Source organism: Pogoniulus pusillus, chromosome 14 (assembly GCF_015220805.1).
Source record: "Pogoniulus pusillus isolate bPogPus1 chromosome 14, bPogPus1.pri, whole genome shotgun sequence".
NCBI lineage: Eukaryota > Metazoa > Chordata > Aves > Piciformes > Lybiidae > Pogoniulus > Pogoniulus pusillus.
In genome coordinates, this window is record NC_087277.1 from 17889548 (window position 1) to 17961636 (window position 72089).

The 72089-nt window shown below is 39.6% G+C and overlaps 4 long non-coding RNA genes across 4 annotated transcripts; 1 reads left to right on the plus strand and 3 right to left on the minus strand.

Annotated features, from left to right (window-relative positions):
• Positions 1-15933: 15933 nt before the first annotated feature.
• Positions 15934-21597, minus strand: LOC135181065 (uncharacterized). The gene is made up of 2 exons (XR_010304698.1): positions 21467-21597; positions 15934-18023 (listed from the first exon to the last, which is right to left on the minus strand). It is a non-coding gene; the product is annotated as an uncharacterized LOC135181065 (long non-coding RNA).
• Positions 21598-21841: 244 nt separating this feature from the next.
• On the minus strand, positions 21842-22825 carry LOC135181067 (uncharacterized). Its single transcript, XR_010304700.1, has 2 exons — positions 22755-22825; positions 21842-22104 (listed from the first exon to the last, which is right to left on the minus strand). It is a non-coding gene; the product is annotated as an uncharacterized LOC135181067 (long non-coding RNA).
• Positions 22826-23663: 838 nt separating this feature from the next.
• LOC135181066 (uncharacterized) lies at positions 23664-25012 on the minus strand. Its single transcript, XR_010304699.1, has 2 exons — positions 24950-25012; positions 23664-24122 (listed from the first exon to the last, which is right to left on the minus strand). It is a non-coding gene; the product is annotated as an uncharacterized LOC135181066 (long non-coding RNA).
• Positions 25013-31168: 6156 nt separating this feature from the next.
• Positions 31169-36345, plus strand: LOC135181317 (uncharacterized). The gene is made up of 2 exons (XR_010304824.1): positions 31169-31466; positions 35263-36345. It is a non-coding gene; the product is annotated as an uncharacterized LOC135181317 (long non-coding RNA).
• Positions 36346-72089: the final 35744 nt, after the last annotated feature.

The following is a 72089-nucleotide window of genomic DNA, read 5'->3' on the forward strand; positions in this document are numbered from 1 at the left end:
CAGAGATCAAACCTCCCACTGAAATGTCAGCACATTGAAATTACAGTTTTAATGGGGAGCTTTCCAGTAGCAGCTTTAACATACTGGTTGTGCTTAGCAGCAATAAAAGACAGTGGCAAAGAAGAATTAAAAAATCTGTGTCCATGTGAGATGAAGGTCAACTGACAGATGACACTGAGTGATGTCTCCTAATCAAGTCTGATTCTCAGGTGCTGTGGTGGTTGTTGTTACTTTCACCATTTTAATATTTTTAGTATTGAAGTGGTTAAAGGTTCTATTTGAGATTAAAGAAACTTTATTTTCCTGGTTTGGGGGTGGTATAAATTCAGAGCAAGCCAGCTCTGATCCCAAGAATTTACAATCTGAGGAGATTAAGAAAGAAACAGAAGCAGAGAAAGTGAAGTGATACCTCCACTGCATGACTTCAAGATAAGAACTCTGCAGTTAATGGGATTTCAGGTTTGGCAGACAAAATGAGGAGAAAAAAAAGCCACCCAAATCCACCAATCCTCCACATTTGTGCACACAAATCAAAATGAACCATTTTGGGTACAACTGCTCAGATTCAACTCATGTATTTCATGATGAAACAAACACAATGAAAAAAACAAACAAAAGTGTTTGTAGAAAAAAGATGCCATCATATTTGTCAGGCTTTTTATTTTCTTTTCCTAACTGAGCTCACTTCAAAACAGAAGCATTCTTTTATCTTTCATAAGGAAGCATTTGCATTTTTCAGTGAGTTTTTCACTCTCTCTAACATAACCCCCCACAATTTCCAATGTTATAAACCACATCTTTTACTCTTCCAAATACTTTTCTAGTACCTAAAGACATCTGTAAGATTATGATGGCCTCTGATGAAAATTATCATAGAAGTAAATTCTACTGCTTGACATGTTTATCTTGTCCCTAAGAAAGTCCCAAACAGCATCTTCTTGTTGTAAAACTTCCACAGCAAAAATAACAAGAAATCTGCCATTGCTTCAGGAGAGCAAAACCAAGCTGTGTGTTTGAGTTTTATAATGATCATAAATGTACAAACAGATAGAAGATGGTTGAGCTGACTCAGAGTTGTAGTCTCTAAATACATTAAAAGAATTGTAAGGCACTGTTCTTCACCTGAAGACACTCTGAGCTATTAAATTAACTGGTTTGTTGTCCCAACATCAACAGATGCTCCTGGGTTATATAAAATACCAAATGCTTTCTCATAGGTGCTTATACTGTGGCACTTTTTATAGGTGGCTTGCCAGTATGGGCAAAGTAGAGAGGAAGTGGTGAAGTTGTCTGGGCTGGGATTTCTTTCCTTCTTTTGAGAATCTGATGATAAACATTTTTCCTCTCCCTCCACCTTTCTCATGTTGCGGATTTGATGACTCTTTTGTCCATGGCACTGCAAAAAGACACAATAAATGTGTGAATAAATAAACAAGCTTTCCACCTTCCTAGTATATAATTTATACAGCCTGCATAAAAGAGGGTCAGACCTTGAACTGGTGTATTAATGGATAAAAATGCCATTTATTTTCACTAAGAAATTGAGACTTTTTTTTTTGGGGGGGAGGGGTGGGGGTGGTTGGAGGTTTTTTATGTTGATTTGGTTTAGTTTATTTTCTTCCCAATTATTTATCTTGAAAACAAAACCAGACTTCCCCTTCCCCCAAAAATAAAAAGATTTGAAGAAACTGCAGCTTTCCAGAAAACAAAGGGGAAGAAAGAACAGGAAGCTAATGTGTTATACTTGGCAAGGGGGAAAGCATGAAAACATCGCCTAGTACAGCACATATTTACAGTCTGTGGCACTGGAAGTGACAGTGAGATTCTGTTTAAAATGCTTGGTATGTGAGAGCTCCCCATGTCTGCAAATACCTTTTGAGTTTTTAGGGTCTGTTCCCTGTGAAAGGCATAGCCAAAGCTTATGTAGGAAGTAAGGCCTGCAAAGAGGCAGTCATGGAGCACTGACTGCTTGTAGAAATTAGAACAGGCTTTAGCCCTGCTTCCTGTAACCCATCACATATTCAGAACAAAAGCTAGTTCAGTCTGGTGAGGATGACCCCAATCTTAACATGTTACAGCTTGCTGCACAGTTCTACTGTGAATTAGCCATCACTTTTTGGTCCTTAGGCTGTGACAGAGGAGCCTTGGAGATTCTTTAAACTGTCCGTTTGCCACCAGCCCCTAAGAAGCTGGATGCCAACCAGGGTAAGAAGCACAAGATACAGGGAAATTTGTGCTCTTTCTGTGCATGCTTCTTGCCTTTTCTTCTGTGCTATGAGTAGCTACAGCAGATGTTTGGAGAGAGTCCTAAATCTTACAGCATCTCAGGACAAGATCAGGACAGGTGGAAACACCTAAGCCTTCCATAAGAGCCATGAATCATAGAATCATAGAAACAACCAGGTTGGAAGAGACCTCCAAGATCAGCCAGTCCAATCTAGCACCCAGCCCTATCCAGTCAACCAGACCATGGCACTAAGTGCCTCATCCAGGCTTCTCTTGAACACCTCCAGGGATGGTGCCTCCACCACCTCCCTGGGCAGCCCATTCCAATGCCAATCACTCTCTCTGGGAAGAACTTCCTCCTAACATCCAGCCTATACTTTCCCCGGCACAACTTGAGACTGTGTCCCCTTGTTCCGTTGCTGCTTGCCTGGGAGAAGAGACCAACCCCCACCTGGCTACAGCCTCCCTTCAGGTAGTTGTAGACAGCAATGAGCTCTGCCCTGAGCCTCCTCTTCTCCAAGCTGCACACCCCCAGCTCCCTCAGCCTCTCTTCATAGTGTTTGTGCTCCAGGCCCCTCACCAGCTTTGTTGCCCTTCTCTGGACACGTTCCAGCACCTCCATATCTCTCTTGAACTGAGGGGCCCAGAACTGGACACAGCACTCAAGATGTGTCCTGACCAGTGCTGAGTACAGGGGCAGAATAATGAGACTGGTAACGGAGTGAATCGGCTGTGCTGAAAGCGGGAGGGTGCCCTGTTTAGCAAACTGCCCCCTGGAAAAGAAATCATCTCATGGCTGGTGCTCAAGGCTTTGCCAAAGCCTCTGAGGAAACTCCCCAGTCTGAAGATGGAGCATTGCTCTTTCAGTGGCCAGGATGATGTGGCTTCTCTTTGCCCAGACTTGTCAGTCGGCTTAAGGGTAGGCCAAAACTGCCCTCCGCGGCTGAGGCCTACAAGGCCCCAGTGGGCTACGGGACACAGCTCAGTGCCCTGCCAGCCCTCGGCCCCACAGAGCGTGAGATGGGAACCCACGCTGCGCCTGGGGACGCGAAGGAAGGAAGCTGGGGGAGAGATCAGTCAGGCACTGTCTTTCAGGCTGTGATACTGGAATACAGAATTGAATAGCAATGTTACAACACACTGGGGCGAGCAGGACCTAGGATCCCTCCAACTACCACAGCTGGACGGTTTGGTTTCTGGGGTTTGTTTTGATTCCCACTGAAATAACACCACCAGGAACTAAATCAACAGATTTTCGAGGAGTGGGGAACATGGAAGTGGTAAGTCCAAAACAAGGCTTAGTTCCACAGAACTAATTTATAAATTTTTTTGGGTTTAGTTCTCATTGATTTTAATGGCCTATGAATTCGGATAGGAATTGCCAGCTTAAATCTGTTTGAACGTCTCTGCCTTTGAACTTTGGCTCATGGATCAGAAACATTCTTGAGTTTCTTGGGGGGGAAGGATTGCCTTCTCCTGCCTCTAGCAGAACAAGGTCATCCAGGTCCTTCTCTTTGCTCTCTGAATAGTGATGTATAACCGAGAACTTCCCCTGAAGGGCAGATAGGACAGATGCGTGCAGACAGCAAAAATGTTTTATTCATGACACTCCCCAACAGATAAGTTCAATTATCTTTTATTTTAGCTGCTTCTTAAGCCATTCCTACAGGCAGCAGAGCGAATTCCATTTACTGGCCTCAGCTCATATGTTACCTCAAAAGCAAAAGGGGACAGCAAGTTCATGGGATTTATCAGCAGGACATTTTGTCTCAGGTGTTTCACCTGATGAAGTTTCTCTGTACAGGAAGGACATAAAGCATGATCTGTGTGAGAAGAGCCTGAGGAGAGTGGAGTGTCAGATCTTAGTGTCTGCTTTTCTACACTTAGAGTGGTTTAGTACTTGTTTTGTGGTTCAAAGCTCCTGCTGTTCAGTACTTTCTTCTTCTCTTATTAGCAAATCAAGAGTTATCTTAACCTGTGCTTGAGCTACAGAATGTTTCATCACTGAGATGCCAGCTAATTTATGAGGTCTGGAAGAAGGTTGCACTGGGTACTGGAGTATATAGCACTCAGAGGACTGTGCAGAGGCCAAAAGTTTCCTTCTTCAGGGCAGTTATGGTTTGCCAAATTTCACAGATATAACTGGGATGTGTCACTATAGTCTATGACTGAAAGTTTATTTTGTCCAAAGTAATCAAAGATATTGATTTCAAGTGAAGTTGTAACTTTGACAGAGAGAGATGTTTGGGCACCTGCCACATTAGAGCTGTCTCAGGCTCTGTCACTGGAGGTCTATTAGAGGAAATCCAAAACTTGATATTCAAGGTCTCATTTGACATTCTGAGGTGCAGTGATTCCTTCTGCAAGAAGGTCAGGGACTCAAATCTACTGCACCGAGCAGGATTTTTTTCTCTAGATGCAAATATGATTTTAGATTTCAGTGAAAAGAAATGCAAAGAAATTTAATAACTGCAGATGATACTGGGACCACTGTCCTTAGGCCAACCCTGTGCCCATTCTTTGAAGGCAGTCCACGTCCAACAATTTGAAGGAAGACATGATCAAAACAGCCTCTCTGGACTCTCTGCATCCCCCCAGTGCTATTCTTTGTGTCCTTTAGAACAAATGGGTGAAAGCTGTAACTTGTCTGGGAAAGCTTGTCATTAGCAGTTGTACATAAAGATGTCTGATTGATGAGATATTTACAGCTGATTCTTCTTTCTCTCAGTCAAAGAGATAGTAGAGGAATTTTTTGGATCACAGACAACTGTTAAGTTGTCTGTTCAAGTCTTTTATTTCATTCTGATCAGCAGCAGAATCTCGGTATACATAAAAGCTTCATAACTCAATATCAAGATTGATCTCCATGTACCCAAATTGCTCAACATTTCAGTCAGGCTTACTGATGGATAGTTTTTCTTTTGTTTTGTTACATGCACATTTTCACTTCTACCTGATACTCAAATAGGTGATATTTAATTCTACAAATACATATATTGTGCTAGAATCTCATCTGTACTGCTCTGGAGAGAGCAAAAATTTTCTTCTAGGGACACTGAGACAACAATATTACATTAATGTTATTTGAACTTGAGAGACAGTTTTCTGGATCCTTGCAATGAAGTACAGCATTTGTTTTCTCTTTTATTATTGCACATTTTCTTCTCCCATGGTGTGGTTTAAACCCAGCGAGCAGCTGAGCCCCACACAGCCACAGAGTATCAGGAGGGTAAAAGTGAGAAGATGCATATGTTTCCATAAAGGCAGTTTGATAGACGAAACAAAAGCTGCTGAGTCAAGCAAATCAAAGCAAGGAATGAATCACTTCCTACTGGCAGGCAGGTGTTCAGCCATCTCCAGGAAAGCAGGGCTCTGTCATGCAGAACAGCTACTTGGAAAGACAAATACAATCACTCTGAGCATTGTCCCTTTTTCTCCTTCTTCCCCCACCTTTACGTAGCTGAGAATAATGCCATATATTGTGGAATAGCCCTTTCATCAGCTGTTGTTAGCTGTGGCCCTTCCCAACTTCTTGTGCAACTCCAGCCAACTCAGTGGTGGGGTGAGTACAAAAGGTCTTGATGCTGTGTGAGCACTGCTCAGCAGTAACTGAAACATCTCTGTTTTCCTCACAAATCCAAAGCATTGCCCCATACCAGCTCCTGGGATTAAATTTTACTGTATCCCAGCCAAAACCAATACAGACCATCATCATGCTTGATTAACTCCCAGACTTGTCCAATAATTAGTTCCTAATAAATACATTAGAGAACATTGTTTTTCTATATAAAAGTCTGATGGCAAAAGTAGATGAATTTCCCAGGATGGCGATTTCCCAGCAAAACCAGGTTATATTTTAGGAATTAGATGTAATTAGTGCAATCAAATATTAATCTGATTGCAGGAGAAAGAATATTTGAGGACTTTGGTATCTAGCAAATAGAGTTTTGAGTACTTTGAGATAGTTTTGTAAACTTGCCATGCAAAAAAGGCCAAAGGACTGCAGAGACAAAGAGGAAGAAGGAAGCATTGACACTTTCAGTGACAGTAATGAATGTGATCCTTTTCCAACTGATGGCACTTGAACTCCTGGAGAATGAACCTGTGGAAGCAAACCACAACAGAATAAAGCACAGCGTAAAGGCAAATGGCAGTGATGGCAATCTAAACCCAGAAGGTTTTGAGAGTCAGAGAAGAGGTTCACTGTAAATAACTCAAACCATAGGGATGCCAAATGTAACTTAGATGGATTTTACTTGCTATTGCTGAAGTTTGTTTCAAGGAGCTTAGGTTTCTAACACGTCTCCCAGACTTACATTTAATTTGCAAAGATTCAGAAGGAACTATTTCCCTTTTCATTTCTCTCCACTTGATCATACACATTTCTTAACAGGGGTACAATGACAAACTGCTTTTCTATATTGAACATTTAGCTGGCTTTAAGTCAAATCTATTTGAGATGATGGTCAGCACTGAAAGACCACACCTTGAATACTGTATATAGTTTTGGGCCCCTTACTACAAGAAGGACATTAAGGTGCTGGAATATGTCTAGAGAAGGCAACGAAGCTGGTCAAGGATCTGAATGCTTCTGGGTTGTATCTGAGGGAACTCAAGCCGTTTAGCCTAGAGAAAAATAGTTTAATGGGAAACCATCTTGGTCTCTACAGCTTGCAGAAAGGATGTTGGAATGAAGTGGAAGTTGATCTCTTTACCTAAGTGAAAAATGACAAGACAAGAGCAAACAGGCTCAAATTGTGCCAGGGGAGGTTTAGGCTAGACATTAGGGAAAAAACATTCACCAAAACCCTTATTTGAAAGTGGTAGAAGTCGCCATCCCTGGAGGGATGGTCAAGTGGTGGCGAGGGGCATGGGTTAGTGGTAATTTGGCAGTGCTGGGCTAAGTTGAACTTGATGATCTTAAAGGTCACTTCCAGCCAGAACAATTCTATGATTCAGTGGTACTATGTGGCCTACAAATTTCTCCTGACTTCACTTCTCTGCTGCTAAAGGACACTGAGTCCCTTTGTGAGGGTTGAGCCTGATGTGACTGCACTGTCAGCTCCTGGTAAATTCATATATATTTAAGCACATTAAACATCTGCTGAATTAGTTCTGGGAGGACTATTCTGTTAGGCAGGCCCTCCTGCCCTTGAGAAACAAATCACAAGACAGCTTACACCGTGCTCTGACATTCCATGCAACCAGAGGCAGCTTTGCCCTCCTGAGAAAGCATGGAGGAGACCCGACAGTATGATACAAATTGCTGACATTATGTGTTCTAGGCAATATAATGAAGCCTTAACCTTGCAGAACTTCTTCCCTTGTGAACAGAGATGTATCCAATTAGACCCAGCTATGCTTTCCCTTCTCTAAAGAGCAGTCCTGAGCTTGCTCCCAGCTCTAGGTGGAAGAGGACTATGGAGGATACTATTTGCAAGGTATTTCACTGCCTGGGAGAACCTAAACAACACTGAATACGCAGTTGGTGCTCCAGGGTTTTTAAACCTACAAGGCTTCTATGTAAACTGCTAGGACACTGCTCTTAATTGCTGTCTTGCTACTCCTGGAAGGTTGAATAGTGCTGCTAGATGGATTTTTTTTTTCCCTCACATTTTTGTGTCTCTGTGGTTCGTTGTCCACAGATGTGCTTGAACTACAGCTTGCAGAGAAGCAGACCAGGGAGAGACTGGCTAGACAGGACAGAGAGATACAAAGTAGCCTGACAGTGAGTATTTAGGGAGACATGGTAGTCATAAAGAATTATTTTGCATCTGTGTCTTTCAGCAGCAAAAGTGGAAGTTGTGCAAGATGCAAAATTAACAGTAATCTGAGTTTCCTGTAACTGCTAGGGTAGTATAGTAGCATTGCCATCTGTTTTCAACACCTGCATATTCCTTAACAGCTGGCAATTAAAACCCCTTTTTATTAATTAATCAACCAATCAATAATTCCAAAAAATATGTGGAAAAGCTAACTTTTTTTTCTAAAAAAAAAAATCACCAAAACTAACTCTTTTTGGGCTCTATTTAGGTAATCCTGTGAGTGCATATGACTATTCAGCTGGTGCTATGAGATAATGCACTTGAAGAGTTCATCTTCACACCCACAAAATAATCAGAGAGAAGCAACTGGAGGCATTATTCTGTACACTACCCTGGAGACATCAACTCAGCAAAGGATAATTTCCCTACACAGAGGGCAGCCAAGAAAAAAGAAAGGGCAGCAAATTCTGGTTCTTCTCACACACACCAGTAAGGCACTTGTCATTTTTTGTCAGTGTATGAATTTTTGACTGGTATTTCATGTTAGATCTACTGTATTTCCCAGATCCTTTGCAGAAAAACTATTTTGCTAAGTGTTCCTCAGCTTGCATTTTGACAATTCATTTTGCCCAAAATGTGCCATGAATGTTGATCCAAAATAATATGCAGCCACTTTTTTACATTTCTCATATATGTCAGGACTCTGTCACTATGTCCAATTATCAGTACTTTATCATGTACTCTGGACAGAAGTTTTAGTCAGGTCTTCTTTCCCTTCAAGTAATTTTGTTTAGCTCACATTTCTCTATCTCACAGACGGGATTGTCATGTCACACAGTTACAAAGCTCCCCTGAAGACAAGTATTGAAGGCTTTTTCCCCTTTCACAATGGTCCAACGGTGTTTCTTATCTTGCCATACAAGGAAACTACATCAGTTTGTTCTTGACAAATCCATCTCCTTGTCATTCTGTGTACTTAGACATTGTCTGCTCAGTGTTGTTCTCTTGGATTTTTGCTAGGGACTGAATCTTCCTTTTTTTTTTCCTTTTATAAAGACAGGCTTTGTGCATCTCCTTTTTCAGTCTTTTTTTCTTACACAAGGTCTGAAGATCTGAGATAAGATCAACCATTGGAATAAATTACTTAGGATGAAATTTAACACATCCATTTCATTCAAGAAGAGTTTAACTTATTTGACTAATCATTACTTCTCTTTCTCTATTACAATCTGAAAGCTTGGGTTAATGTATTGGTATATACATTGGTGTGTGAAGCTGGTGAACATCCTAGAAAACAACTCTTGTGAGTAATGGCTGAGGGAACTGGGATTGTTTGGTCTTGAGAAAAGGAGGCTCTCGGCAACTAACTGAAAGGAGGTGGGTGTTGGCCTCTTCTCCCCAGTGTGAAGTGACAGGACAAGAAGAAATGGCCTTAAGTTGTGCTTGGAGAGATTTAGATTGTATATCAGGAAATATTTATTTTCTAATAGTGGTCAAACATTGGGACAGATTGCCTAAGGAGGTAGTGAATCCACTGTCCCTGGAGATGTCAAAAAAATGTATGGACATGGCACTTGAGGATATAGTTTAATGGACATGGTGGTGTTGGGTTGACAGTCAGACTCAGTGATCTTAGAGGTCTTTTCCAACCTTAATGATTCATAACTCTATGATTTTGTGATTTATTGGACTAGTCACTGCACACAGCTGACATTTTTATGAAGACTGATAACATACAAGATGACAACACTAACTTTTCTGACATGATCTGACATGATTTCTCCATACAGAGTGATTTGAACACAGTGAGCACTTTTTTTATTCTTCTTACTGATGACACTCTATGACGTTTACTTTTTTGCCCCATGATGTCTTTTGGTAAATGGGGTCATTTTATCTATGGGCCTTTCACATTTTGCCCAGTCTATAATCAAGCAATAAGGAGTCACACTGACAAAGTGTTCTCAGAAAAAAAAAATCTCTAGTAGTTGTGGTTCATGAATCATCTTACTAAGCTAGCTTTTTGTCTTTACTGTTCTTTCTGCTGCGCCTCGTAATGTAAACATAAGCCTTTGCTGGGCCCCCTTTACTTCCATCATATTACTTATAGGCATCGAGTTGGTCACCCAGATCTTCTTTTGCTGACACTTTCTATTTCTATACTAGAAATTAAACAAGAAGATACAGAGAGTGGTAGTATTTTTTTGTTGTTGTTATGATACTTTGCTTGAAAAACTGTTAGAGCTTCTTGCAAAGTGTGACATATTTCAGGAGAATTAAATTTTCTCAGTGATGTCATCATCCTCATGGACCACGGTGTTGGTTTGAGGCTAACTGGAATATTTTATTGAGAAATTAAATCCTTAGCTGTGAGAAGAAAGGAAAAAACAACAGTAACCTATATCACTCATTCTTCTGCTGAGAAACACAACTAGTCAAAATATAGATAAGACACTCACTTCTCACACACTTCTCAGTTCTCAGTTCTGCTCCTTCTCTCTGGTGGTTTGTGTGTGATTGCATCTGCCTTAACCCTAATCTGACCTAACTCCTTATTTCCTCTAACCTCCTTGTTGTCTTTTTAACATCTCACCTCAGATCTCATGTCAGATACACAGAGATTGAGCTGGTTATTTCTGAAGGGAGGGAAAGAGGGAGGAGGGTGTAAGAGGTTTGGGTCAGGAGTCTCCTGACAGTCTGATTGTTCTGGGGAGGCATTTTGTGTTTCTGTATTATTTTTAACTTGTATATAACTGTAAATATTTCTGTATATTATGTATATATATGCTTGTGAACTGTGCTAAGCAAATGTCTCTTTTGCCTGTGTTTGTGCAGGAATTAATTAAATTCACGTAGTGATTTGATGGAAGGGAAATTCTCTTCAGGGCTGAGCTGACAGGAAGATGGGATGTGCTTTGTCTAATCACCTCCCTGAAGAATGAATTTCACTGAGGAGTGAATTCACTATGAAGCATCAGCATCAGAATATAGATGATTTTACTATCTCAGAGATTTTTGTGCTCAAAACTCCAATCTTAAATCATGATAGAACCCTCCTATCAGTTAGGCCTTCAGTTATAGGGAAAAAAACCTGCTACCTGAGAGTTTATATTTTGGAAAGATCTTCCCAGGCTAGTGTAGTAATTAGAATATTGCTCTTTTTAGTATTCATAATTTGTACAGTGAATAGAGCTGCGAAATCCTAGGCCATAACCAGAGACTTGAGGTGTTATAATGATAAAATGAAAAGAGTGAAGCCAGCTGTCAGACAATCTGTAAGACAGGCCTGATAAGATGGAACTAGTAATGAGATTTAGAAGTGCACAGAAAATAAACCAGATTGAGTGAGCCCAAATAATCATCTAATGTGGATTCTTACAAGATGACAATTATACTGTGGTATTTCCTCAAAAACCTCTCCCAAACTGCAGCAATTTGCAGCTCATGGACACCCTGAGCCAGATTTCCTATCTTTATTTATTAATCCTTGGTGAATTATGATTATTACAATAATCTGAGATATTATAATGGATACACATTATTGCATTGTTATTGTTAGCAAATATTCGTTCTTCCTGATCTAACAAAAGAAGTTCCACAAACTATACAAACAAATATGTATTGTGAAAAATAATGTCCATGTAATAATTTCCATTTTATTTCATTTCTTAGCAGGGCTTGGATTAAGTTCATAATTCTAGAGAATGGTATTCAGAAAAGCAGTGATAGGTTTCCAAATGCTCTTTTTAGCATTTTCCTGTGGCACTTAGCACAATAGCATTCAATTCAGATTTTTTGATACTATTGTGGTAATAAATCACAGTCCACATCCCTCTCACTCCATCAGGGACCCTTGTGAAAACCAATCACAAAAATATATCAGAAAGCCATCTTTATTTCCTTCCCCACACCCCCAGTAATCATTTGACAAAAGAGAACATTTCAGATTGATTCAAAATTGTTCTTAGAAGCTGTATTTTGTCTGAGGAGAAGCTGATGCATTTTCACATAAAATTGATTCTTGCCCTAAGAAAAATCAGAAGTCAATCATTGTTCATGCAAAGGGTGTTGACTATTTTCAGGTTTGCCAAAAATGTCTCTGCTTGTTTGAAACAGAAAAAGATTTTCTCTTTTGTCATTGCAGAGGGCCTGGAGAACCTAAATCTTCCTGTCCTTCCCTAGAACACACTGCAAGATTTGAAGGGATGAAATACCACCAAAGTCATGATACAGCACACAAGTACGGTATGAACACTATGTGCAATAAGCATAGTAAAAGGATCAAATTGATTTTAACAGAACTATGCACTATCTAGTAAGTCTGAGAGCCCAAGTAAATCTCTCCTGAACCACAATAGCAGTTGTGAGTGTAGAAACTTTCCATAGCTGGTTTAGCTACAATGTACAATTCTAGCTCATCCTGTCACATTTACCTTCCTGGCTTAGTTTTTTGTTTGTTTGTTTTTAATTTCTTACTTATTAGTTGGGTCTCTTACTACAAGAAAGACATTTTGTTGCTGGAGCATTTTCAGAGAAGGGCAATGAAGCTGGTGAATGGTCTGGAGAACAAATCTGAGGAGCAGCTGAGGCACCTAGGATTGTTTAATACGGAGAAGAGAAAGCTGAGGAGAGACCTTATTGTTCCCTACTTGAAAGGAGGTTGGAGCAAGGTAGGGATCAGTCTCCTCTCTCAAGTAACTAAGACAGGACAAGAGGAAATGGAATCAAATTGTGCCAAAGAAGTTTACATTGAATATTAGTTAAAATTCCTTTACACTGAAAAACGGTCAAGCATGAGGTGTTGGACTAGATGGTCTTTTGAGGTCCCTTCCAGCTCCTAACACTCTGTGATTCTGTGATTCCATGCAAATAGGCTGCTCAGAAAAGCAATGGGGTCATCATCTCTATAGGTCTTAAAAAAATGTGTAGACATAGAGTTCTGAGACATGATGTTGCTCATAGTGCATTTACTGTTAAGGCAAGCAGATATCAAAATGAAGGATGTATTAAGCAAAATGCATTATCTACTCAACTGCAGAGTCATCTGTCCTCAAACTACTGAAAGTAAAATATATCCTAGTCTCTTCATGCTTTAAGTTGATTTATATTGCAAATTTTACTTTGTATTTCCAAAACATTTCGCCACATTGCTTCTGTGGGGATAAGGCACAACTGACTGAGTTAAACCAGTACAGCTTTTGTATGCAAACAGACTCTAAGCTACCCACCTAGCTCTAAAACAACAAATACAAACTGTCATACGCTGTCTAGTCAAAACTAGGAATTGTCAAAGGGAAAGCATGGAAGTATGGAAGTAGTATGCAGTGGAGGAGGAATATGAGAAGGTTGAACCCTGTACTGTGAATCACCATTGACTGTAATAAAAATATGAAGAATAAGGCTGGATTTCCTTCATGACACATTTCCCTGGGTGTTAAGAAGTACATTCTGTGACCAACGTGGTCAACCATTTATGTGCTGGAAGCTGCTTCTGGAAAAAAAAAAAAAAAAGGGGGTGGGGGGAGGCATGCTGCGCCTGGGGGAGGTATGTATGGGGTGTTCCTGCACTGGTATCATTGTGCCATTACCAGGGCATGGCACATTTACTCCTCTCGTTCAAAGCACAGTAGGTTTGCATAGCTGCATCTTTTTCTCAGAGCTCTCAGTCCATCAGACTCCTAAAGTATTCCCCGAACTGTTGACATTATCATAGGCATAGCCTTTGAAGAGGGAAGAATTCACTCTTAGATGGAGCTGCAGTCTAGGCTGACCTGCTCTGCTGCCTCCTCTGGCAGTTCAAACGCTCTTCACTACCTTCACTTCATGAGAATACCCAGTTAATTATTCATCAAGAGTTAAGGCCTTTAAACTCCATTGATTTTTCATGTCTGGCTCTTGATTGCATCTGGTAAATTCATTTCTGTTTGATGGCATTAAGTATTTTGAATAATTAATATGGTAATTTATCTCAGGCTGAGGAGTAAATGTTACCTTCTGCTGGGAGTAGTGCTGGGAGGGGAATACTCTTTAGAGCACTTTTCCCAATTCCTTTAATGTCAACATGGTACTTAATGTAAATGCCTGTCTGACATCTATTGCTTCTATGAGATTCCAGTATGAGCACACATGGGAGAACAAGCACTACATGCACAAGCATTCATTCTTACAGTATACTTTTAATTGACTGAAAAACAATCCAAATGTCTAAGGGTTGTCAAACATGAGAAAAAAAAAATCATTGTCTTCTCAGATCAATAGAAATTTATTTTTATGTGAGTTCTTCAGCAACAGAAATGAACACCAGGATCCAAATCCTGCCAAAACTGATGTTTTACAGTATGCTCTTGGAATCTTAATCTATTATGGATTAAATAAAACAATAATAATGTCTTCTGGACCTTTCTGTCCAGCCCAGAGGAAAGTAATTCACAGAATCACAGAATTCATTTCCTAATGAATATCAGCTTAGGGAAACATTTGTGTTTTCTCATTATTTCCATTATAATGCATCTAATAATCAGAATCATTCATTACTTAGAGTTTTACTTTCTTTTTATCCCATGAACTTCTTTTCTAGACAGGTATTTATGTCCCTCAGGCGTTAATATCATAATCTCCAGATCCTGAAGACATCAGCAAACCAAACTGTTGCACAAACTAATAGAATGCCTTAAAACAAAATAACTCTTCCTTTGATCTGCCTCTGATGAGAAGGCTCTTTTGCCTTGCAAGGTTGTGCTAACACCTCACATTCAGACACTGGAGTAAAAAACATAAGGGCAAAGAGGAAATGCTAAATCACATTTCATTATAAAGATATGATAACAAATCAAGATATGTCCTAAACAACACGCTGAAATAGTCAGTGGGGATTATATACAAGATAAGGCTCTTCAAAGTGTTTTCCATTGTTTTATGATTTCTCTTTGTAGGTTTGACTTCTAAAGGTTTGGGGTGTTGGAGGTTTTTCTTGTGGATTTGTTTGGGTTTTTTTTGTCTAAGCTGATTGCATCTTCTCTGCCCCTATTTTTACTGGCACTTGAGTTTATTTGTGATCTATTTTCTTCAGAACTGTGTATAGTTTTTAAGGGCAGAAGAAAGAACTGAAGCGATTATTTATTCTTGCAGAACTACAGAGATGGAGATGATTTAACCTTCCTTACTCATCAGATATGATTTGAGCAGTATTATTTCTGAAGTTAGACAGCAATACTTCAACACCAGCCATAAAGCTTTGATATTTGCCAGTGTCTGGAAAGTAGTCTCAGCTCCAAAGCATGGCTTCAGCACAACTAGATCTAGCACTAAATGGACATCTTGTTGATATAGAGCTAGCTACCTAGGGCTGCAAAATGGTGCAACTGCAGATTACAGGGACAAATATTCACTTATTATAACATTGCAAAAACTAAAAGAAAAAAAAACCACAAAAAACCCAAATATATCATATTCTTAATTTTTCCCACAAACATAACACTTGCTTGGCACTTGTAATGCCAAAATCTAATGAGGTAGGTGATTTTTATTTATTTTTTTTTAATAAGGTTATCCTATTCAAACAAAAACCTCCATTTGCTGGAGTCTGACTGCAGTACTTCCAGTGAAAAACGCCAAGACAGGAACTAGATAAAAGAAGTAATTTCACTCCCATTTTACAGATAATAAAGCTGAGGTTAGGAGAGACTGAATCATTTATATGTAACCTCACAGAAAATCTAAATATGAGACTGAAATAAGATCTCTTGAATTCCTATTCACTGGTTAGAAGAAAAATACAAAAAAAAACCCCATAAATAAATAAAATCACTCTCAGGAAGTAATTTTGTTGAAACTTGTTTAGCAGAGAGACTAACATTTTTTTATTTATTTTTAAGTGCTATTAAGAGTATAATTTAAATCTTGGCAGTGTTTATTTCAGTGCATTAAACATCATGAGAACATATTTTAAAGATAACTTTCTTTTACTGGTATCTAACCTTACAGTATTTTCATGTCTCACAAAAATAAAGAATTCCACTCAAAATTTTGTGCTTGCCCGGAGCATTTAACATATATGTAAACTAATATTTATGATCCCATCCAAATAGAGTGGACTCTTCAGTTCTTTTCCTTCTGTGCTGGAATAAACAGGCTAATTCATACCCCTTGAAAAAGCAATTATTTAGCAAGATGCTGATTCTAACACTATGTTTGCAGACGCTCAACTGTTTATCTACTTCGCCCACATCCACCATACAGGGCATATGTAGAACACATTGAGTGGCTGGAATTAGAAGAACTGTCTGTGAACTGCTTGTACATGTACAATTTGCACATAATTTGCTGTGCTAATGACCAAATTAGAGATGGTGATAGCACCATCAATATTTTTTGTTGGTGGTTATGGAAGTCATTACTTCATCTGGTTCTTCTATGTCTCAGAGCAGAAATGAAATCAGAAATAAGTTTTTTTAAAGACATATTAGAAATACTTGGTTAAGATTCTAAAACTCAGTATATATTAGAGTGATGGGAAGTTTGGTTTTGAGGACTAGAAGGGATGTTTTTACACACTCTCATTTAAAACACTGATTAAGCACTTGCTTAGTTTTTTGGATGTCAGTGGATCTAAGTGCTTGCTGAACTGTTACCACGTAAGCTCTTCCTTAACCTCAAATGCATTGATGTGGTTTGGTGCATGCTAAACTGTGATCACATCTTTGTTAAGAACATTGGAGTCTAACTGTAATGAGAACCTGTTCCAAGGAGACCAGACAGCCTCAGCACAGGGAAATAAGTAGGATAAAAGCTTGACATGCCAGCTCAAAGAACATCTGTTACTGCATTTCAGAGATAACTGAGCAATTTTAAAGGCAGTGAAATCCTTTGTCGGCTTCTTGTTTAGTCCATAATTGATCTGTAAAGGCTTTTTCAAAGTGCCACCAGAGGAAAGAGACAAATGGGTTCAGAATTTTTATGGTGCTCTAAGTCCTCTTGTGGAAATTCAGCCAAACCTTTTTCAGAAATCTAAGCAACAGTACTCCAGGATTGCCTTTTGTCTGATCAAGATGAAAATGTGGCAGCAGCACTGCTTCTCCCTGTTTATCCCACATCATAGGTCACCACCAAAGAGCACAAAAGGAGTCTAAGGCTTCAGACAGAGTAGTCAACATCTCCAGTTTCTCCAAGGACCAGATGCAAGAGGAGCAAGTGCAGGCTGTGATTGTCGGCAACATTTTAAGCTGCTTTTACTTTTTGGCATCAGCCCAGCTCCCTGTGGGAGTGACTGAGTGTCAATACTAGCAGATATCAATTATAGTTGCTTCTCTTCCTGAGTCTTGAAGAAACTGAGCTGCTTAGAATCGTGCTGCACAGACACAGATGAACCAAAAGAAGTTTGTATTTCCAAACTCTTGACAAACATTGCCATAGTGTTAATCACTGTCATTTGCTAGAAGAAACAATCATCTGAATGTAATCACTTCTTGATTGCTAAAGACATTTTCCTTTGCCTCCAAAACTAAGGTTTGATATTTTTCAGCAGAAATATCTGTTGCAGCTGCCTCCAAGAGCCACAACCAACAGCAGAAGCAGACATTTGTGGTATTTTGGTGTTTCTGTCTAGAAGCATAAGCCCAGAAAGTCAGTAAAAAATGTGTTTGGCATGGAATACAGCCATATACACACATACATGAATATTTCATATATGTATATAATCACCTTTATGAATATTTCTCCCCTGATTTGACCTAAAGAATCATAAGAAGAGTAGCTTTATCACTTGAAGAATGCACCACTATAATCTCCCACTTAGCATAAGATGTGAAGCAGATGCAGAGATGCAAATCTGATAAGCATCCTTTGAGTAAGACCTCTTTCTGCTTTGTTTCAAACAGTTGTGACTGAAAAAGCAATTTTGCACTGTGGACAAGTAATGTCTCTATGATGTGCTTTACCATGAATCTTCACCAGGCAGCTATTAATCTTAAATCACACTCTTATCAAGCGTTTCTTCTTTTATTCCCTCCAGGTGTTGTGATATTGATATCATACCTGTCACAAACAAGACAAACACCATATTTTCCATTGCTGGAAATAAAGATGCCTGAGAGAAAGTGACTTAGAAGGAATTCAGAGATGACAATCTAGGAATGAATGAAAGCACCCAGCAAAAAAGTGTTACCTTCCAAAATCCGTGTAGATATCTCAGTGGTAAAGACCACCAGAGCAAATATACTATGAACATGGTGAAACAGCTCCATAAATCTGAATTCTGAGTAAAATCACCACTCCACAGCTGCATGTGAGAACTCATCAAGTAAGTGCTTCAGTGCATGCCAACATGGAATAAAATATGTGCTTTTCTAAACACTCCATTGGTCTATTTTAGAGTTTGAAGGACTAAAGAAGCACTTATGAAATTATTGCATTGCTGAAAGGCTTGCAAATGAGCTGTCGGAAGTCATCCCTAGCACTTCAGTCAATAAATAACAAGTGAGGGATTGCTCACTTCTATTCCTTACCACTATTTTGCTGTCTAGTATAAGGAATTAACTTCCTACAGAGATAGTAAATACAAGAACATGAAACTTGAGCTGGTTGTCAATGACCTACAAAATTAGGTGTCCTCCCACCCACTTTGTCTGAGATGCAAAGTCAATTACTGAGGTAATAGGTGGAATGAGTTTATTTCTCACCTGAGATTTCTGTCAAGTTAGTAAAACAAAAGTGTTATTCAGGAAGGTTTATTTTCCTTACCAGTGTATATCCTGGATAGCATATTATTTGTTGAAGAATAATTACCTTCTGTTGCTTTACCAGTTAAAGGGAACAAAAAAACACCAGAACCAACCAAACTGTAATGTGTGGCTTCAGCTCTCAAATTAAAAAGGTGAATGGGACCATGGCATAGAATTGGGGAATGAATAGAACTGAATATCAGTAAACCAATGATGATGGATACTAGTATCTATGGGATCTTGTAATTTGGTAATGGCAAACAAAGCATTGAGATTTGAAGCTGGATGAGTGGTAATAAGACATAGATACAAATGCTGATAGTATCACTGGCATGAAAAAAGGTGTTGCAGATGGAGTAGTAGAAACATCTTTAGCTGCTTCTTTTAGTTTTGTTTATAATTTGGAAATAATACTTGGGATATCATAAGTATCTGTTCATATGTCTCTCCCAATAGTTTTGTAATCGTTAATCAATTAAAAAAAAATAAAATCACAAAGTCACAGAATAGCAGGGGCTGGAAGGGACCTTGAAAGATGATCTAGTCCAACGCCCCTGCCAAAGCAGGATCATCTATACCACATCACACAGGAATGCATCCAGGTGGGTTTTGAGTATTTCCAGAATGGGAGACTCTACAACCATCCTGGGCAGCCTGTTCCAATGTTCTGTCACCCTCACAGTGAAAGTGTTCCTCCTCATGTTTATGTGACACTTCTTATGCCTTAAGTAATGAGATACACTCAAAATACCTCCTGTTTTGTCATTAGAAAATGATAAAAAAAATATAGCTAAGAGATATGGCTATGTAAAAATTCCCAATGGAGATAAAGACCATAATATCTACCTTCTAATGCATTAGAGAATTCATATAGAATTTCTATGTGTGGTTATATCTTTTTTTTTTATTATAAATATTTATTATTCACATATAAGAATAAAGAGAGGGAAAGATAAAGATGAATTTACACACGGCTAATGTTTACATTTGCTTAAAGCTTGTCTTAGAACTCAGTTTTTCTCTGAGACCAAAATCAGTCAGCTTTGACCCACAAACGTGTAGCACAGCAAACTCCATTAGCTCCAGTGCTTGCAGAATAATTTATGCACATGATTTTTCTCTTATCAGAAACACTTTAAAAGAAATGTTTCTTCCTGTCTCTTTCTATCAAAGATTAGCTCATCCTTTTTGGACCTTCTCCTCTTCTGAGCTTTCTTGATTAATCAAAGACATCTTCTCTCCCTTACATGTTCAACCCCCTTTTTTCTTTTAATTTATTTTTTTTCTCAGGAATTAGTGTTGGTTCCTCTTCTCAAAGACTTTTTCCTGAACCTTTCCCTCCCTCTATATTCTAATTAAGGAAATTACTTCATAAAAATGGCTGAGTGTAAATAAATACATAACATTCACAGAAACCTTTGCTTTAAATTCAGTATGCAACAAATGGAAGATGGATGGCATTCCAGATCACATCCATTATATTTTCATTATAATGACAACATACAAAGCTCTGACAGTTCTGGACTGAAATTCATACATTAATCAAATGCTGTCTTTCTCTGGCACTTTTTCATTAAAATAGTAGCAATTGAGCTATACCCCTGTAAGTTATTCCTCAACTTGGTCCTTTTCAAGTACAGATGCTATTTAGTATAGAAATATCTCTATATTTCCAGTCACCTGTATTTTCAAAAGCACAGTAAGGAGGAAACAGGAGGAATTATATCTGTTTTAAGAAAATGACTATGAGAGAGGATGATAGGTAGTGTGCCTGACAGCTTACTGTAATTTCTCTAACCCTGTTATGGGGCACTCCAAATCTCTTCCCCCCCACCCCTCCATCTCCAAAGGCTTGAATAGGGGAAGAAGCCGCATAGTGCTTAGCTGCCAACTGAGGTTAGACTACAACAGCATTAACCTTGCATTGAAGCAGATGGTAACACAGGACTAAGCATCTCATAGGACATTCTCTGTAATAATACTGGACAATGTTTCCTCAGGGTTTTGTTGAAAATAGTAACTTTTCAGCAGACTTCTCAGACAACTCTCTTAAAATTTCCAATGATTTTTTTTTTTCTCTACAACTACCTGAAAGGAGGTTGTAGCAAGGCAGGGGTTGGTCTCTTCTTCCAGGCATCCAGTGGCAGGACAAGAAGATATAGTCTCAAGCTGTGCCAGGGGAAGTTCAGGCTGGATGTTAGGAAGAAGTTTTTCCAGAAAAAGTGATTTGCCATCGGAATGTGCTGCCCAGGGAGGTGGTGGAGTACCCACCTTTGGAAGTGTTTAAAAGGAGACTAGATATGGCACTTAGTGCTTAGGTTGTACTTGATCTCTGGGGTCTTTTCCAGCCTGATTAATTCTGTGATTCTGTGGTTTTTAGGACCTATCACTGTTTACAGTAACCACTGAGCATCCTCTGCAGTCGGAGATAGAGCGAAATGGGAAGTCCTTTGTCATCCTTAACTGTAATCTACATTATTAAGTTATTTTCCTAATATTCCCATCTGTCTATATTTTTGCAGTCAGTTCTACCATTTTCATACATAAAGGATCATTTTCCCATCAGCATGGGCTGACTAATGATCAGTATAGCCTTTCTTGAACTGTCATTTCCTGAGCACTTCTAGTGTTTAATTTTTCATCCCTGTATTGCTTTTTATATTTATAAAGCAGACTGAAGAAAAATAGAGAATGATTGTCTTATTTTGTTAAATATGTCATATCACAGGTCTAGAAAAAAAATGCTGACATACTGACCTCAAATAACACATTCTTCCTTCTTCTATACACAGCCAGATGCTCCTCTTCCTTCAGCTGAAACATTTCTGACATCCTCCAGTTCACACCTGTAGATGGAGATGTTCCTGGCAAGCAAAACTGGATGCTGCTCTAATCTGGAAGAGTGTAACTAGTGAACCCAATATCCCGGTAATTTTGCAGGCAAACTATTGTTTATAGCTCCCAGTATTAGCTACTGCAGGAGTTAAGCTTTATCAGTAGCATTATTAGTGCCTGTGATGCAAGAGTTAAATATAGGAAACAGACTAAATTTCCTCTTTCCTTCATTTTTTCACTTATTTCTACCCCTTGATATGACAATATCAGTGAATAATATGAAAAAGAACAAAAAAGTAAGGTTGTTAATTTTGTTTATTGCTTCAAAAGGAGATACATCAACCACTACCACCTCCCAAGGGAGCTCGATTTGCATTTTACTATGAAAGAAATTTTGTTAGACATAGCTGTTTAACACAGCATTACAATTGTTGCCCATCACAAGAACTACTTACATCTGGTGACACATGAATTAAAATAATTGCAGAAGCAACTTCTTAGGTGCTTTGAAAGCATCACAAAAACATCACTTCTTCTGTATCTCCACTACTGAGGCCTTACTAGGAAAAAAACAATGGTAATAAGTTTGGATAAGTGTTTAAGATCCAGACATTTTGCTCCCAAATTTTGTTACAGCCACTTTGTTTACCCTAGACAAACATTCAGCTTTTCTTGTGGAAAGAAATACTCTTAACCTTTGGCCTGAAGAAGAGGAAGCTGAGAGGAAACATCACTGCACTCTACAGCTACCTGAGCTATTGCTGGCCTCTTTTCCTAAGTAACTAATGACAGTAGCAGAGGCAACTGGCTCAAGGGAAGTTTAGATTGTGTATTTGGAAGGATATCTTTACTGAAACAGTGGTCAGACACAGAAACAGGCCACCTTGAGAAGTGGTGGAGTCACCATCCCAGAAGGTGTTAGAAAACATAAGCAGATGTGATACTTCAAGACACAGACTGGTGATCATGGAATTGCTGGATATAAGGCTGGACTTGATGATCTTAGAGGTCTTTTCCAACCTTAATGATTCTATGATAACCACTGGGAAGAAAATCTAACAAATTATTAAAATTACAGGAATGAAATCATTCTGTGTGTAGAGCAAAAGCTCCTATTTCCACAATTTATATCAACAGGACTATAACAGTGTGGATATTTCAATTGTTGTCTCCTATGATTTAGAAACACTAATTGCTGTGTGTAACTTACCTCCTGATTCACTGGGGTGTCTCTTTCAGCCTGTGCTGTAGATGAATCCAAACTTGCAACAGTTGTCCTTGGTTGTAAAACTGAACTGTTTCCTTGTAGGCTCTTGGATAGGCTAAAATATTCAGGATGAACTCAGAAATGGATGAAGAATTACAGACAGAGATTCCAAACAAACCTTTACTTTGAACTTTTTTCTATCATGAAGCTGGCTAATTCCTGAATGTTTTGAAGCGGTCACCACCATGTGCACTGGTTTGCAGCATCCTGCTGTTCTCTTTGGTCTCTCTTTCTGGGCAGCTTCCAAGACATTATATGCTGAAACGCTTCAGTATACAAAGAAATATGCAGTTCAGTTTTCCACAAGTAGGCAGATATTATAAACAATTTCAGGCAAACTTGCTAGTTCTTACCTCCCATAGGTCTAGACATAGCATGACACAAGCTCAGTCCAATTTCTGAAAGGAGACTCCTCAGAAATGATTTTGAAACTGCTCTCCTCCTCACTTTGCCCTTCAGGACATTTCTTTCTAAGGAAGGAGACATTGAAAAAGCAATGGAAAAGGACATGAGAACTCAGCCTCTGGGCTCCTAGCAGGCATAAAGGAGAGGTATCATTTCAAGAAAGGTGCTATAAATCACCCAGACAGGTGAACCACCATGGTTCAATACCTGAGAGAATTAGCCATGGTGGAGGTGTTTTATGATGACCTGGACAATGAGTAGGTACCCAAAGATCCAGATGAAGTCGGCAGAAATTTGTATGGAGAACATCACTGTCATACGCCAACTCATGATCAGGAATGACCTGGTAGATGAATTGACTGGTGGACTCCAGCACTACAAAGAAAGAATGACACCTTATACAGAGCTGCATCACTGAAATCAGCTAGAGAGGTTCAGAACCAGCACTTCTTGAAACATTTAATTTGCTTACTTTTATTTGAGGAGTAGTAGTCTCATACATAGGAAATTTGTAGTGCAACTCAGTGAAGAGAAAAAAGGGATTTAATTTAATTATCCTCATAATAAAATCAGTGATTTAAAGACTTCTATATTCTCCTTTAAATACTGAATTCTTCTTCTCAGCTCCTGCCGAGACCATGGAGAAATGTATTTGTGAAGGAAAACTGCCGTATTGGAGAAGTAATAGTATCCCACAAACAACCAATAACCCAAAAAGTAATTATTGGCCAAGATATTTTTCTTCACAGCATTAATTTAAGAGGATCTCTGAGTTTGATTTTGTCATACACATTATACAGGAAAAAAAAAAGAAAAAGTTGTTCACTAACACAGTGAATGAGGATCTGAAGCAGAACATCTCCTCCTTTACTTCCCTAAACTGGTTTGCAGCTTGTATATAGGGGTCTGAAAAAAAAACAACAAAAAGCACAACCAACAAAAAAAAATAAAACAAACCCAAGCCAAACCCAAAACAACATTATAATATTGATTGCACATTGTTATTCTGCTTCAGTGATTACATACACCAGCCACACCATCAAAACATTAAGTTCTGATTAGTCATGCTCAGAACCTAGGAGCAACACACTGAGCATTTATTTAAAGTATAGGTATAAAGATCAGCTCAGGATTTATTCTTAAATTAAATGGAAGTTGTCCTTTGACCTTCCATTTGGGCTTCAATTTCTTTTACTTTGATTTCTCCCAGTTCCTTACAGTTCTCAACACTGACAAAAAAATAAACTACCCTGGGGCCAGAATCTGCAGTTCGGGAGCTGTGAATGTATTTAAGGTGGAGGTGCTGTGTTGGTAAGGTGAGTTACTTTGGCCTCAGTGAGCAGGGACTCCTTCAGCTAGATCAGGTTGCTCAAAGCTGATCCAACCTGACCTTGAGTGTTTCCAAGGGTGGGGCATCTATTATCTCTGTGGGAAACCTGTGCCACTGTTTCACTACTGTCTCGGTTCTAATCTAAATTTCCAGAGACTGAAATAAATTTGATAGAACCAATAACAATTTTATAGAGAGCCCTTCCCTCTTCCCCCTTCTTTCCCAAAAGAAAGGGATTAGATGTAAAGAGGAAAAGGTAAGCACACCCAAATAAATGAATCGCACTCGATTTGGAAGTTAAAAAAAAAAAGTTTAACAATAGCTTAAAAAAAAACTGTCTGAGGTAGGGAAGTTACAAAGGGCATAGGGAAGAGAAAGCAAATACAAAAGATATAAATACAACCTGATGGTGATGGCCATGTGGTGAAACAAGAGAAACCAGGATGGTGATGGTGGCAAGCACAGAGGCAGGGAGTGAGAAACAGCAAGTCCCCCTGCTTTTATGGATCACTAGGCAGGAAGGGGGAGTGGGCTAACCATCACCTGGTAGTGTTCAGACCCACCCCCGGGGAGGGGTCAAGACCATCTAGGGTCAGATTCAAGGTTACTCCCCCTGGAGGGTTAACCCTATACAACTACCCTCATTGTAAAAAAAAAAAATCTTCCTTATACAAGTCTGAATTTTTACTGTTTTACCTTTTGACCTGTTACTCTGCTGAAAATACTGTCCCTATCTTTTCTACAGACCCCTTTAAGTGCTGAAAGGTCAATAAGGTCTCCCAGGAGTATTCTCTTCTCCAATCTGCACAACCCCCACTCTTGCAGCCTTTCTTCATAGACATCAGTTACAGAGATTTGCTGGAACAGATTCTGCTCTACTTCAGAGCATTTTGCTGTTTCTTTCTTCCCCTGACTTTGAACCTATCAGTCCCAGCTCCTGTATGTCTGTTTACTCCCAAGACACATATACTTTTTATCGGAGAGGTAGCCTCCCCCTTCCTAAAGAAATTTACTTTGTTAGAGAGTGTTGGGCAACACCAAAAATCTACTATTAATACTACTTTCCTTGAAGCTTTGATTTAAAAAAAAACTTGAAATATTTTGAACTGGAAGCAAAAGAAGCAGAAGAGAACATTTGGTTATTGTCTAAAATGACAATATGGAAAAGTGTCATTCAAATAGCAAAGTAGATGAGGAAAGAAAAAAATCATACAGACAATTGTAAGAAGGTCTGAGCTGGCTTTTTATGTCCCCTAGGCCACTAAGATATAACCAAGTTCCAGCTCCAAGATATTAAAAATAATATTAGCACTGAGGAGTACCCAAACTGGTAACCCCAGACTCCTAGTAGTATTTATAACCTGGAGTCCAGTGTTTCATGGATGTGAATACAGACTCAGTATCTGATCGTTATCCACACATCTGTGATCATGGGAAGCTTGAAGTTCAGACTTTTCTGAGAAAGATCTTGTAAAGATCCTGTGCCACAGAGGAAGAAATACTGATTTATGTAGAAACTGTAGAGAAAAATAAAGTAAAATGTTGCAGAGAGTGGTGGTGAATGGTGCCACATGTAGTTGGAGGTCAGTCCCTAGTGGAGTCCCCAGGGATCAGTGGTGGGCCCAGTCCTGCTATGAGCTTTAAGAAGTCCAAGTGCCAGGTTCTGCACATTGGCCAAAATTATCCCAAGCAGCATTACAGGCTGGGGACAGAGTGGCTGGAGAGCAGCCAAGCAGAGAGGGACCTGGGAGTACTGGTTGACAGGTGACTGAACATGAGGCAGCAGTGTGCCCAGGTGGCCAAGAGAGCCAATGACATCCTGGCCTGTATCAAGACCCGTGTGGCCAGCAGGACCAGGGAAGTCATTCTTCCCCTGTATTCAGCACTGGTCAGGCCACACCTTGAGTACTGTGTCCAGTTCTGAGCCCTTCAATTTAAGAAAGATGTTGAGGTGCTTGAATGTGTCCAGAGAAGGCAGATGAGGCTGGTGAGGGGACTGGAGCACAAGCTCTATGAGGAACGGCTGAGGGAACTGAGATTATTCAGCCTGGAGAAGAGGAAGCTTAGGGGAGACCTTATTGCTGTCTACAATTACCTGCAAGGAGGTTATAGACAGCCAGGGGCTGGTGTCTTCTCCCAGGCACTCAGTGATAGAACAAGAGGACACAGTCTCAAACCGTGGCAGGGGAGGTTTAGGCTGGACATTAGGAAGAAATTCTTCGCAGAGAGAGTGATTGGCATTGGAATGGGCTGCTTGGGAGGTGGTGGAGTCACCATCCCAGGAGGTGTTTAAAAGGAGACTGGATGAGGCACTTGGTGCCATGATTTAGTTATTTCGAAGGTGTTAGCTGAAAAGTTGGACTTGGTGATCTTGAAGGTCTTTTCCAATCTGTGATTAATCCAGTGATTCTGTGTATCCATGATTGGGAATTTTTTGCTAGTCTCACTGTCTTTAAGCCTCACTTGTTAACCCAGGCTCCAGAAGAATTAGTGAATAAAATAGCAATCAGAAATGCTATTTCTTGTTAGTGAAAGATTAAACTACAACACTGAATATGAAATGTTTTTCTCAATGTAGGACATTTATGGAAGAACAAACAGCCACAGTTTACACTCCTGCCTCTAAGCAAAATTTTTTGCCTGGGAGAATAGTCTTTGTTTTGGATTAAATGAGCACAGCCTAAGATGTAAAAGACAAAATAAGCCAGGAGGAAATTTCAAGGAATTCTCCAGATGAGTGAGATCATAACAAATCCAGAGCCACTAAGGACTTGGTTGTCATTGTTCCACACAGTCTGGCACTTTTACAGTGATGTGCTCAATGCTCTATCTAGCAGTGCTCAAGCTTTCTTCTCCTTTGCTCTTCTGCTGTGTTCTTTAAATGTTTGGGTTTGATTTTGTGGTTTGGGTTTTGGGTTTTTTTTTTTGGTTGGTTGGTTTTGGTTGTTGTTTTGTTTGGGGTTTTGTTTGGTTGGGTTGGTTGGGTTGTTTGTTTGTTTCCTTATTTTTTTTTTGCTGTTAGTTTCTTTGATTTTATAAAGAAATAATGCATGAGATATTTTAGACTTACTGTTTTAGAGGTAATAATTGCATGTGGTTAAATTTTAATATGTGAGCTCAAGATTTCCAATCCTACTTTTGTACAGTGCAAGGAAGCTTCCCATATCAGAAAACAGCTCTGCCTCTGCCTCTCCTGTTTACTTAGTAGGCTAGGGCACACATACAGAGACATATTTATATAGGCAGATGGATATGCTGAACAGATCATGCTGATATCATGCTCAGTTAACTGTGCATCCTATGTAGTTCTCGAAGTAAAGAATCACAGTATGGAATTTTCAGTCCTCAAAGCATCACACTAAGAGGACAAATAGGCTCCAAATCACATCCTGATCAGTGGGGTGGGAAAGGAGGAAGCAGCATAGCTTAGATGTAACCAAAAACACCCTAAGACTAATTGGCATGGTAAAAATCCACCCCTAGGTGGAGATAGAATCATAGAATCGTTTTGATTGGAAAAGACCTTTAGGATTAACAAATCCAACCATCGACCATGACTATGGTCATTAAACCATGTCATGAAGTGTCATGCCTACATCTCCAGGGATGGAGACTCCACCACCTTCCTGGGCAGTTTGTTCCAATGCCCAAGTACTCTTTCAGTAATTTCTCATAATATCCAATCTAAACCTTCCCTGGTGTCACTTGGGGTCATTTTGTCTGTCTCCATCACTTGATACGAGGGAGAAGAGACCAACACCTGCCTCACTACAACTTCCTTTCAGGGTGCTGTAGAGAGAGAGTTTCCCTTCAGCCTTATTTTCAACAACAACCTCAGTTCCCTCAGCTGCTCCTCAGAAAATGTATTCCCTAGATCCTTCAGTAGCATTGTTGCCCATCTCTGGTCATGCACCAACAATTCAGTGTCAGTCTTGTAGTGTGGATCTAGCACATTAATGTCAGACCTTTTCTGTATAATGAACTAGTCACTAATCAGAGCATGCCCAGGAGGGCATTGCAGTATAGCACAACTTTTCTTTGTTGTAAACTGTATAAAATCCCACACCTCCTCTGAGGATGTGTGCTGCCCTTGCACATTACCCTCCAGCAGCCTTTTCCAAGCAGAAAGTAAATAAATCAAATGTCTGTACTCTGTGTGCCAATGATTTTGTTACACACTGAGAAAAAGCTACATATGGAAACTAGAAGCAGAAATGAGGTCCTGATTATTGTATCTTCTTATATTACAAGATAATTTCTTGTACCATATACTGTCTGTTGTTAATATTTACCTTGGATTAATATTGCTGAATGAAGCCTAGTGCTGCACAGGCAGTACAAATATATCCTGTGTTTAGAAATACTTGCTGTGACATATTTTATTCTGATATCATCATCCTAGAAATGCCTGCATAGTTAATTACCTGGTAGAATAAAATGATGGATCATATTCTTCAATAGATGTAGAAGGCCCACAGGAGACCAGGTTATTCAGTTCCTGTAGTTCTGACATGTATGTTTAAAGGTGCAGCTTGGGTAGCTTCCAGTTTTATATGCTGCCTCCTTCTGATATGATTTTAGGAGTCTATATATACCTCTGTGGCATGGGGAAGCTTCAGTGGCCAGTTCAGAATGATAAATACCTCCAGGCAGGAAGGTGTGGACAGATTTTTTGCTGCAGTTCCAAATTTCTATTGCATTCGTGTCTGTATTGATGGAGGCATTACTGTATACTAGGTGGGAGAAATGGAAATCATTCTTTTCTGTGCCTTTTACCTCTTAAACCAATTGTATCCAAAGTCTGAAACAGGTAGAGATTGTCAGACCCTTGAATGGGTTTTATTTGAAATAAATTAAGAGTAAACAAATAATTTTTAGCATCTGATGAAAAATGAGGTGGTAATTTGATAATTTAAATGGAATCACAACACTAATTTTAATAATGTCCCTGTGAATAGCAGATGGCTTTACCATGATGGATGTCATTAAAGTAAATGATAGGAGCACTTCTGCAAACAAATAGACATTAATTGAATCTTTATTACAGTATGGATGTTTAGAAAAACATATTACACATGTCTGGTATGTTGCAAAAAGTTTTTCCTCTCAATTATTAGGGTATTAAATACCAATCTTTTATTTTATTATTTTTTTTTTTATTATTTCAGAGTTTATAGCTAAGTTAGAAAAATAATCTCCTGAATGTAGATCATTTCTTCATTAGTCTCTGGAGAAAATTATTCTCTCCCTGAGGATGAGTAATCTATATTTCTTCCATTCTTCTGTAACTAGATTGTGTTTGCAAATACAATTGCATTAATAAGACTCCCACTTTCTCAGTCTTAGATAAGTTTAAATATAGCTTTTTGGCAGCACTGTTATGATGAATGTATCTATTGCTATAGGCACTCCAAGACCAATTTTTCAGAGCTATCTAAGTACAGTTATTCAGGGAAAATGTGTTCACTATGTCCTGAGAGATTTTAATGAATAATGTCTGCCATTCACCTTTTAAATTAGGTAAATTGTGTCCAGCTCTGGGGCCCCCAACACAAGAGAGACAGGGACCTGCTGGAGTGGGTCAAGAGGAGGGCCACAAAGATGATCAGAAAGCTGGGGCACCTCCCCTACAAAGACAGGCTGAAAGAATCTGGGCTGTTCAGCCTGAGAAAGAGAGGGCTCTGGGAAGACTCTATAGCTCCTCCTCCTCCTTTCCTCTCCATCACCTTCCTTTTCCCCCATCTTTTCCTCTCCACCTCCCTCCTTTCAGCACCACCTCCCCTCTTCCACCATAGCTGTCCCTTTCACACCCCATTTTTTTTTTCCTCCCCTTTTATCCCCAAACTCAGAGCACCTGGGTTCTGTTGGAGTCTCCTCCCACCCCAGGTGTGACCACTTTCCCCTCCCTGCCCACTCCCCTTTATAATGAGCCCCAGGGAAGGCAGAAGTTCCAAGCTTGCCCATTGTGGGCAGAGGAATCCTCCTCGCATCATCACTGCTGGTGAGTCCCCCGTGGCGTGCACTGGGTGAATGGTGGAGGTGATTCAAAGGCCGGGGGGCCTGGTGGGCCCCCCGGCTAGGTAGGGTTAGGCTTCAGCTTCATGATCATTGTAACATCACTCACAGGTGCTGGCTGGGTCTCCACTTGTAAAACTGTAAAAGCTGCCAGGAGTGAAGCTGTGAAATATTTTGAGAAGCATTGAATTAGCATGGAGGAAACACCTGAGAATCCCTGACAAGGAAAATGGAATCGAATTCCAACCTCACTGGCTCTCTATGCCACCTCAGGTAAGTAACTCTGGTCTACTGTTGCTGGATTTTGTGTATCCAGTGTTTTCTCTAGGAATGCAGAAGATGGAGCTGGAGAAGCACTTCAGGCGTTAAAGAGAAACAGGTAAAGTATTTTAAAGAATTAAAATTCAAAGTTATCTTGAAAAAGTAAGCTGTGGTGTTGAGACTGCATTTCTGTAGAACCATTTTTCATTTTGATTTCAGAGACTTGTTCTATCTGACACAGGATCACAGGATGTCAGCCTTTGGAAGGGACCCCAAGAGCTCATTGCATCCTGCACCCCTGCCAGAGCAGGATAGTCTTGCTCAGGTCACAGAGGAACGCATCCAAAGGGGCCTTGAAATTCTCCAGAGAAGGAGACTCCACAACCTCTCTGGGCAGCCTGTTCCACTGCTCTGTAACCCTTACAGTAAAGAAGTTCCCTCTTGTGTTAAGGTGGAATCTCCTGTACTGCAGCTAACATCCATTGCTCTTTGTCCTAACACAGGGAGTAAGTGAGAAGAGCCTGTTCCTCTGCCTCCTGACACCAAACCCTCAGACACCAAACTTTGGCATTGAAACCAACTGAAAAAAAAACAAACCAACAGTGAAACAGGAGGCCAAGAACTGATGTGTGATGGTGGATGAGGTATCAGTGCCACTTCCACTTCTGAGAAAAGATAGAAAATGTTGGTTATGTCTACGCACAGATCTAGATAATGGGATCCAAAGTGCCCGCATTAAATCTTCTGATGACACTAAACTGAGCAGTGAGGTGGACATCTCAAAAGAGCAGTCTTACAGATGGTGGGCTAGCAAGAGCTCTTTGGAGCTTAATAATGACAAAGGTCAAGTCCTGCACCTGGGATGACATAACTGAAGAGCCTGGTACAGGCTAGGATGTGTGGGGTTGGGGAGCAGCCTTGCTGAAATGGACTTAGGTGTCCTGCTGGGTAACAAGCAGAATGGGAGTCAGCAGCATACTGTTGCAACACCAAAGGCGAATCAGTTCCTGGGCTACATTTGCAGGGGTGTTGCTACCAAACACAGGGATGTGATCATCCCACTCTGCTCAGTCCTTCTTGGGCCATACCTGAAGTATTCAAGAAAAAGGTGGACAAACTGCCAAGGGTACAGGGAAGGGTCACAAAGATAATCAAAGGCCTGAAGAACGTGCACTACAAAGAAAGATTTAAGTTATTTCTCTTCCCTGGGGACTCATCACAATATTCCAATAATTATACACTGGCTACAAAGAGGACAAAGGCTTTCTATTCTCAAGGAACCATGTAGAGAAGGGATAATGGGCACAAGTTACAGCAGGAGAGGTTTCATTTTTTCACAAGAGGTAATTTATTTATAGTGAGAGCAAACAATAAATGAAACAATCTCCCTGGTCATGTGGTAGTCTCTCCATCATCAGGGGTTTTCAGATGCAGCTGGACATGGTGCTAGATGGTCTCATCTATGCTCTCTCTCCTGCAGAAAGATGGACCAGATGGTCTTTCAAAGTCCCTTCCAACTGAAGTTCTATGAGTATGTGAATTACTCTCTGTCCTGTGCTATTTTTTCTTTCACCCACTCCATACCCAGAGTGAGATCTGGGAGCAGGATGGCCCATATGCTTTTGTGAGATTTCTCTTTTACTTTTTGGCCTGTCTGTTTCTATCTATTTCTGTTTGGGAAGACAGGTTGTGTGTGTATATGTCACACACAAATTAAATTTGCTGTGACCCTTTATACATCAAGCTATCTGTCTCACAACTAAGTTCCTCTCCTCCTGTTGTCAGTTTTTCTCTTAAAATCCATAGCAACAGTATCATCTTGTCAATCAAACATTTCACAAGTTTTGAGGCCTGAAAGCCTTATTAAAACATCTTCCCCGGCTTTGTGAGAAAGACAAATCTAAGCAACTTGCCTTATTTCTCCTCTCCTGAATCCAAAATACACATTAGTGAAATATACCCTCCAGATAAACACCTGTGTCTGACATGTAAAGCTCAGGGAGATACAACAGTCCTGGCAAACATTGCTAGTTTTTGGTCACTGTTAATTTTTTTCTATATTTAAGATTCTGTGTCTTGTTTCTAATTTGAATTTATGGGGTTTTTTTCTTCTGGGCTCTGTTTCTTGTTACGTCTTTCTTCTCTAAATTAAAGATCCATTTACCTGGTATTTCTCCCTGTGGAGATATTTAGGTTGTAAGACTCACCTCTTCATGGCCCTTTTTAAAGATAAACAGCTCGAGTTCTTTGTCTGATGAAATAAGTCTTTCAGCATGTAACAACTGAAAAGGGGGGGGGGGAGGGGGAGGATCTTCCTTTCTCTTCCTCAAACAACCAAAAGAAATTATATGGTTACTCAAAAGGGAGTCTCATAAGACGTTATAGTAATCTATACAATAGCAATTAAACTCCAAATATAGAAGATACCCAAAGAGGGATGGTTCTTCAGAAGATAGCTGAGAGGAGAGATGACATAAAGATAAAAGTTTTAAGATGCCTGATAAAGAGAAGATGAACATTCTCTGTTCAGAGAAAAGGCTGCTTAAAGAGTTGGTGTAGGAAGACTCAAGCATCCCTTATAGACAAGTAGTCATCATAAATAGAACAAAGCACACTGCACAGAAGTAGGGAGACGTCACCAACAAGATGTGGATGTAACATTAAAAGAAACACTGTTACTAAACAATCAGTCTGGGATTAGAAGTGATTCTCAATAAAGGTTGTGGAATCATCATCAGAGGAGTTATTCCAGTCATATTATGAGCTTTGAGATTAACACACTGTGATAGAAAACTACAGGGAATTATTGAAAGACATATGAAGTGCTTTCTAAAGCTGGAAATGCCTGCTTAGCTATTTTTGGCCACATCAAGCAAGCCTCCTTCATTTAGATACAAAGAAAGTGAAGCTGTTGTAACATGTAATGGGTGTCAGTGTGCCTTATTAGAAGTCAGTGTTTCAAATGACCTGAAAAAATTGGGTCTTCTTTGTTTGTTTTGCTCTTTTTTGTGTGTCATTTTTCCAAATTAAAACTCAGTAAATCAGCATCAAACTTGAAAATTAGGTGGAAGTATCACAGAATGTTAGGGGGTGGAAGGGACTTTGAAAGATCATTTAGTCCAACCCATGTGCCAGAGAAACTGCATTCTGATCTTCCCACTGTAGAATGGCCACATTGAGTTGAATCAGAAAACGTATCTGATGGCATCACAGTAATGGCAGATCAGCAATTGTCTTACCACTGGGCATTGCACCATTGTTAGCAGTAAATCAGTGGCAATCAAGCAATTAGTAGAGATCGTTAGGTGAATTCTAGATCTGTAGTGTGCTAAAACTGGCTTGAATAGAATCATAGAATAGAATCAACCAACCAGGTTGGAAGAGACCTCCAAGATCATCCAGTCCAACCTAGCACCCAGCCCTATCCAGTCAACTAGACCATGGCACCAAGTGCCTCATCCAGTCTTTTCTTGAAGACCCCCAGGGACGGTGCCTCCACCACCTCCCTGGGCAGCCCATTCCAATGGGAAATCACTCTCTCTGGGAAGAACTTCTTCCTAACATCCAGCCTATACCTACCCTGGCACAACTTGAGACTGTGTCCCCTTGTTCTATTGCTGGTTGCCTGGGAGAAGAGACCACCCCCCACCTGGCTACAAGGCCCCTTCAGGTAGTTGTAGACAGTAATAAGATCACCCCTGAGCCTCCTCTTCTCCAGGCTAAACAGGCCCAGCTCCCTCAACCTCTCCTCATGACAGAAAGACACACTGCTGGTTGGACATGCTGCTTTGAGCTAGAACAGAGCTAGTTCTGTTCAAGGATTTGAATTTTTTTGTCTCAGTTTATTCTCAGTGACAGCATTTTCTGAAGTTCAGGGCATGTTTTCACAATCACTGGCTGCTTCAAGCAGTGAGAATGCTAATGGAGGAGTTACTGCTAAAGGCTGAGCTGCAGAAAGGCTCTTGCTTAGATTTGCTCCTTCAGAGATTAAGGTCACTGGTAGATCTTATGTACAACACTGGGGATGCAGTAAATCAAAGGTGGCACCTGCAGGGAGGAACAGGACACTACTTCTGCAGAGAGGAATTGGAAACGGACCAACAAAGGATTCCATCCCATGGATATCATATTCAGCATAAAGCTGAGGGATCACAAGGGTCAAGCTCTCTTCTTCAATGGCTAGTGTCCAATGAAGACTCTACTCTGCCTTCAATTCTAACCTTTGTGCTCCTGAATTTGGTTCCTGTCTGGTGCTTTCTTAGTGGCTGCCCACAGCATCAGTGCTGCTGCTGCTGTAATCACCATCAGGGGTTTGGTTTCAATATCGGTTTTGCAATTATTTGTGTATATGTAATTTTATTGCTACTGTTTTGAATAAAAGTGTTCTAGTTTTCATTTCTAGTGAATCAGTCTCACTTATTCCCTTCCTCTACACTTTAGGAAGAGAGAGAGGTTCATAGAAAGACTGTCTGTGATCCAGCACATATCCAATGGAGGATACCTCTGAAAGGGAAAGAAAGGGACAGCTGAGATGGAAATGCAATGGCCCATCTGTGGTTAAGACTGGAAGATCACTGACCATTGAGATTAAACTGAGGACATGAAATTGCAGATTGCCAGAGACTCTACAACAGCAAAATACTGACTTTAATATGGGAAAGTACAATGATGATATAGAGCTAGCTTAAAATACCTTGTTCTTGCATGACTAACAAGTAGGCCCTTTATAACACAATGTGTCATTTTCAAAGACCTAAGGGCAATATTAGCAGATCAAAGACTTCAGTAAGTATTTATTTTCTGTGTTAGAACTGAATTCACCATTAATTTGCCATCTCTGTCTATATCTGGTCAATCTTTCATCCACACTTCCCTCTGATGGAGATGGGCACAGAAAGCTTGGCTAGGTGTATTGTTACAAGGACAACTTGAGCATTTCTGCTTTTTTTATGCCTGTGGTTGAAAACCAGTCACTAGCTCTTCATCTCCTATTGGTTCATTTTGAAATCTTGCACCTACATTGAATTTATAACAGAAGGGGAAAGGGAAATATTATACAAATGAATAATGTTCTTTTTTTTCTTTCATTATTGCAAAAATCATTCTGTTTAGGACACACTTTGAGAAGAATCAGAGCCTAATCTCAAGTCAGCATCACTCTTAATTTCATCTGTTTTTATTTGGGATGAAATGACTTACCTAAAACAAGTAACAATAAAAAGGCTTGAAATCCCAGGAAATGGATGGGTTCTGGTGTTCTATACATTGAATAAGTCTCATCTCTGATTTTTACTCCTCAGCTAGACTCAAAATAAGTGACCCTGTGAGTGGCCTGTCAACTCTTCAGGCTTGACAGAACTCCTTGCATGTTCTGCATTCTGGAAACTTGTCATATTTGTTGAAAATCTTGTTTAATTACTTGGAAAACATCAATACATTGTATTGTGGGTCTGTGTATGTTGGAGCTGTGAAGTAAGTGGAATCTGACAAAATCTAATCTCCCAGAAATAAAATAGAACATTATTTCTGGTTGTTATTTTTTAGGTAATTAATGGGTCTCAGTTGTCTGCAGATGTAGTTATAGCAATTAGTTCAGCTTAGCACTGGTCTCTAATTTCATACATCAATAAATGTTAGATCAGGACATGATCACTATCAAGCACAGGCATTGTTTACAGCATATCCATCTTCATAAACACTTGACTATGAACAGAATATCTTTCCATTGAGCTTTGCTTAAAACCATCCATCAGTATGACTTAGAAATACTGGAAATACTGGGGGGGAGTAAAAACAATAGATCTTCTACAAAATTAAAAATCAAAACACCAGTGCAAGGCATTCATTTTCTTCTAGTACTAAAGTACCTACATGAAACAGAAACTCAGTTGTCACAGGTCTCATATTTTTCTCCCAAAGAAGCTGCTGTTTGGAGAGGTAAGGGCATAAAGAGGGGTTAAAATGTGGGAAATGTGTGAAGACTGATGAGGGAAAGACAGAAACAAGAGTTTCACAGGAATTTAGTAATGAAGATAGGAATGTAAATCCAGTACTCACCTACAAACCATTAAGGGACAGGATAATTTGGTCTTCAGTCTTACATGAGAGGTGTGAAGAAGGAAGAAATCTGAGAAAGCAGCCACTTACACTTCCTAATGGAAGACCTTTCTATGTCTGTCCTCTACTCAGGCAAGACACTGAATACCATTCCTTCCTATGAAGGTACTTGAGCATGAAAGAAACTCATATTGAAGGTAATGTAGCACCATAGATACCTGGTGCTGGATACTATATGCCTTATAGACGGCTCCTCAACAGTGGCAATGCTAATAGCCACTGCAAAGCACATGGAATGGAGAACCTTATACTAGTGAGCATACACCATACAGTGGGACTACTGCCACAGACTTCACTGGTATTATTTTCTGTTATACAACATGATTAAAAATAAATATAAAAGCATGTAGGGAGGACTCAGATATTATTTTATTGGACAGGAAGAATATCCAGTGTTTAAGAGGATAGCCATCAACAATACATAGCAGTATGTTTCTTCTACTTACAGATCTGGGACACCACAAAATGCTTCTGATTGCCACAGTTTTGCTGTTTCCCATTGAAAATACCATTTCAGCTTTGTTTCACAACTTTTTAATACAAATAAACTCATTTGGAGATAGCCAGACATCTATTTCCCCCTGGGGTCATTAGACATAAGTAAGCAACCACTCTGCACATTTCAGCAGGTTCTTATTCCAAATAGCTGTATTAGGAAGGTTGTTCGTTACCAGAAGAGACATTAGAAAACAGGGAAGAGAAAATACTTACGTACAACAATTTCCTCTTTCTCCTCCTCAAATGAGGGGGAAAAACTGTTAAGCTGACATTTGTGATAATAAACTATGGCAGGTGAATTAGGCAAAGAGTTAATTAAAATCTGGGAGTTCATTAATGAGATCCACCACACATTAAAGATCATTACTCCATCTGAAATGAGTAAAACACACCAGAAACTGGTCTCTAATTATTCTCTGGGGTGTTTTGCTGACATGTCACATAAGTCATTCAATGTTAGGCAAATAATCCACTGATCTCTGTATTTACTGTGATTATTACAGAATTGTGGCAAGTTAAGCTGTAGATGGGAGATTCCTTTCTAACAGATTTCCTCCCAGCCACCTATTCATCTGTTTTTATCTGGCTCCTTATGTCCCTTAATTAGGTCATTTGTGATAATAATAATTTCCGATCCACTTTTAATGGGTTGCTTTCATCTAGCAAACTAAAGAGTTTTTTCTAAGTGCCCTCAGGTATTAGAGTGTGAGGCCCCAGAAAGCTGTCTTTCTGGGCTGCTGACACTTGTGTTGTGTGGCCATGGGCAAAGTTGGGTCAAAACAATTCAAGTTGTCAATTGGAACTATAAACTTTGCAGCAAGACCTATCCAATGGCTGAGATGTCAGTCAGGAGCTATAATAACCATCTACAGGGGTAACTGAGCAAACACTTAGTAGTCAGTGAATAATGTGTCTTGTCACTAGGTTTTTAGAAAGATCAAGCCCTGAATCAGCACTGATTGGTGGCAAATGCAAAGTGGATTGACATTTGTGTCTCTGGTTGCACTAATTCATCCTAAATTTTGCAGGGAGGCTTTTATATGATGGTATAGTGGGGAATTCTATCTCACATTCAGATTAGTTAAGTCTTGCCTGTTGATTCTTTGTACTGCTTTTATTCATAAACACCTTGGAGGAGCATTGTCTCAGCTAAAGCTTGATTTTTCATGCCTTACCATCACTATCTGAGAGCACTCTTCTTCCTTCCCTTTCACAAACATGTTTTTCTACATATCTCCTCCACCTCTGTACCTTACCAGACTCTCTATCTTCCCTCTGCTCAGCCTTACTCCCACCTTCATCTCCAGCCTTTTGAAGCTGTCACCTTTCCAAATCTGTACTGCACTTCCAATTCTGCCAGATATTTTTCATCCAGCATGCTACAGGCCAGGTTCTGTCAGCAGTAAGACTCTGAAGTCCCTCATTTCATGTTTAGCTTCGGTAGCTAATCTCAGGGCTTTTGGTATGAGTGAGATTGGTTCTTCCTGCAAGTCTTTTTACTTACTGTAGAGATCTCTTCAGAAGTCAAATTACAAATCAACAGAGACCAGACTGCTATGATATCTTAAAATGATGCCTGAAGTGAAAACCCGAGAGCAGAATTTTGTCTGCTTATGTAGCAAAATTCAGGACAATTTTCTTTCAATTTTAGTTTCAGAAAACATTTTTATTGTGTTTCATCTAGGAGCTAATAGTTGAAAATGATTGCTATCTTCTCTGTAGACCAATGATGTCTTAATCTCAGAAACTGCTGACCTTCTATAAACTTCTCACTGGCAGTACAGTGCTCTAAAGAGCAAATGTAAGCCTGCTGTCAGCTGGTGTGCTGCTTTGAGGCTCTTTAAGCATTTTTTATACATAGTCCATAAGATGTCAGCCAGCCCCAGGAATTAGGACCAGTGCCTCAAAGAAAGGGGAATGATGCTTGTAGGGGATTCACTTCTCAGAGGAATATAGAGACCAATGTGTCAGGCAGACCCCTCTCACAAGGAGGTGTGCTGCCTACCTGGAGCCTGGGAAAATTCCTAGCCTGGTGTGCTCTATGAAATATTGCCCATTACTGATCTTCCATGCAGGAGGACAAGAAATAATTACTGTTAGTCCCAGAACAATCAAAATAGAGTTCAGAGCCTTGGGATGAGTGGTACAGGCTCAGGAGCACAAACCATCTTCTCTTCTATTATTCCAACCGACAGCAGAGACATTGGATTAAGCAGCCATATACTGTCTTTTAATGCATGGCTCTGTGGATGATGTCACCACCATAAATTTGGATTCTTTGACAATGACACACCTTGAGTACTGTGTCCAGTTCTGGGCTCCTCAATTCAAGAGAGATGTTCAAGTGTGGAATGTATCCAGAGAAGGGCAACAAAGCTGGTGAGAGGCCTGGAACACCAACCCTAAGAGGAGAGGCTGAGGGAACTGGGGGTGTGCAGCCTGGAGAGGGGTGACCTCATTGCTGTCTACAACTACCTGAAGGGAGGCTGTAGCCAGGTGGGGGTTGGTCTCTTCTCCCAAGCATCCAGCAGCAGAACAAGGGGACACAGTCTCAAATTGTGCCAGGAGAGGTCTAGGCTGGATGTTAGGAGGAAGTTCTCCCCAGAGAGAGTGATTTGCCATTGGAATGGGCTGTCCAGGGAGGTGGTGGAGTCACCGTTCCTGGAGGTGTTCAAGGAAAGCCTGTATGAGGCACCCGGTGCCATGGTCTAGTTGATTGGATAGGGCTGGATGTGTTTAAGGCCAGGTTGCATAAGGCTTTGAGTGACCTGTTCTAGTGGGAGGTGTTCCTGCCCATGGTGGGGGGTTGGAACAAGATGATCTTTGAGGTCCCTTCCACCCTAAACCTTTCTATGATTCTATGCAAGTCTCACTCTGCACAGAAGTCCACTGACCATAATTTCTAAACCTGTCCTGTGTGCTGCACATGCTGTGATTAATTGAATAACCAATGCAAACATTATTCACCTCTCATTCAAAAATCATGATTTAGATTGCAAAAACATATTGGAATCAATTTTCAGGTATTACTTGATGTTATTTGTCTCACAATTTCTGTTCTAGTGAACTTGGCCCATTTCTGGGAATTGGATTTCCCTTTTTTCAAAGGGAGCTCTGATTGTACCTACTATTTTTGTTCTGCTTCAGAAATCTGAGAGCTTGATTTATTTGAGGAAAGAGAAAATCTAATAAAACGTATCAGAAAGGCAGAAGCAGTAATATTTACTGAATAGGAAACATGTGCAGGACTTACTGTAGTTGATGGCTCATCTGAACTAGAATCCTCCATCCATCCATCATTACCTGCCTATCTCCTTGAATGCATCTTATGATGATTCTGCATTAAAATTTCAGGCCATGAAAAAAAATAGTTAGAAAAACCCAAACAAACTAAAAAAGGCCAAATTAAAAATATGAACAAAGGAAAAGAAGAAAGCAAAGGAGGAAAAGAAGAAAGCAAAGGAGGAAAAAAAAGCCCCAGGCTCTGGAATTAACACACCACTGTATGTTAGAAATTGATACTAGTATAGAAGCTACATCCAAACAGAGCTCTTCCCAGATGTATTAAGCAGAAACATCACTGCACAGACGGTTTGTAGAACCATGGAATCAGAGAATGGTTTGCATTGGAAGTGATGACCTTTAGAGATGTGGTGGAGAGTCCCAAAGGGCACAAAGTGGGCTTGAGCATGTCCTGTCTTGTCCAGACGTATTTACCTACCTGCCTGCCTGCATTGCAGCCAGGGGCAGGAGAACAGCACGAGGAACCCCAGGCAGCCCAGTCCGGTTCAATCCGGTTGCCTGAGGGCAGTTTCAAGAGGCCCACGCCCCTGTCGCGTGCAAGGCCTGTGCGCCGCCATTTTAGGCAGGCAGCAGCCTGTGAGTTCTGCCATTTTGGGTCTATTTGGGTGATTCCAGAGGTGATTGTGTGATTGTGTGGACAATGAGGCCATTAGCCTCGGCCATTGTCCTATAGAAGGGGGTGAACAGGTGCATAAGGAGCTTGTGTGCTCCTTCCTTCCTCGCTCACCTGCCACTTGCTCGCCGGCCCCTCACCTCAGCCGGCTCAAGCCGGCTCAAGCCGCCTCAGCCGCCTCAGTCACCACAGCCACCTCAGCCACCACACCAGCAGCTGATTGCACTTTGCAGCCCGCGTGGCATTCACCACAGGACTTCTGCTGAATGTTCTCCTGCCTGTGTTTTGGGCCACAGACACGTCTGAGGACTGGTGAGTACTCTGAATTCTTTATTCAGGTTGCTAAAGGAATTTAATTAAGCTCACAAGCGGTGGATGAAGCAGCCAGACTCTATCAGAGACATCTCTAAAACCTTTCCATTGCATAGAGACATTCTGTAACATAGCTCTGCTAACCGCATCCAAGAACTTGTGTGGAGAGTTGAAATGAGTTTGGGGGAATTATTTTGCCTATATTAATAAATTATTTAACAACTTTTGAATCGGCCTCATTGCATTTCACCCCAAACTCAGATTTCAACTAGCCCCCTTCATAACAAGAGATCATCTAGTTCCAACTTCCCTGCCAGGGACATCTCCCCTACCATGGACATCTTTCACTAGAGATCAAGTTGCTCAAAAACCTCATCCAACCTGTCCTTGAACACTTCCAAGGACAGAGTGTCCACAGCTCCTTTGGATGACTTATTCCAATGTCTCACCACACTCATAAAAAAATGTCTTCTTTATATCCAATCTAAACCTACACTCTTTGATGCTAAAACTGTTACCCCTCATTCTGTCACTACAAGCTCCAACAAAAATCTCTGTCTTTCTTATGAAGTCCCTTTCTATATTGAAAGGCTGCAATAAGTTCTCTCTTCTGCAGCCTTCTCCAGGCTGAACAACCAAGCTGATCTACTCCTGCAATGGATGGCACTCCACAACTCCAGTCTCTGCCCTGAGAGTCAGGAACTGAACAGATGTGGGAAGTGCAATTTTTAGTGAAAAGAGAGGCAGAAAAAGGGGGTGCCTCGGCCTTTTTTATGTCAGTTGTCACAAAATTTCCTGTCTGATTAATTGTGAGGGTACATTTTCTTTAATCTCCATTTTTCTGACTAATGTACTGTAGAAGCCCTTACTATTATTCATGTACCTTGCCAAATTTAGCTCCAGCTCTGCCTGGTCCCATCCTTACACTCCTGTGCTAGTTTGAAGCAAGCTAGAATGTTTTGGTAACAGAACTAGATAACGGGCAGTGAAATGAAAACAACTGATGTCAACTTCTCTCACAGTCTCGCTGAGAGCTCTGGGAAGAAGAAGTAAACATTCTCCATTTTGTTTCTCACTCTGGCTTTTGCCTTAGACCTGGTCACATCTCATTAACCCTGCTCCCACTAACCTTGCTCCCTAACCTCTTGGCTGCACCTCTTTTCTTCCTGAGAACTGGGGTAAGGTTGAGAGGGCCAGGGGGAGGTGTTGGGGTGGTTTGAAAGCCCCTCCTGGGGACTTAGGTTTCTGGGAGGGGAGTTGTGCTTTTGTATTGTTTATCCTTTGTATATTTCTGTATATAATTGTATATAACTGTATATATTGTAAATAGCTGCTTGTAAATTCTGCTAGCTGTAAATAAATTGCTTCATCTATATTCCCAGGGTCCGTCTGAGTTAGCTGGGGCAAATACAAAAGTGTGGGGGGGTGAGGTAACCCCCAAACCATCACAACTCCCAAGAAGTATTCTGTTCTTGTCAAGATACTTGTGCCTGCCTATGCACTTTCTTCATGTGTTTCACTATGATCAAGAGGTCCTTACTAGCCCATGCTGGTCTTCTGCCTTCTGTACTCAATTTCTTGCACATTGCAAATGAGAGTTCTTATGATCTAAGAAAAATGTCTTTGACTAGCTGCCAGCTCTCTTCTGCTACTTTACTCGTGAGGGTAGTTTCCCAGTTCAACATGCATCTTGTCCCAAGATAGTCAAGAGCCAGCCAGGACTAATATATTCAGTCTCAGAAGGGAAGATTCTTACTGCTCCCACAGTGAAGAGACAGACTCTTTAAAATCAAAAGCTACATTATCCAAGGGATTTAGTAGTTGATGTTGTTCAAAGGGTTTAGTACTTCATGAAGGTTGATTTACACTCAATTAGAGTTAAAGAAGGAAGAAATAGCTTCCAACCACAATGATACAGGTTTTTCCAGTGTGTATGGGTTATTATCTTCCACTATGAACCAGATCCCCAAGTGATGAAGCAGCAGATAAAATGCAGGGGTTTATATCAGATCACACACATAGGGGGAAAAAAAGTATTTCACTCAATTTTAACATCACTATTTCCTTCAGTTATTCTTCTGATAGTGTAACAGGCACTTAAAATCATGATGTTTCCATTGTATTGCAGAAAGCTGCTGAAGGCTATTAGAGACGTCAATGACAGCTCTAGTTTTGGAAGTTCCTTCAAGTCAAGTCATCACAGACTGAAATACTGTTCTAGAGGAGTATGACCCAATTCTTGCTCTCTTCTTGTACTTGATCCTAGGAAAATGCTGTTGGTTGCTCTCAGGCACAGGAAATGGGTTAGGCAGATCTTTGGTCTGACCTAGAGCATTTGTTCTCATACTATACTCTTCTTTACTAACTGTGTGAAGATTGGCTGCAGCAGTGAAAGCCAAAAGCTGTAGAAGCTAGAACACTGGAAGGTGACTGAAGAATGCTCAGAAACTGCAGAGGTGGATCATCTCTGCATACGAATGTAAGGCAAGCATGAGACTTCAGTATTCACTCTTCCATACGTGGGTGGCAATCCAGTCATTGAGCAGAGGTGACTGAGGTCCTTGAACTATTTATTTCCCTGCTGATACAGCAATGCTACATCATGATATATGAAACTACATGACTCTTCATGGTAGGGTAACATCAAGCAACACTGGAGCTTGCTTTTTAGCTTTTCAGTTAATAGGGATGGGTCATGTTGCTCTTGATTTGTAGAATCATTCTTTACGGAATGCAACATTTCTTCTACATTCAAAAAGGAATAAATTAAAGACTATTATGACTTTGTGTAAATGAAGACAGAAAACATCCAGTACTGCTGGACAACATCCCAAAACACCTCTTTGATGTTGTTGTGCTATCCTAATCCTGAGTTATGTTTCAGCTCTAGCTGCACATTTTATGTTCGTAAGTCTTCTTGCAGCTCACTAGCTAGTGATTCTTGTCCAGGCAACACGAGTCCTAAACACCTTACCACAGAAATACTGGCATCATGTATTACCAGTGCCAAGAGGAGACACAAGTGAAGTCATCCAACTTCTGCAACATTTTCTGTTGTCATGCACGAGAGAAGAAACAATTGGCTCTGAAGACATACCAGAGACACAGGATATAAAGAAAACATTGAATCACTTCCTTCTCCTTCATATTTTCATGCATCTGGCTGTAACCATTCCTGTGTTTCCAGAATCATTCTTAAGTGGTAGCAATTGCATGCTCAGGCAAATGTACATGAAGAACCATTCAGCCATGCTTATTCTGGAAGCATCTTCCCATTTTAGGGGTTTCACTTAAAGCAAACTCTTTTATGCATTCTGCAGTCCATTTCCAGATCTTTCCCTTTTCATTTCATAAGCACGCAGAAGGTGCATGAAAACAGAGCTTGGATGAAGCTCCGTGTACCTTGGTGGTAGCTAAAAGGAAATATTTCTGGAAAAGTTGTGGAAGAGGGATAAGCACAGAATGATAATGTCCTCCTACTGTCTTCCTCCCATGATTCAGGCACCCCAAATGGCTGTTTGATTTATTGTGTGCCTAGTTAAAAAAAAAAAAATAATAACACAGCCTTTCATAGAATTCTTTTGATTGGAAAAGACCTTTAAGACCATCACGTTCAACTATTGACCTAAGATCCTTGTAGTCATTAAACCATGCCCAGAAGTGCCGTGCCTACATGTTTTGTTCACATCTCCAGGGATGGTGGCACCACCACCTCCATGGACAGCTTGTTCAATGTCTGACCACAGTAAAAAAGTATCCTAACATCCAATCTAATCCTCCCCTGGTGCAACCTGGGGCCATTTCCTCTCATTCTATCACCTGATACTAGGGGGGAAGACACCAGCAGGCACCTCAATACAGTCTCCTTTCAGATAGTTGTGGAGAGCAATGAGGTCTTCCTGGGACAAGAGATCCAGGTTTCCTTCAGCCCATGCAAGCCAAATTCTGATTTGTTATAGAAATTGTTGTTGACAATTCAAAATGGGTCTCTGCTTTCTGCAAACACATTTTTTTTTCTTTCTTCTTTTTAACCTTCCCACTTCTCAGCATGGCAATTTTTGATTAATCCAAAGGACCTTGTAAATCACCAGATGCTCACAATCCATCTGTTTTCAAAACTCCCAATGCTTAATTTGCAGTAAAATCTATTTGTCTTCCCTTCAGTTCCTTCTCTTTCCCTGTCTTATTTCCTTTCTTTCTCTCACATCTTTACTTAGCAAATGGAGGCACAGCTCTTCCCAAGTGCAATGGTTTGTAAACAGTGCCAATTAGACTTCTGTTCCAAACCTGGGACAGAGCAGAGAGAGTGCGTGAGAGATGTGCTGCATCACAAATGGGACTTACTAAATTACGCACGCCAAGACTCTACAAAAGCCTTATCAAACTCAGCAAAGGAAAAGAAAGCAAGCTAATTATCAGACTGCACCAGTAAATCAAAAGGAGCAGCCAAATGTATTTTAAAGTCAGATAATTAAGCCATAGTCTAGAAACAGGGGATTCCTGCCTGCATATTCAAGACTCTTTTAACCTCAAAGGCAAAAGGCAGTGCCATATGTAAGTTACCTTTATTATTTTGTCCTCTAGTGAAGAAAAAAATAGTCACAGTAAAATTGCCTGAGTGCTTTGCAAGGAGAAGACAAAATGCAACCTGATATCTTGATTGTCTGACAGTTTTTAAGTGAGTGGTTCTGGCAATCATGTTGGGAGAATTAGACAAAATACTTTCTTCTGAGTGGTTCCTTGATCTGAGACAATGCTTTTGGTGCAAGGGACATTAAAAAAAAACACTTTGCACACCAGTCAATGTATTGAGGTAAAGCTGCTCCTAAGTCACTTAAACCTTTGAAAATATTTCCCACTGACCATCACTGGCCCTAAAAATCTGTTTGTGAACATTGATATTTTCAGTCCAACTTTTCGCTCTGAATTTCAATTCATTTTTATGAGACATCAGGAGATGACAGAGGCTAAGAATAAGAAAGGAAAGCCCAGAGAAGAGAGACTGAACAGTGCTCGTAGGCGATATTCCTTCTCTTCAGTTTCTCAAAGCTGTCAGTTCCTTAGTGTGGACCTACATGTGCACCCCACAGTCCACTCAAGCACATACATACAGCAGTTGTGTTCATGAGAATAGAACTGAAGCCTAAGTGCAATGTGTTTTTGGCAACACTGGTCACTTTTCTTATGTATTTCTGCTTTCTTGTACAGAAGATTATGTTAATGTCATACAAGGCTTGGAGAAAACTATTCTCTGAATAGACTCTCGATTTGCAGCCTAAAATGTAATGAATACTTAGATAGAAACATGTTTTTGCATTTCTTTTAGTTTGAATGCTTTTTCTTTTTTTTTTCTTTTTTGTCCCCCCTGACCTTTTGCACTTTCTGAGACACCAAGTTCTACCTCTTTATATTTAACTTAGGATAGACAATATCCAGTGTGGATACTCATGAAGCTCCTGAGAACTGGACATTGCAACACAAGGCCTGAGAAAACAGTTTTTAAAGCAGAACTCAGAGCATAAATTTGAGTACCTTTGGTGCCATGGTCTAGTTGACTGGATAGGGCTGGGTCATAGCTTGGACCGGATGATGTTGGAGGTCTCTTCCAACCTGGTTGATTCTATGATTCAAAATTATCAAAGAACATTTAGAAAGGAACTTTTCTATAATAAAAACCAGACAAATGAACAAAAAATGGCATACAAATGATTAAATAATAGAATCATTAAGGTTGGAAAAGACCTCTAATTCATCAAGTCCATCTCTCAAACCAACATTACCATGACCACTAAACCACATCCTGAAGTGCCACATCAAAAATGCTTTTAATACCTCCAGGGATGGTGGCTCCATCACTTCCCTGGGCACCTTGTTCCAGTGCTTGACCATAGATGACTTAGGTAATTTAGCAGCTTAGTATCAAGTTATGCCTCTTTTTTCCCTTGTACAAGTTATACTCATGCATAGCTAAGAATATCTAGAAACATGTTCACATTATAATATGTGGAATAAAACACATTCTGCTGTGGTCAGGACACACAGAGTCCTATTAATTAATCCCATAATAGTAGAGGAGATGAAAGATGACCTCCGACATGAATCAAAACACAAGTAATACTTTGCTTTCACAGTAACCACATAAAATCTCTGGACAGGCTGAAAAGAAGCAGCAGCCATAAAGGTGTTTTTGAGTTCTGCTTTGTAGAAAATGGAGTTTTAAAGATATACATTGTGACTTCAAAAAAACCCAAACAAACAGCAGCAAAAAAAAAACCCCAGTATAAAATAAAGGTACTTGAGGATTTTCTATGACTGGGAAATGGAATTGCTCATGGTAAGGCTTTATCCTTCATTACTCACAGTTAACTTGCTATAATAAAAGTTTTAGGTTTTTATCACTGACAACTAAATTGAATCCTCACCCATGCTAGCTTCAGGAAGAGTATAAATTAAGCCCCACTCCCACCAAAACCCCAAAACCACATTAAAAAAAAGAAAAAACCCCACAAAACTTTCAGATCTAGTTATGGTCACATTAGAAAGCCCAGTTCCTAGGAGGATAGTTTTCTTTACCCGCATATTTCTCATACTGTGTTAAGGGGTTCTGTGGAGAATTAAATGTAGATTTCTAATTCGATCCATTCTCTGTCACTGATTTATTGCTGCCTCTGTGGCAAAGCATTTAACTGCACAAAAAGCAAGGGGAGTGAAGTTGAAATTTGCCAGTGCAAAATGTCTCTGTCATTTCAAGTGGACCTTGGACAAGAGCATGAAAAAATGGCTCCTAACACAACAGAACTGTCCAGCTTGCACAGAGGTCACTTTTACATGTGCAATTAGAACTTTTTGTCACTTTGAGGTCAAAGAATGAATCTTTTCAAAGTTGAAAAAGGCCGAGATGGAGAATCCACATTTAGTGTTTAACCACTCTCCCTGTCTAACTTCGAATTTCTGTGTTTCAGTTTGTATCCATAGCCTCTTCTGTCACTTCAAAAGAAATCTGTAGAATCAGTTTCTAGGTTTAGCCCCCTAGAATAGATCTGATGGCATGTGAAATATGAGCAGTGTTCTGTAGTGAGGATTGCAGTGAAATTATGGTAGTCTGCACTACCACTTTGATAAAGATCCTTTTATTGGATTTTTTTCCTGAGATTTTTTTTCCCCTTTTCCTTATTTTTAATATTGAGATCATAAAGGAAAAGGACAAGCTTGACTCTGATCCTTGTGTTCCTTTTCTCAAAGAAAAAGCCTGAATATCCCCTGAGTTTAGAGGAGCTAAATAGCCTTAAATATAAAACATCTTACTACTGCTGAGATAATTTTGCCTACAGATAAGAAGTTCTTTAACTGACAAGACAAATGTTGTAGACAAAGGCAAATAGAGCTCAGTAGAAAGAGAAAGAGCTCATAGCCACAAAAGGCACTTGTTGAATTGTGGGAATGATTCCAGAGAGTTTTGTCATTTGTCTGGATTCACTTCAGTTCAGAATCCTGAATCTGGCTTTACCTTCCAATCCCATAAGCAAGACTGTGATTGTGTCCATGCTTCTGTGAGATTTGTGCTCTACATCTAAGATAAAAACAGCAAAGGTTTGCACCCAGATTTTGCATAACAAAAACATTTTCATGGCACAAGAACTTCTGATATTAGCCACTGTGATGGGTTGGGTCTTACCCACCCCCCCCACACACACACTTTGGAAATCACCCAGACTAGACTCAGCAGCTCTTGAAATTGAATGAAGCTTTATATTTACAGCTTAGCACAATATACAAGCAGATATTTACAATATATATACAACTATATACAGAAATATACAAGGTAAAAGGTAATATAGAAACACAACTGCCCTCCCAGAAACCTGAGTCTCCAGGAGGGGCTCCCAACTGCCCTTCCACCTTCTCCCACCTCTCTACCTTACCCCAGATGTTGCCTTGTGCCCAAGGATGAATGCAGGGTTGGCCAAGGGAGTTAGGAAGCAAGTGGATTAATCAAGTTAGGATAGAGGGAGAGAAATGCAGCTCAAAGCCTGGACAGAGAGCAACTCCCTATCTGTGCTTGGATTCTTGCTCTTATACCTCTCATCAAGCCTATGAGTGAAGTAGACTTCACCATTGTTTCCATTTCACAGCCTGTAATCTAGTTCTTCTCACCAAAATATTCTAGCTAGCTTCATACTATCACAGCCCGTCATCTTCCTGCTAGGCTCTCCTCTTCATTCTCCACTTTGATCCCTGCATCAAACTGCTGAGGATTCTTCTGAAAGACTCACTGATGAACTATCCACCAATAACACACATTTTCAAGGAGGAGAACAGAAGGGGAGGGGAGAAGACAATAAGAGACATCAGTTTTAAACATGGGTTCAAATACTGTGATACAACCACTTTAACTATGTTTACTTGTCATCTGTAGTATGAGGATCAGTATCATGGGGAAAGGAGAAATGAACAAGAGCAATTTGTAAGTATTTTCACTCTCCAGGCTTTAGTTTAGAGGGAAGGAAACTGACACCTTGACAGGAAAATATAACACTGCTGGTTGACCGAATGGCTTCCTTAAATTTCCCTGCAAGAAGATACACAGCAGAAATTTTACTTTGCAGCACAAACCTTTCATGACATAGTGCTGTGTACACAGTTTCATCCATTGGTCATGAGGGTGAAAAAAAGAGACAAACAGAAAAAAGAAAAAAACCATAAAACAGCCAGGAAACTCCTTCAGCACGCCAAAGGCTGTTTACCTGATTGTTCCACATAGAGATACAACCAGAAAATGACAAACCTTAAAACTTAGCTGGTTTTAGCACTATTTTAGGCACAAATCCCTAATCTTGACTGCTGCCCTCACATTCCTGGTGAGTGAAATCTCACATGGGGTTGAGGTTTTAAAGAACCTTGAGACCCAAGTGTTAATCACTTTTTAAAGTTCAAGGATGAGTTTGGTACTTGTGTAGTCATAATCCCAGAGAAAATCCTGATGCTGGAAATGATCCCTATCACAACTCCGGCTAAAGCACAAAGGTTTTGTAGCAGAGTGCAGCAAGCTCTGTGATCAGCTTGGATGGTTACTCAGCTCGTACTTCTTGCACACACTCAGCATCTTTCCAGAAGGATTCACAATTGAAAAAAAAATCACCACTGAGATGACTATTTTGAACTACAAGCTAACACAATATCTATGTGATGGAGCCACCAGCTAGATGAAGGCATCCAAGCCTTCATCCAAAGTATAAATAACAATCCAGAGCTACAAGACACAGAAGAGCTGTGTACAGGAAAACATTTTTCAAAGTGATAGCAAATTGATAGAGAAAATGAAATTAGAAGCTGAAATAAAAACAGAGGGGAATATAACAAGGAAGTGTCACACGGATGTGAGATCCTAGTTAAAACAGCAATTTAAAAATAGTTTAAAGTTGTAGGAGAAAAACATAATGATGGGAAAGGAAGAGCAATAACACAAAGTAACAGCTGTGGACATAAAACTAATGTTTGAAAAGTAATCATATGCTTACACTTTACATTGAAAGAAGGCCTATTTCACAAGTGATAACACATACTCAGAAAATGTTCACCACAGTATCTATGCTGAGATCATGGACCAAAAACTGCTTTCTGCAATCAATTGTAAGTGGGATAACGAAGCCATGAGCCATGATTTTAAACTCCTCATTTCACGTCCTATGAAGGCATTATCGAGCCTGCTGTGTGATGCCTAGCAGAATTTTCGGTATTTGGTAATGATTGGTTTGGCTTGGTAGAAACAACAGTTAAGCATGAGTTTCACTACTCACTGGATGCTGCACTCATGTGGGATGAGAGACTCCTAGCATCTACTTGGAAACATTTCACAGAATTACAGAATCATTAAATAGTTTCATTTGGAAAAGACATTTAAACTCATCAAGCCCAATCAAAAACCTAGCACTGCCAAGTCACCTCTAAACCATGTCCCCAAGCACCACATCTATATGTCTTTTCAACTCCTCTAGAGATGGGGATTCCACCACTTCCTGAACATCCTGTTCCAGGGCTTTACAACCTTCTTGGTGAAGAAATTCTTCCTAATGTGCAACCTAAAGCTCCTCTGGCACAACTTCAGGCCACTTCCTCTTGTCCTTACACTTATAACTTAGTTGAAGAGACCAACATCCACATTGCTACAGTCTTCTTTCAGGGAGAAAGTAGAAAGCAACAAGGTCACCCCTCAGCCTCTCTCTCTCTAGACTAACCAACCCCACTTCTCTCAGTTGCTCCTCACAAGACCTGTTCTCCTGACCCTTCACCGTCTTCGTTGCTCTTGTCTGGGTGTAATCCATAACCTTAATATGCTTCTTGTAGTGAGGTGCCCAACGTTGAACCCAGTATTCAATGTGCACTCTCCAGTGCTGAGAGCAGAGGGACAATCCTTTCCCTAGTACTGCTGGCCACAGTATCTCTGATACAGGCCAAGACGCCACTTGCCTTCTTGGACACCTGGGCACACACTTGCTCATATTCAGCCAACAGTCAGTCAACACCCCAAGTCCTTAATAACTTCTTCCTCTGGTGAAATTTTAAAAGTCAAGTCAGCCCATGCTCCCAGATATCTCAGAGTATCATGACTGTCCTCCTGGCAGCATTGAGTGACATACGTGAAGAATAGAGAGGCAAAGAACTGAAAACACACATGTATGTTTTGCTTTTCCTTTTCTCTATCTTCCTTGCTGCAGATATTCTTTTCTGTGTCCATGTTTGAAAGTGTCTAGATGCATGTTCATCTAGTAAAGCTCAGACATCTTCCACTGGATTTGCTCTTTTCCTTCCCATAGAACGGAAACTGCTTTTGTGAAATGGTTCTTCACAAGAGAGAAGTTTGGAAACTTTTTCTATCCACTTAGCACTTGTAAAAGCTAAGTATTAAATGCTAAGCACTTAGTCCTTATTAATGTACAATTCGCAATTGAAACACTGGTCCAATATCCCTGGAAACCAGAAACTTGAGGTCTGCATTAAAATTTTAGGAAAGGTACTTAAATGCACATTTTTTACTTTGGGAGCAGGGAAAACTTATATGGCAACTATCACAACAGAGTCCTTTACATTCATCATGTTTTTGGAAAGCTCCATTTGAAGCGAGATGACAAAATGACACAACCTGGTTTTGTAAGACATTTGACTTTCAATACCATGGCTGTTGTCATAAACAGTGTGGGAAAATCTGATATGAGGTTTGAGTCACTCAAGCAGTTTTCTACTAAAAATGTTGCAGGGTCTCAGTCCTTAGACTGGTGAATATATAATTTAGGTCATGGGTTAACCATAGCCTTCATTGTCATAAACAACAATCTAAATGAATTTTGTCCTCATAGACTTCAAAGCACACAATTTTATTAGATATTATCGACAAAAAAATTGAGATTTGGCTGGAGAAGTGACCAATGTGGAAGATCAAATCTGTTAAAAAAAGACAGGTTGTCCTGGTAAGAAAGAATCAGAAACATGTTAAAGATGCAAAAGCCAAATTCAGTGTATTCAAATCAACGTTTACCAGTGATCACTGCATGACAGCTTCTGTGACCATGACTCACTGACTTAGGAGTCATGTTGCTTTAAATGTTCTCTGTCATCTCTGTATTTGTCACTTTGACAACAATTTAGATTAGATTAAGCATGAATTAATATACATGAAGTCCAGGCAGTTATTAGGTATGAAGTGTTTCTGGTATAGAGGATTAATTTAAAGAGCAGCAGTGTACGTGCCAACATAATTAACAAAGTAATGCCATCATGCCAGTTAGTACTTTCCTCAAGTGAGAATTTTATGCTGCTGTATTTCACTGTGGAAAAACTAATTTACTGCATGTCTGCAACAAGCAACAATAAAGCTCATATATATTTACAAATAAATCTTCCAAGAAATGAAATGCTTGGGAAATTGCAGGTAATCATTTTCCATTGTTGAGTGTATATTCAGGGCTATGATTTAGAGATTACCACATCCTTCCAAAAATAGCTCTCAGAGTGGAGCGGGGGGTGATCAGCCACAGCAATAACTGAAGCATCATCTCTGCAGCAGGGCTTGAGGTAACAGGAATGTATTAGAAAATACAGAATGGTCATTACTTCAGAGTGGTCATAGGTGGTGGTTCACAGAATCATAGAATCACTAAAGTTGGAAAAGACCTCCAAGATCTTCAAGTACAGCCATCAACTCAGCATCACCATGCTTACTAAACCGTGTCCTGCAGTGCTGTGCCTGTGCGGTTTTTGAACAGCTGTAGGGATGGTAACTTTGCCACCTCCTTCCGCAGCCCATTCCAATGCCTGACCACTCTTTCAGTAAAGAAATTATCAGATAATTATTTTTTGCTTGAAAGAGATCTTTAATGCTACCAACACATCAGCAAACTTTTTCTTAATACAGGTGATGCAAATACAGCTGCAGAGCTTTCAGTAAAGTCAGCCTGAGGATTTTAAATGATTGAAATAGCTAAAGTAACCCCAAAGGTTGCTAGACTAGGAGATTTACATGATGATAACCATGAAAGTAACAAATATGATTTTTTTTCTGTCTAGCATATACGTAACTCTTGAAGTTACCATGTAAAGTGACAGTACATTTACGTACTTTAAGGTATAGGCATAGGATATTTGAGTATGAAAGCAATATTTTAATCAGAATAACATTCTTGCTCACCATAACTCTGTTATTACACAGATAGAATTGCCTTGGGTAACTGAGTTCCTCCATTAAGTACCACCTTTTATTAGCAGGAAAAATGAATGTAAGGGAGTCCTTTCAGTTTTATAAATTATTTGCAATTCTTAATTACTCTTAATGCAACCATTATTTCTTGTTGTAGCACCACGGATATGCACAGCACATACAGAAATTAAATTTTAAGCCATTTCTAAGATATTATGAGGTAAAGCACTATGCTGTCTTCATAAGTTCATTCTTTATTTCCTCACTTTATTGCTGTGAAACCTGGCACTGCATGTCTCCTTAGGAAAGTTGCTATGAAATAAGAGAAATAAGGGGTGTTTAGGAATTAAGAATTGACTTTAGCATACTTATGGAATCGATAGCCCTCTGAAAATTCACCCAAGGAAAGAATTTGATGTTTTGCATTTATTGCTGCTGAAGGAATTATGCACCGAGTGCTCCTTAAGACCACCTAAAACGTTCAAACTATAGAATTCACAAGTTCTTCGTTGTGCTGAATCTGTATGAGGAGTGGTAGTCTGTGAAAACAGTGTTTGGATGTGGTACACCTCAAACAGACAAGCTCACCGTGCTGTTTCTGCATGCAAGGGATACATTCTGCCTTTGACATCTGTGGTCTCACAGAAGACTTCTGCAGGAATGTAAGAGTTCCTACTAAAGGAAGTCCTGAAATGGCTGTGTTCCTACCTGCTACTTTATCCCATGGCATGAACCTCCTTAGAGACACCTTATTGCTGGCAAACTTTGCTTCTTGATTTGTCTTCAGTACTTCCTAAATTGATAGCAATAAGCTTAAGGAGTTGTCAGGGAAAGAAACAAGGAAACTGTTTCTGGATCAGTGCCAAGGTAAAGTGGTGATGTGCATGCTAAGAAAAAAAAAAAGCATCTATGTAGATATATGGAGGAAATTAAATACATAATTCAAGAGAAAACATTCTTGGAGGAAAAAAAAGGCACTGAGACTGAGTGTTCGTTATTTCTAGTTCATCAAAAAATAATTGTTACATTTTATTGTTCTTATGGATGAAGATTCTAAAGTACTTCACAAGCATTAGCAAATTGACTTTCCCAGCATTGCAGGCAGGAAGTTAAGGATTAGTATCTGAACTAAATGCATGGAGAAAGAGACTGTAAATTCTTTCTTGGAACTCTTATTTATACAAAAGGCCCCATATATATACATGTAAATCATTATATGTAGAACTATAGAGTTGTTTTACTCAGAAAACACCTCTAAGACCATCAAGTCCAACCATTAACCAGAGCACTGCCTAATCCAACATTAAACCATGTCCCTCAGCATCATACCTACACATCTTTTCACTACCTGCAGGGATGGTGACTCAGCTGTTTCCCTGAGCAGCCTGTCCCAGGGCTTGACAAAACTTTCACAATATCCAACCTAAACCTGTCTTGGTACCACTTGAGGCCACTTCTTCACGTCCTAATGCTTGTTATTTCAGAGAAGAGACCAACCCTCACTTCACTACAACCTCCTTTCAACTAGTGGCAGAGAGCTAGAAGGTCTCCCCTCAGCCTCCTCCTCCAGGCTGAACAACCCCAATTCTCTCAGCCATTCTTCTCCAGACCCTTGACCAGTTCTGTTGATCTTTGGATGCACTTCAGTATTTTAATGTGCTTTTTGTAGCAAGAAGCCCAAAATTGAACTCAGTATACAAGACACAGTCTCACCAGTGCCAAGAACAAGGGAACAATCACTTCTCTGTTCCTGCTGGTCACAGTGTTTCTGATATGGCGGGGTTGAAATACAGTTATCTTTGTTAATAACCAAGATGCTGAAAGGCTCATTTTGTAAACCCCCATAGTTTTGGCAGTAGTTGTTAAAGAGCATTGAAGCAGATAATACTTTTTAAACTTCTGTTTACATTTGTCTGAAGATTCAACTATCCATCATTTATATGTGAAGATATTCTCTAAGTTGTGAGAACAAGAAATGTCTTTCAGTTCTTATTTTACTTCCCTGGATGTAGATGGTGATAGACTTTATATTTGAGAATATGGGAGAACTTTGTCTTTTTTTTTTTCCTGAAAAAATGTAGCTTTGACTAAATGCATATGTATATGAAAACTAATCTGGAGCTACTAGCTACTTTTGCCAGAAATAAAATGTGTTTTTAACTTGCAAATGTTCAGGCTTTTCCAACAAGATTCTGAAAAGTTACTGAAACAAAATTGACATCTGGCAGTGAAAATGTGTATTTTATTGAAATTTTAGTTTTTTGTGAAAGTTCAGGCACAGAATGCATGCCCAGATCTGCTGAGGACACAGGACAGTTATGGTACGTGGCCTGTGTCAGAGATAATGTGGCCAGTAGTACTAGGGAAAGGATTGTCCCTCTGCTCTCAGCACTGGAGAGCATGTACAATGAATACTGGGTTCAGTGTTGGGCACCTCACTACAAGAAGCACACTGAGGTTATGGATTACACCCAGACAAGAGCAACGAAGACGGTGAAGGGTCAAGAGAATAGATCTTGTGGGGAGCAACTGAGAGAAGTGGGGTTGGTTAGTCTAGAGAGAGGGAGGCTGAGGGGTGTTGCTTTCTACTTTCTCCCTGAAAGAAGACTGTAGCAATGTGGATGTTGGTCTCTTCAACTAAGTTATAAGTGTAAGGACAAGAAGAAATGGCCTGAAGTTGTGCCAGAGGAGCTTTAGGTTGCACATTAGGAAGAATTTCTTCACCAAGAAGGTTGTAAAGCCCTGGAACAGGATGTTCAGGAAGTGGTGGAATCCCCATCTCTAGAGGAGTTGAAAAGACATATAGATGTGGTGCTTGGGGACATGGTTTAGAGGTGACTTTGCAGCACACATGTCATTATGTATGACTTCACAGTGAGACTGCAGAGGTCACAGACCTTTTCACACCTACAATGCTGTATTTTTAAATGCAGAATTAAACTTCCACATGTTAAATCATATAAAAAAAAAATCCACCTTCCAACTCAGAGAAGCAGGAGAATTTAGCTCATCTTCAACATTCTCTTAGGTATTAAAAGTAAATAAGAAATAAATAAGATGCCTTACGAGGCTAACCTGAACAGTCTTTTTTTTGTTATGATAGTTATTATTGACCAAAGAAGACTGCTATTGGGGAAGAACCTATCTATGAATAATGAAGGGTCTCCTTTTGCATTCAATTTCCAGATGCTTTGTGATTAAATGGAGGTTGTTCATGAAATACTAATAAAAAACCGCTGACAGTGTAAATCAACCAGAACCAATCTTCTGCTTTCCCAGGCATTACTGTAAGAAAATTAATTCTCTGCACCCAAAAACAAGCCCTCTATCTCAAAGTAAATTGATAAACTGTGTTTCAGCTCCTGTGTAATTAGAAATAATAGTTCCCATTCTTTTGAGTGAGTGACAGAAGCAGGGCTGATGGGTTACCATCGTCTGTTGCTGAGATACGTGCTTTGTGTTTCCCCCAGCCTGTACTTCCTTGCCATATGAAATCTCAACAAGTAATGCAGCACCTTTTTATCTGGCCTTTTTGAGAGCACTTGAACTTTAGACTCTGCAGTTCCCTTACCTGTGACACAAGACAGAGGGTTGTGCTGGTCACATCACTGAGGAGGACTTTTCTATTGTACATCAAGGCATGGTTAGAAGACATGAGCCCTGAAGAACAACAAGGTGTTTCTACCTCCTTCCCAAATCCAACCCTCAGGCAAAGACAAATTGGACAGAGAATTAAATCACCTACTAACCTGTAGGTTTGTCCACATATTCATGGAGCAGGAGAAGGAATGTGGCCTTATGCTTCCAGTGCATCAATTCTGGCTGATCTGAGACAAAAAAGTGATTGCCCACTGTTGGTAGTCTCAGAAATCTATGCTGATTTCTGGTATTTATATGCATGAATAGTGAGGCAGACACTGAGGGAGTAAGTTTACTTGTATCTCCTCTTCAGCATTGAGGCCATATGATGTGGAATACTGACCAAATGGATTATTCTTCTGGTGAAGTTTCGCAAGCCCATGCATCACATGCTCACTTCGTCCTTTTCATCTGAGTATTTAGAAAAAAACAATCAAATGTTGTAGAATGTAATTCTTTTTTTAAGGAATCAGACAGTTTTCCCTCTCTATGTCTGTTCCTCAGAAGGCTTTTTGAGCAGTCAAAAATGGAGTACTTTCACTATTCTAGAAATGAAGGCTTAATATCCGAGGGACATTCAGTAACAAAATCTATGGGAAACTGTGATGGTTTGGGTGTTCCCCGCCCCCCCACACTTTAGAAATCACCCAGACTAGACTCAGCCGGCTCTGGAAATATGAATGAAGCTTATATTTACAGCTGGCACAATATACAAGCAGATATTTACAGCATATACAGTTATAGACAGAAATATACAAGATAAAATGTAATACAGAAACACAACTCCCCTCCCAAAAACCTGAGTCCCCAGGAAAGGCTCTCAACTGCCCCTTCACCTTCCCCCTACCCCTCTCAGCCTTACCCCAGTCCCAAGGAAGAATAGAGGTTTGGTCAGGGGGTTAGGAAGCAAAGTGGATTAGTCCAAAATGGAGGGTGAGGTTAGAGAGATGCAGCTCAATCAGCAGCCCAAGTGAGAGTGATTATCTAATGTTTTTATTTCTTGTTCCTATACATCTCAGCAAGCCTATGAGCGAAGTAGACATCACCATTGTTTTCTTTCCACATCCTGTAATCTAGTTCTTCTCACCAAAACATTGTAGCCTGCTTCAAACTAGCACAAAAACCTATGGATTCTAAATAAGATTGAGATAGTAAATCTTCACAAAACCACTGACTCAGCTAGTAAATTCTGGCATGAGGCTGGGGAGTTTGGGCTGGGTCTTTACTCTTTAGTTACCTTGTAATATGGTAAAGTACATTTAAGGGACTCCTTAAAGCCACAAAGGCCTTGCATGTAGTAATGGGATAGTAGTAAAACATATGGGACTCCTTAAAGCCACAAAGGTCTTGTATGTAGTAATGGGATAGTAGTAAAACTTCAAAGTGTATTTCCTCTTATCTTTTCCCACCCTTCTTTGGTTCGCTTTGGTTTGTGGATTCCTGAATATTTTGTACTAGAGTCTGTGTCCCTTTAAGGATGTCTGACATACAGATTGTCACATGGCAAAATATAATCTGAAACTCGAAATACCCCATTTTTTTTCTAAATGTTATCCCAAGTAGTTGTCTTCAGACATGGTCTCTTAGAAGCTGTCAGCTAAAGTCTACAAAAAACGCTTTCAAGCCACTGCTAATGGAGTAATTTTTTATTCAGAAACACCTGGATATTCATGGTTTTGTTCTTGCTCATATTCTTGTTTTTATACAACTGAAAAAAAAATGAATATCGTATTGTTACAAACTAAAGACTGATATTTTTATAGTAGCATTGAAAAAAGGTGGAAAAAAATAACCTTTCAATTGTATGTGAAGCAAGATAGTACATGATCCCTGAAGCTTATGAGACTCCCCAGGATACAGACTATATTTCAGAAGTGGTTGCCTATAGTCAGCATCAATATGGCCTTACCTCAAGTACTGGGTCCAATTTTTTACTCCATGATATATAAAGGATAGGCAACCAAGATGGTGAAAGAACTAGATGGCACAATTTATGAGGACCAGTTCAGGATACTATATTTATCCATCTTAAAAGAGGAGACTGAGGGGTCTGTTCATTGCTTTCCAGAACTTTCTTGTGACGGTCAGCAGAGATGGATGTTCTGATCTCTTCAGTGATAGGACATGAGGCTTAGAGCTACATTTGAGTAAGTTCAGATTAGATATTAGGAAAAAATTCTTCACTGAAATCTTGGTCATGAGCAGGAATAATCTTCATGAGAAAGTGGACCTGACATTAAGCCAATTAACATTCAAGACATATCCATTGTTTTGGACAATACTCTTAGATGTGTAGATTAAATCCTAGTTTGCCTTAGTGGTGAAAAAATTGGACTTGGTGATGCCTATGGATTACTTCTAGTTCAGGATAATCTATGAAAAAAAATGTAGAGATCTTTGTCTTAAGTGGCTCTATGCTTCTGTTGTCAAACTGCAATTCTTGTGTGTTCTTTGAAACCTTTGGCACATTGTTGCTCAAGTTATCAGCTGGACAGAGCTTTCTTGCAAATCAAGATAGTAATAGGCCTACAGATCACAATTTCCCACCAAAGCCTTCAGCTGCAGGATCAGAGCTGCAATTCTTCCCAATGCTGGTGTTGAAATAAACAAGCAGGCAGCAGATAGATTTGAGCTGAGAGATAATGGAGAAAAGCTTTTTAGATACATCCGTACTATAATTTTTCTCTTTCCATTTGAATCCATTTGAATCAGCCCTGTCTCTGACCTTATCATCTCTATCTGGGAATTTAGATCATAAACAGATGAGATGGGTGCTTAAAACTATAGTTCTAACAACTTGAGGAGAAATTGTGGCAGGGACTAGACCTGAGTTTATACACAACATACCTCAAACATGGCAGCTGAGTCCAATAATCTAACAAGATCATCAAGTCTCTGTGAGCCAAACATATCCAATAAAGGACACTAAGATTTAGGATGTGACTTTCACTTGTAGTGCAACCAGCAAAGATGTTCTGTTGTGAGATGAAACAAAATTCCTGAGATTTAGTGTTTGAAGCTGAAGCAGTTTGCCGTGAGGATTCCTTAGGCTGTGATAAATACAAGCCCATTAGGTTTCTGCTGATATCTAGGAGAGATTGACTGATGATGTACAGCATAATGGAAAGCTGGCTAATCAATACTGTGCTATTTTTCAATTTAACTCTATTAATTGTGCACACTGTTTTCATTTGTGTCTGAAAGAGAAATAAACAGGTGTGAACATCGATTCCTGCTAAATAACAACATTATGGAAGAATGTTATTTAGCTACGTCTCAGTTCCTTGCTATTGTTCTACGAAGTCAGCATTATGTAGAAGCCTGTCCTAATCATTACCCATGAAAATGAAGACTTGCTAGCTGTGATGTCCATCATGCTCTGATAACATGGCAGTATTTCCATCCTTCCATGATGGCTGAGTGATCAGGACAGGTAACAAGGTGGAAAATTAGGCCATATCTCAGTGAGTAGTCATCACTTCTTGGCTGTAGACACAGAGGAAAAAAAAATCATCCTTTCCAACTCATGGAAAGTAGTCCCAGCAACTGTAAAGTGATGGTTTCCTTCCAGAAGGCAGCATGATATAGCAGTTAGAGAAGCACTCTAAGATTCCTTCCAGCCCTTTCTTAGTGATTGTTGAGAAGTGTGCACCAAGTCATTAACTGCAAACTCTCCCCTTTTCCCCCACCCCAATCTATTATATATAAGCCAAAATTAAAGAAGGAACCACAACCCCTACTTATACCCAAAGTTATGGTCAGAGCAAACTCCTGAAGATAAGCTTTTGACAGGTCAAATCTCACGTATTTAGTGAGAGATTTGTGTACTCAAACCCCACACCATGCAACCACTGATGCATGAGCTTTTGCTTCACTATAACCTCTGACAGTTGCTTCATCACAGCTTCAGCTTGCTGCCACCTCCCTGTGCACCAGATGGGTCACAGTCATTATCCGCAGTGTGGCACTGTCTCACTATCAGTCAAAGATACACAGCAGATTCATTATATTGTGAATTTTAGGATGTGAACTAATGAGGTGTCTTGAAAATGTCATCTAAGCTTCGTCATATTTCCATTTTGTTGCCTTGAGGCTATAATGTGAGTCTCCAAAGCCAGTTATGCAAAGAGGACTCATAATGCCTGAGAAAATGATCCTGATAATAAATAACAGTAATAATAGTAAATTAAATGCTAATAACAAATAGTGATCATAATAATAATAATAATAAATAATGTCTAATAAGGTAGATGTTTATGTAATGCTTAAGCAATTTGATCAAGTAGAAGATGCCCAGGCCAATAATTAGAGGATTGGAACTAGATGATCTTTAAGGTCTCTTCCAAGTCAAACTATTCTATCATTCTATGACTTTAATGTTCACTGTCATTATTCCCTTGACTTCAGTGGAGGTGGACCATCTTACATGGCTAGGAATTTGGCCCACAGGTTCTAGAAAAGGCAGTACAAGTGCAAGGTAACAGGACAACACCAAAGGCAAAGATGCAAAAGGGAGTTCTAGTGCTAGTAAAAGTATTGGTGAGAATCCTTGACATAATGATACATTAAGGGCTCCCTACTTCAAATATTTACTTGCCCATATGTCTTCTTTCACCAGACAAATTTAAACAAAGTCAGTTTGTGGATCCACAAACTTCATGTAAATACCTTGAGGGGAAGAAGAAATGTAGCAGAAATTGTCACATCAGACAGGAGTGAGAAGTGGTAATTGTCTCAACATGTCAGTCACCAGAACAGAGAAAACAAATTGAAAATGGGTGAGATTACACACCAGGACATGAGCAGGCCAAGGCTCAGGATGACTAAACTGCCTTTCTTTCAACAAAAAGGCTATAGTCTTGAACTGCAGATCAATGTTTTATGTACAAGATAGCCTGTGGATGTCTTGGTAGGCCTGGATAGGCCAAAATAGACTTACAGATGTCCTGGCTTGCCCAAACCTATTTTTCTGCTCTCCCTCCTTCTGCTATGGGGAGCAGCAATCACGGGAAAGAGCACAAAGAACCTGGAACCACTGAGTCTAAGGACTCTGGCCTGCCCAGACATGTTCCCTTGCTCCCCCTCCTTTTGTGTCATATATTCTTATTATCCTTAAATTAAAATGTGTAAACTGAGACATAAACAACATCAAGTGAACCGATCAGCAAGAACAAGAGTAAACAAGTAACTGCTAGGCCACCACCTGTAGTAGTTGGAAGTTTCCTCCCCCCTTCCAGAATCACCAGACTAGCGTAGCCAGCTGGAAGTTAAGGATGAAGCTATATTTTACAGCCAGACACAAATTTGCAAACATATATACGCAAGATATACAGATATTTACAACTATGTGCAATTATATACAAGTTAAAAGTAATACAGAAATTCAGAACCCCTCCCAAAGAGCAGAACTGCCCAGGAGGACTCTGAACTAACTCCCCTCCTTCTTCCCACCCCCTCCTTTATCTCAGATGGATTATCTGCAGGGATCAGATGTAAAATGCTGACAAGAGATTGGGTTACATAGATTCAAGCAGAGACAGTTCACATAGCAAGCAACAGCCAGAGACTGTTATTGTCTCTTGGGTTTATATTCCTAAGTAAAACCAGTGGGTAATATAGACATCACTATTATTTAACTGTCATAGCAAATGAACTAATTTCTCTCATTAAAATATTCCAGTTAGCCTCAAATCAGCACACCACTTTTTTTTTCCAAGAAAATATGTAAAATTAGCAGTTGCAGGCAAACCTGAACAAATAATTGTGCTCTTCAGATGCTACGTAGGAGGAGATAGCAGCCCACATTACCTACATTTTGGTTAGGCTTGGTATGAAGCAGATATGATAAATAATGTGGAAAAGCCTTTTGTTTGTTCTTCAAAGGAGAATCTGAGCATTCGGATGTCCCAGGTGCTGTACAAGCTCAGTCTCTAGAACTGTGATCAAAACTGTAAAGGGAAGATCACAGTATCTTGAGAAAAAGACATAAAAAGCTGTGAGCAAATCCCAAGAAACTTTAATCTTCTCCTGAACACAAAGGAGTGCCTGGAGCACACAACCTCTGATTTTAAACCCAAGATAATATTAATATACAGCAGTAATTAAATTGTTATTTCTACAGTGGCGTCATCTTCAAGAGCAGTACCACCTTGGGAGAGTCAGAGTCAAGGATAAGACTAATTGTTTGAATTTATGTTTCCCTCAATCACAATAGTGGAATCTAAATGTTTTGACTTGTGGGTTTATATTATGGCGTGTCCAAAGAGCTTTCTGTCTGATCATCTATGTCAACGTGTAGGCCAGCTTGTCTCTTATCTGTGTGTGAGAGTTTCTAGACTACCTAAAAGAAGATTCAGGTGACAGGCGACTGGTGTGCCTGTTTATAAACTGCACAGATTTGGCCTAAAGCCAAAGCACAGACATGGGAGCTTGGAAGCACTACTGAACCAGTTCTGATGTTTAGCAGGCATCTGTGCATTCCCTTTGACCAGTTACATTTAAAGATGAAACGCTGAGATATATTTAAAGGATGAAGTGCCATCTTCTTACTAGTCAGCCTTTCCTTTCTCCTTTCTTTTTTATTTTTTTCTGAAAGATGCAGGTAAGTAAGAGGAATTCTTTTTAAAGGACAGCCATCAATCAGTAAAAAAACCAACAGAGCATGAACATGTAGAAAGCAAGAGATCGAAACACAGTAAGATCAAAGAACAGAAAAGTGTCAAGCATGTAACCTTCATTGTCAGTGTTAATCCAGCAAACCCTCCTTTTCCAACACTCTTACTGTTAGCTTGAGATGTGTAGGCTTAAGGAAAGTTAAGTTCCTGTATTTGTTAGACTTATCACCAAGTACATTTTGATGACTGACTGAGAAAAGGAGATTTTTTTTCAGTTGGTCTCCAGACACATTTAGACAGCCCAATGCGAACTGATTCAGAGTTTCCTCACAGAGCTGTTGTTGCAGCTCCTTTTAATCTGATGCTGCGGTCTCTATTGCTGGGGTGTCTGTTCCCTCATAATCATGGACTCTTTAACCTTTATAAGTCATTGGATATGATATTATTTACATTTTGTAGAAAAGGAGCAAATGACCAGAGACAGATCAGACATAAATCATTGAAGTACAAATAGAAAACTGTATACAATTGTTTTCATAAGTATAAAGTCTAGGTGTCTTAGCTATGGATCAGCTTAACACTTTCCAGTATATACAGTTATATACAGAAATATACAAGGTAAAAACAATACAGAAACACAACTCCCCTCCCAGAAACCTGAGTCCCTAGGAGGGGCTCTCAACCACCCCTGCACCTTCCCCCTGCGCCTCTCAACCTTACCCCAGTCCTAAGAAGAAAAGAGGTTCAGCCAAGAGGTTAAGAAGCAAGGTTAGTGTCAGTGAGGTTAGGGAGCTGCAGCTGAGTCCGAAGCCAGCCAGAAAGGTGAAGGCAAAATGGTGAAAGTGTTATCTAATGTTTTCCCTTCTTGTTCCCATACATCTCAGAGAGACTGTGAGGGAAGTTGACATCACAATTGTTTTCCTTTTCACAGCTAAATTATCTACTTTCTCTCACCAAAACATTCTAGCCTACTTCAAACTAGCACAAGTGGTCAAGGATTGGAACAGGTTGTCCAAAAAGGTCATGGGTTACTGTCCCTGCAGCTGTTCAAGAAACATGTGGACATGACACTCTGGGACATGACTTATTGGCCATGGTGGTCTTGGATTGATGGTTGGACTTTCTGATCTTAATGGTCTATTTCATCCAAAGCAGTTCTATGATACTGTGATTCTAAGTTAATTAAATTGTACTTATGGGTGGATTGGGGTTCAGTTACAGCCTTTACTACATATTCTATTGTTTCCCATCAAGCCTACTTATTCTTTCAGACCCTCTGCTTTAGGACAGAGATATTTTGTCCTATCTACTTAGCTTCCAAGCTTTTTGAAGAAATGTCTATTTTCTATTTCAAAAAGAACTTTTCTTGATACACTCAGTGTGGCTCCCCCCTGGAAATCCTGTGTTTCCTCCTGAGCATGTGGCAGGTGTGTCTTTGAAGAACAAGAAATGCCCTTAAAACCCTGTCATTTTCCTTTCCACTCTCCCATTTGTAAGCATTGTCTTAAAAAAGCATTCTTGACATATTTTCCCTTTGTTATTGCTAGAGCTATGGAAAAAACTGGAGAGGAGGAAAAATGCAATATTTGTAGGCTAAAATAAATTAGCACAGAAAGTGTTTGGTTCAGGTTTCTTAATGTTCATTTCTCCAGTGTAAAGATTTATTATTTAAATAAAATAATAATAATAGATATATAAAAAGGCAAAAACCTCTGAAGTTGCACCTTTCTAGATTTTCATGTTGCTTTTTGGTTTGTTGGGTTGTTTTTTTTGTTGTTGTTGGAGGAAGATTCACATCAGGCAACAAAGGCTGAATAAATCATTAGGTACAGGCAGAGGAATGCTTTTAAAGATGTGATTTGCAACAGATATACTATAAAACATTACCCACGGCAAATGTTGGATCAGCATTATATATAGAGCTGCCACTTATGCATTTTATGGGCTTCTTGGGAGGTTGCTTAGGAATAGTAGTGTGGTCTCACCAGCACAGGGCTACGAATCAGGAGATCTGGATTCTATTTTCAGCTAAGTCAATGCCCTTACAATGTCAGCTAAATAAATTACTAGATTTCTCTCTTTGCCCTTGCAAAAATAAAGGTGAGCTATTCATTCACATGAATTTTGAATCTTACTTAGGCATATACTTTGAAATCTCCAAGTAGAAGCTGCTACATGAGAGAAAAATACAGTTTGTGTTGAGGATTTTGACTTATTTCTAAGGTAGAGGAAATAGGAAATATTGTAGAACGGTGTGTATTGTATGGCAAAATGTATTCCAGTTTTGCTAGGTACAAAATGACAGTTTGTGGTGAAATGGTGTATGAAAATCCATGGATTGGTTTGTAAGCAGATTATGTGAATAACATATAATGCTTGGTTTTATCTTCTCTGTTTATCTCTAAGGAAACCAGTAGCAAGAAACTCACTCCAGATTGACATTTTTCTTTCCCTTTCTACTCGTTTTTATTTTGAATGAGAGCTTTAAGAAAGAAAGAAAATAAATATATCTGAGGGCATTCCAGCCCTTCATAGCTCATAATTTCTAATCCACCTAGACTGGAGTGATGGAGGTACCTGTAACATATATAAAGTGACATTCTGAAGGAGTTCCCTCATAAACTCTAAGTAAATTGCGTATTTATGTTATGAGGTTGGTTTTATTTTGGTAGCAGACATCTCTGTGAGGTCTGCAGTAGCTCCAAAAGAGATTGGATTCTCTTTTCACCTTGGGAGCACATTATTATTTGAAACCTTTCACCACTTAGGTATGTAGCTTAGGTCAGATATTCTCCTTACTTAGAAAATCGAGTTTAAGTTAGAAATTTGCTTCTGCCTCTGGCCAGAATCCATTATTAGATGATTTTCTTACTGATAGAATTTTTAAACAGGTAATTTTATTTTACAAATGTGAGGCTGTTTTGCTCTTTAATTAACCTTTAACTTTATTGTCTGTAGCTCCTAACCAAAGATTAATGGATGAAAGAGTATCCTAAGCACTACTTAACTGCTTTGTACACTTAATGTTTTATATGTTATGATTTCCTAACTCTGGTGAATCATGGGTGTAAGATAGAAACCTAAATGCCTTTTGCACATATCAGCAACACTTCCTCCCAGAAGGGTTTATTATTTCTCTCCCACTACCCTGTAAACAGTGACATGTATTGAGAGACGGCTTCACGTTAGCAGAGTAGAGAGCAGAGCAAGTCCGTTCAGATTACAAGATACTACGGAGACTCACCCTTCAGTGCTGAAAGCTACTGTGTCTATCTATCTTGAAGAAGGTAGATCATACAGTCTGGGAGCAACTGAGAACTGTCTCCACCAGTAGCCTGAGGCTATGAAGCCACAATGAGAGAGAGGGGAAAAAAAGGTAGAAACTGCTAATCCAAATGCACCATTTCACAATGTTAAGATATCAAAATCAGCTCTCACAACAGATGCAAGAAATCTGCAGAACTGGGTGCATAGCGGTTACTAGGTTGGGAGACTAATTCCTCCACCACTGATGAATGACTTGGCGATCCATGACAAGCCCAGGAGTTCTGGGCTTTTCTTCACACAAAATGTCTCAGTATTTCTTTAAACTAAACCACCTACCTACAAAGCAGATATGCAGACCTTGAGACAGCTCCAATGCAACAGTCTTAAGTCAGGAGAAGCTTCTGCAAGAGTTTGGGCATCCCCTTTATGTCAACTACATATCTGGGTGCTGTTACCATGATGAACAAGTCTCCTGTAACTCCATATGTTCAAGCACTAAGCATGCTCTTGCCCTTTTGTTCTTATATAGGTCAAATCTTTGCCTTACCATCATTGACAACATCTCTTTAAATCAAAGATGAATGGTCTCTTTGTGATCAGTGTTATTACAATGAATTTCAGGAGAAATTATAATAATGGAGCTCTTAAAAGTAAAGAGCCAGCACTTGAGCTAGCTAGCTATTAATTATAAATGCCAATCTCTATCAGGAATTCTTTTTTTATGTAAAAGTGATCTCTTCTGAGTACTATTTTAGTGTTAATTAGAAAGGAGCAAAGATGAATTGCTATGCAAGATGAGCGCTCATTACAATGTCTGCTGACCCCTTGTGCTTATTCCTGGAGGTGCAACAGTAGAGCTTCTGGTATTAGCAAATACGTTTAAATTGTTGACATTTTGGGCTTATAGTCCCAAATAACTGTAAGGATGGCACCTACAAAAGCTTTTTCTTCCAGTAAGAGTGTCTGTAAATGTTTACCTGCAGCACAGAAAAAGTAAACGTCTGAAATAATAAGGCCCATATTTTGAGTAAAGATAGGGAAAAAAGGCATTCCCTGAGAAGGAAAATAACTAGACACTGAACGAGGTCTTAATACATTTTGAGAGAGAATCCACAAGCCAGAAATCAGGGAGATAATTTGAACATATTAAAATGAACTATCCTTGAACTGTCTCTATTGTCAGAGAAGCTGACAGTGGCATTGAAGGTCATGGTGACAGCAACTATTCTGTTGCTAGGTCTCCCAGACTGTGAAGTCTCTGCCCGTCATTCTCCATGCACTCATCAAGAGAGCTCAGTCAGAAACTCACAGTTCTTCCTAGAGCACCCTGGCAAGATTGTTTTTCCATCCTGCAGGCCTGAAAGAAGGGTGATGCCCTATAATGCTTGATACTGGTGTCTTTAGAGCATAGTGGAGGGTTGCACTGTTGATCAACTCCTGTACAAATTTCAAAAGTAAGTCAGTTTGATTCAGGTGGTATAAGAAGGCTGAATTATAAATCAAATTTCATAATTTGAATATAAATAATCCCAATGATAATATTTATTTTGCTGCAAAGAGACATTCATAGTAAGCATCAGAACCATCAGAATTAATTTGGTGCAGAAGCCTTTTCTGAATCATGGCCAGTTTCATACAGTTCACATGGAGGTGTAAAAAGACCTAATTATGGCATCTTGCCTACAAAAAAGCCTTTTAAAGTTCCTGTGACTTGTAAATCTAACAATTTCCTGAAGTTTTCTTGTCTTCTTTAGAAATGTAATCAGATAACTTATTATCTACAGGAAAGTGAGCATTTACTTTTAAAAAGTTGTCTACATCCAGAGTCTTGAAGATTGGGATATAACCTTTCCTACTTCCTGAATTTTCCTAAGTATCTCTTTAATTTTCTCATGCATGAGAATGAGCCTCATTTCTTTGCTGGCTGATGCCCTTATGCCTCCTTTTCTGCCATTAGTGAACTAAATGTTTGGAGAATGTAATTGTAAAAATCATTCTTTAATGTAAAAGGCTCTAGAGACAAATGTCAGGTTTTATTTCCGCTACAGCCCATAATGGTACTTGATAGAACCATTTATAATTTCTTAAGAGGGAGAAATAATTCTCTTTAACTGATTTATTCATATGAAGCCATTTACTCTTTCCCTGTATGCAGTGGATCAGGCTGAGTTATGTTTCCTAACTGCCTATTGATATGCGGGGGGCACTTCTAATGATGCCCACCAACATCTTCTTTTATAACCAGTGATCATCAGAATGGGCCTGAGACCTTGGATAAATCAGCTGGAGACCTGCTGATATCTTCTCTCATTCTCCAACCTCTTAAAATAAAGTCATTCTGTACAAAACAGCTATAAAACATACAGAGGAGTTGAAGGCAGTAGTCTCTCCTGTCCTACTGGGATACGTTCTGCTTTGGAGGACTGAGGGCTTTCAAAACCCACTGTTTGCTGACCTCTTGATTACTGGTTCACCCTTCCTAATGAAACCACTGACTTGAGTGTCCTAATTGAGAAGACCTTTGCCAGGCAAAGTAAACCATTGGCTACATGCCTGAAAGGAGTAAGGAGGTGCACTTTGACATCCTTGCTTTATAAATAGGTATAAAGCATGGCAGGGAGTCTTTAAAAATAGCTTTCTTCTAAGAGAAGAGAAGAGAAGATGAATGCTGAAGATTAAAATGTGACCTTACTAAAGTCAATGGGAATTTTCCAGCTGATTTCAGTTGGACCAAGACTTTATCCAAAGCACTGATCCATTTTTATGGACTTAGAATAGTTGCCCAAAGATGGAGAGGGCCTTTGAAATTGTATTCAGTGCTTCAAAGCAGCTGGGAAATTACCAGGTTTAGAAATCAGGGAAAATGTCACAGCAGTGTCGACTAGTTCAGTATTTGTGGAATTGTAAAGGGAAGTGCCTGAACCACATCTGCTAACTCCTGCTTTAGTCACCCTAAACAATCTCAAGCACTGTGTAGGTTTCTATATATGTTTACATCCTTATAATTATATTCTGCTCTCCTTTTTTTTTTTTTTTTTTTTTTTTTTTTTTTTTTTGGGGTGGGGTGGTGTGCAACCAGTTTTCCCAAGAATTCAATTGATAAAGCTAGCGAGGATTTTTCTTCAACACAAACTGGTTATGAAACATAGAATCATAAAACCACAGAATCCTAGAATCACAGAACTATAGAAAAAAACATAGAGTCCTTTTGTCTGGAAAAGACCTTCAAGGTCCAGCTATTATTGCCTTTCACTGTGCACAAAATGTGTAAATATTGTGGCTGTCTCAGAATACTGCACTCTATGGTAAGACAATGTCATTCACTGCCTCCTGAAAATGATGATTAGAGTAAATGTGAAAACTGTTTTCTTAAGGGGAGGCAGATACTGCTGCCAATAGTTACCAATTTAACTTGGATGGGTGTATGCCAGTTTCTACTAGCTGATGATGTTACTATTGCAATATATCCTTGTTTTTATAAATGTTAAAATGTTTTTATTTCTTTACTATTTCACTTTGTGTGTATAACTGCCACAAATGTAATACACAACTCTCCTCACCTGAAAAGCCATCCCCATACATCCCTGTACTTCATACATACTCATTCCTTCAAATTACTCTTTTCCCTGTGTTTTATTGGAAAATACTGCCCTTCCCTGGCTGGGGAATCAGCCCACTGATTCTTTCTCCTTAAATTACCTCAGACAAGGTTTGCACCAGTATAATATTTAACTATAATGGAAATTCAGCAAAAGATTCCCTGAAGGATCTTTGCAACCTCGTCCTTTGGCTTTATAATTACTCTCTATTGTTCATTCTTCTCATAGTTTTTCTGTACAAAGTTCTTCCTGGATTTTGCCACTAGACATTTTCTCTCTGTGCTCCTAGTAAGTGCACACAGCTCCTCGTTTTCCCTTTGTTTTGCTAGATGTTATTCCTAGTTTTCCTGCAAAAGCTTATAAATCTGGAAAGGAAAAATACTTTTTTTCATCAGACATCATCACTTTTGATGTGTTGAAATAAGATGGTTTGGGTTTTCTTTGAGAAGTCAGGAATCAAGTGAGAGGGAAAGAAAAAGGAAATTGATCTGGCTGAGGGAATTCAATTAAAAAGTTAAGTTTTATTAATATATGAATATCCCTGTGTGCACAAATATATATTCCTATCCTTATCTTCTCTGCCAAACTATCATGATTTCATAACCCACTGTTCA